Raw genomic sequence first — 72089 nt, 5'->3', positions numbered from 1 at the left:
CCCCAGAAATAGATGTAACAGGGAACAACACTAAACCTACAAGGAGGGACGAGGGGAAGCATGCCACCCACACAGAAGCAGACCTGGAAGGAATGAGAGGAGGAAGCCACGCTGGACCCCATGCTGGCTCACCAGGCCTGGAGGACGATGTCCCTGTAGGGAGCTAATGGGACTCAGAGAAGACTGTGTGACTAACAACTTGTGTCATGTGTCCCCTTATTGGAAAAGATGGCAACAGAGGACAAGTCTGGGGTCACATGGCGGGGAGGTAGTGTGGTCTGAAACCCCTTCAGCGGGAAAAACAAGAAGGGAACATACCAGACAAGCAACTAGAGCAAAGCAAAGGCACAAAGCCCCGAGGAGCCCCATTTCAAAAATGGACTCCAGCCTGGGAGGGGCAGCTTCAGGGTAGTCACGAAGGCCACCGAACAGACCTGGAATTTTGTATATTTCTTCTTTTTGGTTTTTTCTTTTCTTCCTTTTGTTCCCTTCTTTTTTCATTTAAAAAATCAGTTGGGCTACGTAATAATCCATGTTTCTACCTATATAAGGTAGGCCTGGGAAACAAGCCCAAGGAGGAAGCAGTGGGACCAACAGTCCCAGGGAGACCTCGGGGGTGAGGGTGGAGGGGAAGTTGGTGGTTAGCAGGCAGCACCATAGACTGGGAACAACTAGGGTATTAGAGTTAACAAGGAGCAGATAGGGATGGGTGGGTGGGTGTCGGATCAACAGCAAACTAGCGAAGAGGAGGTACTAAGAGGCAGAAATAAGGGGAAAGTGACAGTGGGGCAGAAGGAAGGTACAAGGACACAGAGGAAGGACCTAGGAAACAAAGAAATGGATAGCGGTATAAACATAGCAGTGTACATATGTAAATACACTAATCCACAAAAATAGAGGGATTGGCCTTTGTACATATATTTATATGGCAATACACCGAGGTAGTGGACGGACTTTGGGCCTTTGCTCATATCCTCATTCTAACAGTCTGAGAGGTTCACCCTCCCGACACAATCACTGAAGACTCACAAGCACCACGACACATGTGGTGAAGAAGGAGGATGGTGTTCAGCTATTAAAGATATAGTGTCTGGGGTCTTAAAGGCTTGAAGTTACACAAGCCGCCATTCAGCAGTGAAGCAACAAGTCGACATGGAAGAAGCACACTGCCGGTGTGATCATGAGGAGTCATAGGGATGGGGCAATAAGCATCAGAAGGCACATAAAAACAAACAAACAAACAAACAGAAACATGTTGCTGAAAACGAGGAGGGTTGGAACAGAGATCCAAAACCAATCTGTAGACAATAGAAAAATCCCTCCACAGAGGGGCCACAGGGAAGGGATGAGTCAACCAGGGAGCAGTAAAGCATCAATGAAATGCACAATATTATCTGGTTCCTTGAGGCTTCCTCAACCCCACCTATCATGACCACAGTGCTGCCTCTCATTTCAGACTAGACCAGAACATGTACACAGGTATAGATAAGGAAGGGGATGGCTCATGACACACGGATTCCAGGACAGGAGTGGGAACAGCAATACTAAAAGGGTAGAGGGGAAGGAGGTGGGGAGAGCAAGGGAGAAAGATCACAATGATCGACATAACCATACACCCCTCTCCAGGGGGGGGAAAACAACAGAAAGCAGGGGGGAAGAGAGACAGCAGTCAGTGTAGGATATGAAAACATTAACATAATCTATCAAGGGGTTATGAACATAGGGCGGGAGGGGGAAAGAGGTGCGGATACCAAGGGCTTATAGAAAGTAAATGTCTAGAAAAGAATGAAGGCAACATATGTTCAAATTCGCCTGATACAATCAATGTAACAGAGTTGTAAGAGTCCCCCATGAAATTATCTTTTAATAAAAGATCATTTGTACATAAATGATCTTTTGGGACATTGTACATAAAACTTTAGCTTAGGTTCTGGCTAAAACTAAAAACCAAACTATGGACTAAAGATTGACCCACTCTAAAACATAAAAATAAACTGGCAACAGAAGTCAAGATTCTTAAATGCCTATGATGGACACACTTCCTGTTTATCTCTGGAGCGTCAGAAGGTGACTGACTTTGTCAGCAGTGAAATTGCTTTTTGACAATTTCTGTCTAATCCCCCTGAGACCCCTGGCATGGAAACCACTATAACGCTTGACTTAATTCAAAATCATAATGCTCCACTGGGCCTCCAATTTAAATAGTTACAGACCAATAAAGAATGCCCAGGGAACATGGACACATCATCCTAGGATTCCCGACTGGTCAAAAGCTCCTGTAGAAACACTAAAGCTAAAATAAGATCAAAGACATTTCATGTGGAAATATTCCTATGTGTCCTCTGATCCACAGGCCAGTTAAAGCTGAAAGTCTTCATGAGGCTTATAAAATGGAATTTTTTTTCTGCAGAAGGTATACCTGGAATATAACCCAGGTTCATGGTTTAGAGAAAAATGAATTTATGCACCTTGTGAAATACAGTGATTTACTTTGCACATTTTGTGTAAATATGTTTTACCCTAGTTATATGAAAATTTATATGAAGATAAATCAAGGTAGCAACTCTCAAAGTATTATGAAGCTAAAATATATTGCCCTTTGGAAGAACCTGCTTGCTTTTACGATTCTCTATGTTCAAATGCAGGCATCTATTAATATAAAGATCTAAGATACTGTGTCACATATAATAACCTGGAAAGAAATCATTTCAATAATTTTCTCTTTGTTCAACAAAGTTCCATGATTATCTACCTAAAGTGGAAACTGAAAAACCACCTAAAAGCCCAGAACATAGTTTCTACTCCCCCATAACATCTATTGCACACTTATCCTACACAAGAACTATTATATACTTCGTGAACATTATGTAGTACTTAACCCTGAAACAATTATTCCAGACAGTCTCTGTTACCTCCATGTCACAGACAAGGGAACTCACAGATAATTAAAGAAACTTGCCAACAGCTAGGACTTAAACTCAGACAGCCTAACTCCTGAGAGTGTGATTGTAGCCACTTGATCTCCATCCAAGTGACGGAGTGTTGACCTTTTTTGAAGCCAAAGTTTACACGTAGAGTCTTTCCACCTCTGTACTTCTTAAGCGATCACCAATTCTACAGTTACAGCTGTAGGCAATATCTCTCATTTGAAATGCATTCTAAAACAGTTGGTATTTTCATCAGTTCCTTGTTCATCATTTTAAAATTGGGGGGTAGCTGGAATTCTCATTAGTTTTCCAGTTCACTAAACATGCTGTTCTGTGTCTCTCTAGGTTCCAAAGACACGTGAATTAGTCTCTTACTCGTTAGAAAAGAAAGGATGATATCAACAGTGAGAGAGAAACTATGTGATTCTGCGTGTTCGATGAAGTTCAGAAGAATGGAGGCGGCAGCACCAACTGTTGGGTAACAACAGCCAGTGCTTTGAAAAACCACCGTGGAAACTGGAGTGAGGCCAGTAGACCTCAGAGCATAAAAGTATTCTGTAAAATAAAGAAAGCATCCCATCTCCAGGGTAGTTGTAAGCATGGAGTCGATTCTATAACATAGTTACTATGATATCTGACATATTACAAGCCCTAGAAAAACCCTACTGATTATTATTGTCAATCAGATTAAATGTAGCCTTTGACAAAATGAGTGCTTAATCTTGCATGCCTCATCCTTGGCCTGGCTGAACTGGCAGCAGGGGTGAAGGCATCAGAGAAAAGAGGGGGTTTTGATTGCAGAAATCAAACAGCTTCTGGAGGAGATTTTGTTTCTAAATTATTCTTTCCCTCTCGTGATAGTTCATACATAATAAAAACATAGCTGGAGCAGGTAAACAAACAGATGACCAATTAAAATACACTATGATCGAGTTAATTCAGGCTCCTAGTGACCCCATAGGACAGATTAGAACTCCCCTTGTGGCTTTCTACAACTATGAATCTTTAAAGAGGCAGAAAGCCTCACCTTACCCCATTGGAGCTCCTGGTGTGTTCGAACTGCTCTCCTTGCAGTTACCAACCCTACTCGTAAACCAGAAATGTCACCAGCACTCCTAACGGATGAGAACACCAGTCAATTCCTTCCACCACGACCACCCTCTTCCCCACCTTCATGTATTTGCCGAGCAATCACCACGTGCTAAAGAGCCCCAGTGGATACAGGGTCATTAGCAGTTTGAAACGATTGCTGATCTGGGCCAGAGACATAAGACTTTCCCAACTCTGTGGGCTTAATCGTCTTGGAAACCCACAGAGGTAGTTCTACTCTGTCTACTTGGTGGGTTGCTATGAGTTGGAATTGACTTGACGGCAATAAGTTTGGTTTTTTTGTTTTGGTTGTGAAAGGGAACCCAATTGGCTCTATGTCTAACATGAGATTGGCTCGCTTTCATTTTCACTGCTATTTTCCAGATGCAGCCCCTCCCTTTAATCCATTCACCAGGACCACTCTTCCCCTAACTAGTCTCTTTTCTCTCCAATTCATGATATACCTACAGCCACAGCAATAACCTAAAGTTATAAACCAGATATGAATACTCTCCTAATTAAAACCCTTCCAAAAATTTTCCAAACTCTTCACCAGGTCCTTTTATCTGACCAGATTCTTGCTTAATTCTCCAGCCTCATATCTTGATGTCACACACCGTGTATCAGCCTTCCGTCAGAGGGGCTCTGTAAATCTTCCCCAAAGAGGCTTACACCCACTTTAGGGCCACCCATTCCTTTATTTTAGATGGCTTGCTGCCTTGTGTTAGATAGGTAGCTATTCCACACCCCACAGGTAGGGATTTAAATGCTCCTGCTTCAGAGACACCTTTCCAGTGACCTCACTTCTAATACGACCCTATCTTCTTCATGTGGCACTCAGTATATCTTCTTCCCACAACACTGATCGCAAACTGTACTGTCCTCCTTTAGGTTTATTTTCTCTCTGTAAACTCTAAGGAAGGAACACCTTCCTGTCATATTTCAACTCTATCCCCTCCTCGTACACAACACAGAGCAGGGCCTTAGGGGTACTTGAATAAATGAAAGTTTAAAACCTTGGCAAATGTAAAAAAAACAGACAACAAAACTTCATGTTTGCTTACATGAAGTGTTCTTAAAATGCCACTTGTTAATGAGATCCAGTTCTAAAGACAACCAGGTGAGTGAAGAGAGTATACTTACTTGGTATTAGACGAATGATCACTAAATAGAAAGACGTGTTGCTTCTGCTTCCTGCAGCCACATCTGAGGTTCACAGAGCCATGAATCAGCAGGACGTGATCAGGACCCTCAGATAATGAAGTTGTCTCGGCATCAGTGTCCACCCCACTAGAAGGACTTTTCTTGCAACACTTCACAAAGCACAAAACAGTTAGCCAACCATAAAATGTAGGACAGAGGTGGGGGTTACATAAGTGCTAAAAATTACTATTTATAAAAAATGAACTGATCCCAAGGGCTCCATATAAAGTAAATGTCTAGAAATGAATGCAGGCAACATATGCACTAACATGCCTGACGCAATTAATGTGTGGATTGTAAGAAGAGTTGTAAGAATCCCCAATAAAATGATATTTTAATTTAAAAATTACTATTTCTAGTCCTAAACAGGGCCCCACAACTCAATTGTGTTGTTGTTGTTTTTAGGTACCTTCCAGACCAATCTGACGGATAGCAACCCCACTTAGAGTGGGAGACCCTCAGGGCTCTGGCCCTGTGCTTACAGTCGTGTCTATGGCCTTTGTTGAAGCTGCTGTGTGAATCCATGTCTTGAGAAATGAAGAATAACCTTGAAGAGCCATTACTTTTATACCTTTCTACTGTTTAATATTTAAATCATGCTACTAGCTAGTTCTAGGTATAAAAAATTGATGTCCACATCAAAGAAAAGAATCTCCCTTCCAGCCTGGTCCCAGCCGTCTGGCTCCTATAAAGAGAGGCGGCTATCAGCGAAGTCCTGGCCAGAGAGCACACCATCAACATTCACAAGTGTACTCATGGCACGGCTTCAAGAAGCATGCCCCTCGGGCACTCAGGAGACTCAGAAGTTTGTCATGAGAGAAATGAGAACATCAGAGGTATGAATCAGTACCAGGCTCAACACGGCTGTCTGGATCAAAGGGGTCAGGAACGTGGATGGTTGGTTGTCCAGGAAAGGCAATGCAAAGGAAGATCCACCGAACGAGCTCTATACATTGGTTACTTCTATGTCTGTCGCCACTTTCAAAAACCCACAGTCAATGTAGATGCAAACTAGAGGCTGATTATCTAATGAACGTTCTAAAATGGAAATTTAAAAAAAGAAAAACTAGCTATTATATTTCTAAGCAAAAACAAATGAGGAGTTGATGCCAGGGCCTTACATGGAAAGCAAACATTTTGAGAATGATGAGAGTAACGAATGTACAAATGTGCTTTATACAATGGATGGATGTAGGTATTGAGATAAGAGTTGTATGAGCCCCTAATAAAATGAAAAAAGAAAAAGAACCGGTCTCTACATTTTAGAGAAAACAAGACACAACACTTCCTGTAACCCCATCCACATTTCCTGTGATCCCTAGTCTGTTTTGAGAAAAGCAGAGTTAAAAATAGTATAGTAAATGACACCTCGTCCAATCCAATCTTGAGCAATCATAATCATCTATAAGTTTTGGGTTTGATGAAAACATCTCTATTTCTTCAACTCCTGGGAATGAAAAGCAGTGGTGCCTACATCACTCCACAGAGACATTGAAGTAAATCCACAAGGCCGAAGATTCCACAGTTTCCGTGATCGCTTGTTATTATGATGTCATAGCTCTGAGGCTCAAGTCTAAGTTTTGAATCAAAAAATATTTAAAGTGCCTCATTTCCACCAATAGTAATGTGATGATTAATTGTATGTGTCAGCTTGGCTTGACTTATCTATGTTCACTTGTTTGGTCAGATGCTATGTTAAGAAGATTCCTTACAGTTCTGATGAACATTTATAACACTTGACAGTGTAAGTCAGCCTCATGCAATCCGGAAAAGTCCTAAGAGCAATAATTGAGGTCTCTTGGAGAAAAAGGAATTCTGCTTTAAGACTGTAACACAGAAATCCTTCTTGAGTTTCTAGTCTGCCAACCTGCTAGCCGGTCCCATAGATTTCAGACGTCCCAATCCCCACAGTCGTGTGAGCTGATTCCTTACAATCAGTCTTTCTCTTGCCAAATGACTTCCTCTGGAGAAGCCTGTGACACTTTGCAAAACTATTTATTGTACCATGTCCTAACCCGAATATTGAAATTGAGCCCTTCAAGATATAGAGCAGTTCCATCATCACAAACGAAATTCACTGCTACCAAACTGATGCCGACGTGTCGTGGTCAAATAGGGCAGCGTAGACCTGCCCCTTGTTTCTGAGATAACTTTTTTTGGAGTAGAAAGCCCCGCCTTATTCCAGAGGAGTGGCTGGTGGTTTCCAACTGTAGACTCTGTGTAGATTGCAACCCAACACCAAGCTACTAAGCCACAAAGGGACTTCCGTCACCACAAAGATCCTTCACAGGACCCTTTTACATCCACACCAACATCCTTCCCAATCTACTACCTCCCCATCGCCTCTCAGCCTTTTGGCTAAGATCAAGTGTAGTATCCAATCTACCACCTCCTTACATCTCCACCAGCTACTAATCTGTCGTCCATGTCTATACCTGTCATTTCAAGACATAATTCTCATTAAAGAAAAGCAATAATACAGTATGTGACCTTTGGGGAATATCTTTTTTCTCTCAGGGGCCTTGTACTCCCATAAAGAGTCACAGTCTCAGAAACAGGCAGGGGGAGTTTACCCGGCCCTATAGGGTCTCTGTGACTTGGCATGAACTGGAAGGCAGTGATGGAGAGTGAGGTGATTCTCTGAAAATCCACTGAGGTTAATGCTATGGCAGTAGTTCATCACTTTGTATTGCTCATTAGCACTCAATGGTATGGGTGCACCACGGTTGGTTTAAGCACCCCCACCCCTCCCCAACAGAGGAGAGCTGGGCTGTTCCCAGTGTGACTATACCAAGTAAAGCTGCTCCAGTCCCTGGCTTACAGGTTGTCGTGTGACCGTAAGCTTTCAGTTCCCTGAGATAAATGCCTAGGAGGTCAATTGCTGAGCCATTTGTTAGTGACACGCTTGATTTTTAAATGTAACTGTCAAACTGTTTCCTTTCATAGCCCATTGCCTTCCAGCAATATCTGAATGATTCAGTTGGCCCACTGCTGCTTTCGTTATTTATTCTAGTCATTTGAATAGGTGGATGGTAATATCCCCACCATTTGACTGTCCCTTTGTCCTAATCTGGTGGCTAGTGTGTCACTGTGAAGCTATGTCACTAGTATCTCAAACGCCAGCCCCCAAAACCCAAACCCACTGCCATAATGTCCGTGATGAGTCGTAGCAACCCTGCATGATAAAGAGGAACTCTCCCTGTGGGTTTCCTGGGCTGTGACTCTTTATGAGAGTAGAACTCCCTGTATTTTTTCCTGTGGGTCAGCTGGTGGATGTGACCTGCTGATCTTCCTGATAGCAGTTCAATGTATAACCACAATGCCACTGAGGCTCCTTTGAATGCCACTAGAGTCACCCAAAGTGTACAGATGTCAGCAGAGCTTCCAGACTAAGAAGAAGGAATGGGCTGCCCACTTTGGAGGAAGTAGCCATTGACAACCTTATGCATCACCTTGAAATATGGTCAGTTATGGAAGACTTAATGAGTGGAAGCAGCACATTGTCAGAAATTGATAGTGCCACGATATCAAAAAAAACATTGCATTGGGTAAGTCTGGTATACAAGACCTCCTTAAAGTGTTAAAAATCAGGGATATTACTTTGAGGACTAAGGCACTCTTGACTCAAGCCCTGATATTTTCAATTGCTTCATGTGGATGTGAAATTTGGACATTGAATAAGGAAAACTGGGGAAGATTTGATGCGTTCAATTATGGCAATCACAAAGACTATTGAAATCACTTGAACTGACAAAAGAACAGACACGTTTGTCTTGTGAGAAAGTACAGCCAGAATGCTCCTTAGAAGCCAGGATAACAAAATTCATCTCAAGTGCTTTGGACATGCTGCTTGGAAGAGGACACCAGGAAACCTCCTCAATGGGACATAAGAACAACAAACTGAGAGACTAAATTTCTGTTGGTGAAGGCCATCCACTTGGGATCTTCCTGGTACAGCAGCATTAGATCACTGCGGCAGTGTCCAGGTACTATGATTCTCTTTCCTTCTAACGGTTGGCTCTGGAGCCCTAGCTCCTGCTGCAGCATATTCCAGCCTCATACTGGAAGTTTGCATCAGTTCCAAAGCTTGATGATAGCCTCTTCTCATGTCAAGGAACCAGAACTTTGGCTCTAAGCAGATTGGCATCAGCATTTAGAGCTGGCAAAATGCCCTAATTGATGATGCACTTCTAATTTCCAGTTGTTTACATCTCTATGATTCAGATTGTGGAATGCGGCCCTCTTTTATCTAGATCTTTCCATACTCTCCCAAGCCTGGTCTCCCTCCTGGGTCACTGTCACTGTGTATGATTTCCCTTGTGATTCGGTCACACTGGACTCTACTCCTAGCTTATTTATCTCCACAAAGCAAGTCTGGGACTGACAGGCACTTGCTCTGTTACCCTTTGCTGCCTTCTGCTGGCCAAACTGGAATTTTTGTTTAACTCTTCAGGTTCTTTGGGCCAAGCAAACCAAATAAGTAGTATGGTGAAGAGAGGGTGAGTTCTGGAACACAAAATTTAAGAGGGTGCCAAGAAAAGAAGTAATTAAGATAAAGGAGTTTAAAAAAAGTTGATACAATAGTTTAAGTCTTAAAGTTATGGTGCAGGACCAGGCAGTATTAATTTCTATTATATACAGGGTATATATAGAAACCCTGGTGCAAGTAGACAATGTCCTTGGCTGCTCACCAGAGGTTGAAGCTTCTAGACTGTACTGAGGGAAATTGGGAGGAATGTCTATTGATCTACTTCTGAAAAGGCAGCCATTGAAAATCCTCTAGAGGAAAGTTGGACTTTGACACACATGGGCTGTCATGAAGGCAACTTGTTGTGCTGCCTTAGGTTATATGTGCACAGACCCTGTCACTCATCTTCTCATTCAAGGAACAGGCCTGTGGACTTCAAATGTAACCAGTACAATGGGGAAGATGACCACATAAAAGCATGCTGCAGACATTGACCAGCATTTCCATCTTTCATTAATATGAAAAAACAAAACTAAAAAAATAGAAGAAATCAATAGCAAAACTCCCTCACCTTAGTGCCATTAAGTCAATTGTGATTGATAGTAACTCTATAAGACAGTGGTTCTCAACCTTCCTAATATCACAACCCTTTGTTACAGTTCCTCATGTGGTGGTGACCCCCAACCATAAAATTATTTTCATTGCTACTTCATAACTGTCATTTTGCTACTGTTATGAATCATCATGTAAATTACTGATACACAGGATATGTTTTCATTGTTACAAATTGAACATAAGTAAAGCCTAGTGATAATTTATGTGTTTTCCGATGGTCTTAGGCGACCCCTGTGAAAGGGTCATTTGACCCCAAAGGGGTTGTGACCCACAGGTTGAGAACCACTGCTATAGGACAAACTAGAACAGCCCTGTGTGTTTGTGAGGCTGTAACTCTCCGTGAGGATAGAAAGCCTCATCTTTCTCCCGTGGAGGTTCTCAACTTCTGACACTTTAGACAGCAGCCCGATGAGTGAACACTACACCACAAGGACTCCCTATAGCAAAACCGAGAAAGTCCAAATGGAACTAATACAAATGGTTCCTGTGAGAATTAACACGTGACCCTAGGATGGACAGGGGCGGGGCATGGTGGGGAAAGCTGTACCCGCAGGGAAGATAAGATAATTAAGAGACCATTAATATCTTTAGAAAATCAATAAGAAAAAGAATCTATGGCTATAAAATAAGAACAAAGAAAGAGAGGTATGTCTTGAAAATTAAAGATAGTTTAAGTCACAGAGATAATTTAATAGAAGGGCGTAAAATTAAGTTTAAGAGATCTCTTTTGATCTCACTATTTGGTATATTCTTCTTTTAGTTTACTAGAGGAGAGGGCATCAAAAATTCACAGAAAAAATGCATTCTCTTTTAATTTTATTTTCCATGACCTTTTTGAAGTTTCTTTGTACTTTATTTTCTCAACAGGTAGGCCCATACTATTTATTTCAAGGGGGTGGTTTAGCAATTGAAATAATGTAACTATTGTTATGATTTGTATAATCAACATGTAAATAAAAAATTGAAAGACAATGATAATTATAAAAGAGACTCAAACTACTATTAGTCAACAGTGAAAGTGTGAATGTTAAAGTGTAGCAAAGCAATCTGGAAAGTAATGTCCAATACAAATTGTGATCCCTTTATATTGCAAGACATCAAGATATATCATCTAAAATTGATGTAAGAAAATGAGTTCAGACATATCCTTTTAAATTGTAAGTATAACCAAGAGATGAATCAAAACAATACAAGTGGGAAACAAATTTGTTGATATCAATAGAGATGAAAAACAAGGAATGGAAATCCTAGCTCATCTTAGAGATATTTTGATAACCACCCGCAGAACATAAAATGGTTTTAAATCAGGGACATAGGGGGTTGGGATGAAATCAGGTGGATAACTTACTTTTCATTTCATACCACTTGGGTACTATCTAATTTTTCAACTTGTGCATGTGTTAATTTTGTTCTCTAGACAGTTACAAGGAGGGAAAGGCTGCCGTGCAGCTCTCGGCGCCATCTCCTGCTCCGGCTGCAGCGCTCTCCTGACACCCAGGGCAGAGCCTCCTGAGGCAGACACGAATGAAAGCAGGACTACAGAGGAGGTTCAGGCTGGGCTTGAAAATCACGTTTCATGGGACCTTCTTTTGGTTACACTTCTTTGGTTTTGAACCTAACTTTTGACTACATTCCTCCTTGATATCTGTAATTTGATAAGCTTTGGTAATCTGCTGCTGCTTCTTGACAAGAGTCGCTCAGATTCATCGATCTTAGCTGTCATCTTAGCTGTCATCATCCTACTTTAAAGTTTTCTTTTCTTAATCTTGACTATGGTCGGCTACTGCAGAGCTGAGTCCAACTTGATCGAGCTATGTAGGCACGAGAGCTAAGCAAGCCTTCATACCTCCATAGTATCAGAATAAATGTATAACACACTATGAAGAAAAAACATAGCATTGAGGAAGTAGGAAGATGGTCATTCTCCTCTTCCTCAGGTTCAATAGGAGACTTTATTCCATTGTCCTGGAGAGAACACACCTGAGCTAGTTTGGAAGTCAGCCTTTTCTCTAGACTGCCACCAAGCTTGCATAAGACACTACATTCAAGGATGTGAGAAAACAAACCAAAAAAAGAGAAGGCAAACCAAGAGGAAGAGGTAAGATGGTTGCCAGATAAGAAAACAGGAAGATTTCATCAGCAACTTCCAGAGAAAGTCCGCGAGGAGGGATATCCTGTACTTACTGTAAGAATCTCAACATGGAGATAAATAGACCCAAGTTTCTTTTTTCTTTAAATTAAATTTTTTATTCACTGGGATTTAATACATATAACATATCTTTCCATAGTTCAATTATGTCAAGTAGAATTGTCCAATTGCTACCATAAAGTTTCTAACCATTCTTTTTCTACATGGACTCCTTGACATCATCTCTCTTTCAACCCACCCCTCCATCAGCACCCCACCCCCTTCCCCTTGAACCCCTATTCTACTTGCTGTCCCTATAGGCTCATCAATCCTGGGTTTCATCTACCGAAAAATGGAAAATCATATGGGAGGGCACTAACGCCCCCTACCAGCAGCACAAGCCACTTCTATGAGACCCGCTCCTTTGGGGCAAAGCAGTTTTTGTTGTCTGAGGCAAGGAAACAGCCAACCTCTTACCTCACTAGCCTCAGGGAGACAGGTCAGCTTGGGCAGCTTGATAGCCAAACTTAATTTTTCCTTATCTTTCTTTTTCTACTTCCTTCTCACCTGCATTGGGATCTGATGCCACTTTACCTACCTCTCCCATACAACACATGTTAGAACAAACTAACACTATTAAGTTGTAGATTTCCCACTGACAAGGGGATATATATATATATATATATATATATATATATATATATATATTTCTGGACTTTTATTCTAAAACTCTCTTTTTTTTCCAGATTTTCTCTCATTGCATCTTATAGTGCTTCCTTTAACTGTGGCCCCAGGCTTTCCTTTAGATTCCTGCCCACACAGCCAAAAAGACCCTCCACACCATCATGCTCCTGAATGCACTGATCACCCCACATTCTCCCTGCCATAGCAACATAAATCAGTATCCACACCCAGACCAAACCTGCTCTTTTGTCTCTGTAGTCGCTCTCTCCCTGTCATTGCACCCATTATCTCTTTCTGTCTCTCCTTTTCTTCATGCAATATATTTCAGAATAACTTGTTCTGATTACCCTTCTTATAATACTTTTGCCCATTATTTTTACAAATTTGTAGGCCTCTCCCAATGGCTTTTTATCATTACTCTCATTACTTTTATCTTATTCTCCCTCTTCTATCCCCCAACCTTCACCAAGGGCCAACTCTCTTCCCTTTTCTCCATTTCACCACTATAAATTTTTCAGCAACGACTGAACATCCCTTATGGTCAAATACCTCTACTTTACCTGAAGATCACACACTAATAAGAGCTGTATCACAATGCTGAGGAAATAGCAGTCAACAACAGTAAATTTTTAAAAAATCACAAAATAAACACAAAAAACTGAAAATCACCCAAACTCAATGGAATAGTCTGAAGAAGAGGCCATGGCACTTCCAGATACAGCATTCAGAAGAACGATGTTCAGGTTCCATCAAGGGACGTGGAGAACACTCCAAGAACAATGGAAGGAATTGAAAAACTAAAACTTCTTTAACAAAAAGGAATTCTACAAGATAAACAATGATATAACAGAAGTAGGTAACATAATAAAGACCTGTGGAATAGAACGGAAAAAGAGGGAAGTTGAGTCAATGAGCCCAAAGGCAACCACCCTGTATATAATTGAGGAGAGACACAATCGATCAACAATAACAACAAAAAGCAAAGGAATCCAAAGAAATAATGAGAATGATGTGTGACACTTTCAAGAGAAACAACCAATGTCTTAACTGGTCCCTGGAAGAAGAAGAAACAAGACAATCCACAGAAAAAAATAGCCTGAGAAATCATAAAAGGAAATTTCATCAACATGACAAAGGAGGAGAACATAACTATTGAAAAGGTTACAAGAACCCTGAATAGGATAGATCTCCAAAGAAAAACTCAGGACACTATCCAATTTCAAGGGAAAGGAAAAAAACCCTTAAGGCAGCTAGAGAAGGAAGAACTATCATTTACAAAGGAAAACAGATAAAGACAAGCTCAGGCCTCCCAGCAGAAATTTTCAGGGCAATAAGACTATGAGATGATATATAAAAAATTCTGAAAGAAAACAACTGCCAAGAAATAACCCTATATCCGGCAAAATTATCCCTCAAATATGTGGGAGAAATAAAGGTACTTCCAAACAAGGAACAACTAAAGGAATCTGTAAAAACAAAACACAAGACCAGCATTACAAAAAATATTAACTGGGTCACCATGGACAGAGAGCCCACAGCAGAAGAGCCCCCGACAGAACCCCACCACCCAGAAACCAGTACGATGAAAACAGCATTCAGAACAACTGAAAAAGAGGAGAGACTAAAACCACACACACACACACACACACACACACACTAAAAGAACCAAAGAAAAAACAGAAAAATGACAGAAACAAACTGAAATATATCAGTAAAGACACTGAATGCCATTGGATTAAATGCATCAATCAAAAGAGAGTCGAAAACGAGATTAGCAAACAAGACTTATCTATATGGGTGACACACCTTAAACTCAAAGACAAAAATAGACTGAAAAGCAAAGGATGGTGAAAAATCTATCAAGCCACTGGCAACCAAAAAAGGCAGGAGCAGCAATATTAATCTCTGATAAAAGATTTTAAGGCAAATAACATAGAGCGATAAAAATAGATACCACCTAACGATTAAAGGAACAATACACCAAGAACATGCAGCCTTAATAAACATAAATGCACCCAATGAAAGTCCCTCAAAATACATAAATCAAATGCTCATAGAGTTGAAAACAGAAATCAACAATAATTGTAAGAGACTTCAAAACACCATCCTCAAGGGGAGGCAGATCATCAGGAAATAAACTCAATAAAGAAACAAAATTGCTAAACAACACAATCAATCAGCTCAACCTCCTACACATACACAGAGCACATCACCCAACAACAAAACAATATATATTCCCCTCCAGTGCACACAATACATATTGTAGAATAGATCACAGGCCCCAAGACAACCTCAACAAATTCAAAACCATTGAGATCCTACCATCCATTTTCTCAGATTACAGTGCTATAAACTGGAAATCAACAAATGAAAAACAGAGAACAAAAGACAACTACATAGACACGGAACAACGTACTACTTAAACATAACTGGGTAATAGAAAAATTAAGGAATGAAATGAAGAAATTCCTTGAAACAAATGATAATAGAACATCATACCAGAACCTTTGGGACACAGCAAAAGCAGTTATCAGAGGGCAATTTCTAGCAATCAATGCACATATGAAAAAAGGTGGGATCAAAAACCAGCACCATAACACACTTCCAACAACCAGAACAAAGGCAACAACATAAACCCTCCAACAACAGAAGAAAAGAAAACATAAATCTGAGCAGAGATAAACCAACTGGAAAACTGAAAAATAATGGATATAATCAACAAGAAGTTGGGTTTTTGAAAGGATTGATGACGTTGGCAAACCACTGGCAAACTTAACAAAGGGAAAAGAAAAGCTGCAAATATCTAGTGTTAGAGGTGAGAGGGGAGGGATCACAACAGATCCAAATGAAACAAAAAGTGTAATAACTCCGTGTTACAAAAGACTGTACGCCAACACCCATTTCTAATTTTTTATGAAAGCCCTCAGGTAGGGATAGAAGGGAAACTCCTTAACATAATAAAAACTATATACAAAAAGTCCTAATTCAATATCACTCTATGGGGAAAAACTGAAAACAGGAACTAGCCAAGGGCACCCTTCTCATCAATCCCATTGAACATTGTATTGGAAGTCTTAGACAAAAACATTAGAAAACAAAAAGAAGTCAGGGGAATACAATTGAGCAAATAACTGAAGTTATCACTATTTGCAGATGATATAATTTTTAGAGAGAGAACCCCAGGACTGTACAAAAAGACTGAGGGAAACAATTAAAGGGTTTGGTAAAGTAGCAGGATATGAAGTTCATCAGCAGAAGTGAATCAGATTCCTGTCTGCCAGTGATGAGAGCTGCGAAGGGTCTCTCGTTTTTATCTTCATCAGTAAGTTCTTCCAGGCCTCCCACATAGCAAGAAGGTGGATCCATGTGCATATCACAGGTTGTTCATGAGCCTTCCTCCAATACCGATGCCTCATTCTTCTTCATATAACCCAGCTTCTCAGGTTATCTGCTCAGCACACAAAGTGAGCAGATATGCTAATTACATTCAACTCTGGTACACACCTTTCTTGATTTTCAACTCTTCAGCATTCCCCTTCAATACCCACCACTTGTCTACCAATTTGTAGTACTATGGCAGTTTATGTGCTGCTGTGGGTCTAGGAGCTTTGCCATGGATAACCCAAAGACCACTAGGGTGACCCATGTGGACTGGTTTCAGTGGAATATCTAGACTAAAACACACACCAAAAAAGTAAAGGGAGGACCGCTTCTGAAAACCCAGTCACTGGAAACCTTAAAATGGTGGAACATTGTCTACTATAGTGTTCCAACAACTGTGAGGATGACACTGACCAGGCACTGTTGCCTTATATTGTACGCACTGTTGATACGAGAGGAAACTAACTCAAAGGTGCCTAACAACCAGACTATAAGCCCTTCAGACTGGAAGGCAAACAAAATATAACTCAGGAAGAGCTACCTCCTCAAACTAGAGACAGTTTTGAGGACATGAAGAAGTCAATCATTTAGGACTTTAATTTATTGATGTAGCTAGAGAAATAGCAATCCTTATTTCTACCTCACACATTCTCATTCTTTTACTCTGGGACTTGTGTGATTTAGGTAATACTGTGTGTTAGCCTGGGTTGATTAGAGAAACAAATTCATAGACTCTCATATATGTATAAGAAAGAGCTTTATATAAAGAGTAAATGTATATTAAGAAAACATCTCTACCCAGTCCAGGTCAAGTCTATATATCTGATATTAGTCCATAAGTCTGATACTAATCTATAAAGTCCTTTTCAGACTCACGCAACACATGCAATGATGCTGAATACAGAAAGATCACCAGTGGAGGAAGGCCAGTGGGTGGAAAGTCTTGTGGCTCCAGTGGCAGTGGAAGCAACTCATCTTAGCGCTTGCATGGGTCTCCACGTGTCTCTTCCGGCTCCAGGTCTCTGGCTCCATCAGGGTAGGTCCATGTGTCTTGTCAACAGGAATGTCTCGCAGAGAGTGTCTGTGTGTCCTGCCTCCAGCAAGGTATTTATTTCTGTAGTGCCTCCAAATGAGGTCATCAAGCGGAGACCTGATTGACAGGCTAAACTCCACTCCTTCATTCTTAATATTCTCAAGTTGACACCAGATATAACTGCCACATACTGCATATCTTATATCTCATCACCCTTGTCTTTATTTTGTCTAGTTCTCAAACTAGTTAAATCCTGTAGAGCCCAAAGTTTGGATTATGTGTTAAGCCCAATTCAAACACATTATTTAGTTAATAAAATATTTTTAAAAAGAGAAAAAGTTTATTAAAGTAAATCACTAGTATATACAATACATAAAAATATTTATATTTAATGAGATTTTAGAATTTAAAAGGTATGTTGTATTAAGTTAATTAAACTAATATACAAATATGGGGGCAATTTCTCACTTCCCATATAATTGTCATATAATTCATGTGTTATTCTAGTCGTCTTAAAGCTAAGTCTGTGCACACTAGAGTAGGAGAAAATTCCTATCTCCTCATCACTGAGAGACAGTGAGATATGGCACTAGTAGAAAGAATATTTCCTGTAGAGTCAGCTTGGCATGGATTTTAAATGAGGAACTTGGGTGACATAATGGTTATGAGTTGTGCTGCTAACTGCAAGGTCAGCAGTCCAAAATCACCAGCTGCTCTATGGGAGAAAGACGGGCTTTCTCCTCCCATAAAGAGTTACAGACTCAGAAACTCACAGGGGCAGTTCTACCCTGTCCAATAGGGCCTCTAAGAGTTGGCATTAACTTAATGGTAATTAGTTTAGTTTGGAGATTGAGTGGGCATATTATTTAACCTTCCTGAATCTCAGAATCTACATCTGCAAAATGTCAACAAGATCCTTATAGGGTTATTTTAAGAATAAAGAAGATATAATAAACTAGTTTGATCCATAACTCCCTCAGTACCCACAAGTGGAATCAGACACTCTGCAACAGATTCTCTCTCTCTTAATAGCATTTCCTTATGTGTTTCTTCTCTGGCTCTCCTCAGGAATTCCCTGGGCTCAGCAGTTAGTTATAAAACTGCATAGTGGATGGAGTGGTTTGTTTTTTCCCTCTTTGTACTCTTCGTCCTCCATGGATCGACTTTGAGGCTTTGGGATTGTTCTTTGCGTTGGAGAGCTTCTTAGGAGCGAGACTGGGTCATTCCCTTTGCCTCAGGCTTCTCCCGTATTTCGTCACCCATTTCCAAGACCACAGCCGACTGACGGTTTAAAGCTCCCCGACACCCTTCACAACTCCAATCTTCGTTCAGGAACCTAGTTGAAGAGGCGAAATAGAGTGGACTCACAATACACCTTAATCTCCCTATTCACGACTGCAGATGTGTCTGCACAGGTTTATAGAGAGCTGTGCTTGCTTTTGTGATTGTGAATATAGTGTTTTGGTATTTGTATTTTAGGCATGAAACATCTTGGGAATTTCAGACCCAATCCTTAAGACCATTAACTTCTATAGTTAGTGAAATGGCCATTGAAGAAAGCAATTAATATCCATGTGTAGGCATGCATTGGCTATGCCCATATCAAGATAGGTTTTAAAGACATTTGAGATCTTTGCCTTGCATGGATATGTACCCTGAAAAGTCTAGCATATGCTTGAAGGCTTATTCTGGCATAGATATAATTCAATGTCAATGAAGATTTTCTTTGATAGAAGTTCTGTTGTGAAAATAAGCTTTGCATAGCAAAATAGTGCTGATGAATGCGGATGAAAATGGACTGTGAAAAATAAACAAAATTATATTGCTTTTCTAGTATAAAAATAGGTCAGATGGTAAGGGTACAAAAATAAATGAAATGGTAACATAAACAGACTTGTGTAATCAGGGGCCAACTGACATTTTCCTCTTTAGGTCTCTTCTAATAACCTTGTTGCTAGGCCTACAATGTTTTGGCCAGATTGGAACAGGATTGTCAAGGTTAATGGAGATTAAGTAGCTTGCCCAACTAGATTTTTTTCATTTTTTAATGAGTATTTCTGGCTTTCAAAGCCATAAGAAGAATGGAAAGATCTCTAAAGATCTGTTTTCCACAAGTATACTGAATAAAAATTGAAACGTGGTGGAAAAGTTCCTTTACATAATTATGGAAACACACACTTTTATCATGATCACATTGAACAAAATAATTTGAGATTAAATTTCATTAGTTTTGAGAAATGAAAAATAAATGATCAAAGTAAGCTAACATTTACTCTCTGGAGATTTTAAGTAAATGGGGCTACATATTGAACAAATCTTATTATTTGGAAAATTACAATCCACCACTGTTCCAAACTTCATATTGTATTTACTCTTTAGATAAGGGGTAGAGACAATACAAATAAGGTGTAGAATAAGGGAGTCCTCTATCGTTTTGTTTTGAGTATTCAATGGTCAAAGTTGTCTCAAGGTAGAATATGTAAGGAGAGTGTACATTAAAAGTTATAAAATTATGCAAGGTGGGAATTTGTTAAATCACAATAAAACAAAATCAGTTTGTTCTGGAAACTCAATTGCTAATAGAATGCACAGTTAAGAGTCATTAAGAACATTGTTCTTCACCAGCTTCTCAGAGATTCTGCGAAGGACTTTCACAGGCTGTAGTCAATTTACACTGACCCCACAATTCCACTGTGATAAGAATTTGATACATGTACACAGACATCGCTGAAAAAGGAAATCACAGACTGATAACTTTCTTTCTCATATGTTCAAAATTCCTCAACAAAAAGTTAAAACAGAGGGTGAGTGGGTTGGAAAGAGGGAACTGATTACAAGGATCTACATGTGACCTCCTCCCTGCGGGACAGACAACAGAAAAGGGGGTGAAGGGAGATGCCGGACAGTGCAAGATATGACAAAATAGTAATCTATAAATTATCAAGGGCTCATGAGGGAGGGGGGAGCAGGGAGGGAAGGGAAAAAAGAGGACTTGATGCAAAGGGCTTAAGTGGAGAGCAAATTCTTTGAAAATGATGAGGGCAAAGAATGTATAGATGTGCATTATACAATTGATGTATGTGTGGATTGTGATAAGACTTGCATGAGTCCCTAATAACATGTTTAAAGAAAAAAAAGTTAAGACAACAGAATGTAATAGTATTTTTTTTAAAAAACACAATACATCATGATCAATTGGGATTCATATCATTTAAGGTAAAAATATATTTGCCTGGAGATTAAGTTCAATGGGGTTATGAGAGAAGCAGAGGTAGAAATATGAGGAGGAGGTGAGTCAGTGGGGTGGCATTAAGGGGATCACAATGAACGAGACGAAGCAAAATGCATATGAATAGTTGGATGCACAACGCAAGATCTGCTCTATAAATCTTTGCCCAATTTACTATAAGAAGTAATTTAAAAAACCAACTGTCATTAAAAGACTTACTAACTGCTATTGAGATGATTCTGCATAAGGGTGAGCCTGTAGGACAGAGTAAAACTGCCCCTGAGTCTTTCTCTATGCAAATAGAAAGCTTAATCTTTCTCCTGTACACACTGAGGTTACCAAGCCAAGAAGCTACCAAAAGTTTTCAGCATCAAATAGGACATATTTTTTTAATAGAGTAGCTGAAAAACTAGAAATCAATAGGGTTTTTTTAAGCAAACTTTCAAGTTTGTTAAATAAGTCACAAAAATTTTCAAATAAAGAAAGCAAAAACAGTGACATAGTATTTTATAAGTGTAAGTGTCCTCTTAAGTCAGAGGTCTTTTAATATGAGGGGGTAACTCCAAAAAAATGATGCTCATTTGTTTTTTTTATGTGAGGGGCATAGTGCATTTAGAGTTCATTTCACATGGTTGCACTGTTAATCAAGCTGTCTATATAGAGGTTCTGAAAAAATTACATTACAGTGTGCAACAAAAAAAGAACTGATTTGTGGCAGAGGGGGACTGTTTTGCCACCACGACAATGCATCTGCTCACACAGCCATCTCAGTGCACCAGCTTTTGGTAAAAAACAGCATGCCTCTCTTGCCTCACACTCCTCACTCACCTGACCTCACTGTGCAACTTCTTTTTGCTTACATGAATGAAGAGGAACATGGAAGGACAGTGATTTGACGATGTAGAAGAGGTGAAGAAAAAAAAAGAAGGAAGTGCTGTCAGTCATCCAAACTGATGAGTTTGAAAAATGTCCAAGAATGGAATCGCAGATTTGACAAATGGGTTAATGTAATGGAGAGTTCTTTTGATAAGGTTGTTTTGTAAAAAAAATAAAATAAAAAATTTAAATACATAGCTTTGAAAAATATCAATTTTTGAGGGGTTACCTCCTTATATATAGACTGAATAAACAATAACAATGATATTCCACTGATACAGGGATAGAGAGAGATAGAGATGTATAGATGTAAGATAGAGAGATTTATATCAAGAAAATGGCTCACACAGGTATAGAAATGGGCAAGGCTTGGCTGGTTCCAAGTCTGTGAGAAAGATGTTAAGCTAGAGGTTCCTCCTAACTCATGTAGCTTTGAAGGATGATGGACCTAAGATCATAATCTGCACCAGAGGCTGCAGAGGTGGATGAATTCAAGGCAACCAGATCAGATAGCAGGCCACTGATGGCTCCCAGGATCCGCAGACAACACAGCTGTTGACTCAAGTCCAAAGAAATGGAGGTTGATGAGGCAGAGGAAGTATCCAGACACAGAAAAAAACAAAAAATCAAGTCTGTAATCCCACAATGTCCATTTATAAAAGAATTAGGCCACATGCCTAAGGAAATTGCCTCTCATTAGATTAGGGCTGTGATCCCAATAAGGTGTTTAATTAAAACTAATCTTCTTTATAACTGCTTAGCTATTCACTGCAAATTCCATTATGGAGTTGATTACATTGTATTAGGTTACATAATGGGGGTAATCAGTAAACTTCAATTGCTAATCCAATGATAAACTTAGTCCAGCTAAGTTTACATAAAACCTAACTATCACAAGCACCTTCCTACAAAATCAAAGCCTCTTTTAAATCTACAATACCTGTTCCCACAGTGGGCTGCTCATAGCAAGATTGACAGTTCAAATCCACCAGCTGCTCCTTGGGAGAAAACCAAGGCTCTCTGCTCCTGTACATGCTTTCAATCTTAGAAACCTTAGCAAACAGTTCTACTGTCCTATAGGGTGACTGAGTTGGAACCAACTTCATGGTAGTTGGTGACAGATAGGTGGAAATGTGGATACTTGTACTAATTGACTAATCCAGAGGGAGCAGTTTCTGAAAACAAAACATAACAATCATGTGCAATTGTTTGCTGCAGATAGGAAGTACAATTAAGCTCATACTTATCTTGCTCATGGAGTAACCTGCCCTTCTAAGATTAACTTGCAAGAAAGGCCCAATGGTCTACTTCTGAAAATCAATCACTGAGAACCCTCAGGATTACAATGGTCCAATTTGTAAGTGATCATGGAATCAGTGGTTCTCAACCTGCCCAATGCCGAGACCCTTTAATATAGTTCCTCGTTATTTTCATTACTACTGCATAACTGTGACTTTGCTACTGTGATGAATCAGGCCACCCTGGTGAAAGGGTCGTGTGACCCCCAAAGGGGTCACAACGCACAGGTTGAGAACCGCTGACGTAATGGTGCAGGACCAGGTGACATGTCATGCCGCTCTACCTAGGGTCGCATGAGTGTAGTGCCAATTCAATGGCAGCTGACTTCAACAACCATACCATCCAAGCTTATACCTTAAGATGTTAATCTCACGGACATTCCATGACCATGCTTTCAAACTCTATCAGTTCTAACAATGGCATGGGGGCAGTATGTGACCTCTTCTAACTTCATGTGGGGGCTACTTAGCTTCCATGGAAAGAGGTCAGACCTGTCTCCATTCAGCCCTTTTACCAATCTTGACACCCACCATTCTCCCACAGCGTCTACTTCTCGACCAGGTGCGAGAATTTGTTGCGATAACCTCGCAACATTCACAGTTAATACTCACATGTACGGAGCTTATTAAGGAAATAACTGCTAATAACTAATTATAATTCAAGATCTGGAACATTCCGGTTAACTTTGGTTAAGGCAGCCTCCTCTCAGCCGTATTCAAAGCCATGGCCAGGCATTAAGCCTCTTGGGCAAGTGTTTCAAGTTTTCATGGCCCTTGGCTCAGTCCTGTGGCCTCTGCTCTGCTGATTAAGTGTCTAATGTGCCAGGCAGCGTCCTACCAGAAGGCCCTCCCTTACTTACTCAGTGAGCTGGGGAAGTCATAGAGCCATCTTTTCTAAGTCTCTGCTTTTGGCTACCTTTGTTGTAGCCGCTTCTCTATTTTTGCTGGTGTCACAGCTCTGGCTCCTGAATCAAGAAGGTTCAGCGTAGACATCTCAAGGTTCCCTTAAAGACTCTTCTTTCTTTCCTTTTTTCCATTCGGCGTTTTATTTGTTTCGATGCATTCCATCCCTGGAAAAAGAAGCCCAGGATCTTCCCTCCCGTGTGTGTGTTTTCGCCTGGAGTCCTCGTGGTCCATGATGCCGGTGGAGGTCGTCAGCATGATGAATCCAAACAGGCGTGACGGGAGCAGGCTGTTCTGCCCCTTTTCTAGATCTTTGAGCTGCGTGTCAAATCCAGGGCGGATCACTCCACACTTATTAAGCTGCTCATGAGGTTCACTACAATTTCCCCAGCTCTGTGATCATCAATGATTTCAAATTCACCAATGGAGCCGTGCTTCATCATCACTGTTAGAAACTGGAGCATGGCCTAATAAGAACTTGGCGTTTGCCAGGACATTCTATGCGCACCATTGTGGCAACACGGAAAGACGGTGGAAAGAGTTGACTCTGCTTTCTTGAAGGTACTGAGATCACCCTTTCTACCTTGGAAATGGCCCATTTTAACTCTAGAAGAATGGCAAAACTTGCCAGTCCCCTCCTTAATTTAGCAGTGGGTAATGCCCCTTTTTTTTGACATTGTTACCAAATTATCCAACCCCTCATAAACAAAACAATCACTACTATTGTGGCCTTGGAGATGTAGTCATGTTGGGCTGCAACCGCTGGGGAAGCCCTTAGACTCACCAGTCACTGTGCAGGAGACAAGCTGAGGCTTTCTGCTTCTCTCGAGGTTTACAGACTTAGGGCTCACAGGGACACTTCTACTCTGTCCTCTAGCGTTGCCATCTGTCCAGTCCCCTTCGTGGACTACAAAAAGATCACACTACATCCCAGTGATGCACACAAATCCCTAGCCTTTTCTCATCTCTGGAATTCTAAAGGTTTTCGATATTCAGCTGTCTACTTAACATCTTCTTTAAACTGAAGTCGGTTTAGGTTTTTGGTTTGTTTGTTTGTTTTTCCACCGACGTATCCTTGTTTTTTCTCCCTCAGTAGATTCAGACCAAGTGTTGTTAATAGCACACTATCCCCGATTGGCATGCCAAACACCACAATGTCTTCTTAGGTTCCTCTTTTTCTCTCAGCCTTCCATCCTATCGATCACTTCCACCACTATGACACCCATCCAAACATTCAGTGTCTCCTCTCGATCGCTTCAGTAGCCTCCTAACAAATCTCCAGGCCTTCACACTTGCCTACAATTGGGGGGCAGGAGGGTAATATAGCAGAAGAGGGATGATTCTACATTCCTGACTTTGAATATTAGCACTACTTATTGGATTGAAATCCTTATTAAATTTCTTGAATTCTCTAAGTTCCCATGTCCAAAGTGTTGAATTGGCACTATTAAAAACAAATTAATTTTTTAGAATTAATTCATATAAAACCAAAAAGACACACACACAAATTTACTGCCATCGAGCCAATGCCGGCTCACAGCAACTCTTTGTGGGTTTCCAAGACTCTGTTTATGGCAGTCGATAGCGATAGCCCAGTCTTTCTCCTGAGGTTGCTCAGTTTTGAATTGCTGACCATGAGGATCATCAGCCCAAGGTGTAATCACTACACCAAAGTATCAAATAAGATGCCCAGACAGCCTAGTGGGTTACAAGTTTGGCTACTACCTACGAAGGCAGTAGTTTGAACCCACAAACTGATTCATGGGAGAAAAATGAAGGCTTTTGCTACCATAAAGATTTATAGCCTCAGAAACGCAAAGGACCAGTTCTACTTTGTCTTATGGGGTTGCTATGAGTCAGAATTGAACTGAGTGTAATGAGTTTCCTCTCCCCTTCTTTGAGCTCACTAAACAATAGATTTTGTCCCCCCCCCCAGTGCCTTTATGTTTTCATAATTTTCCATTTAAAAAGTTGTGTATTCTAGTACTAAAAAGCTTAATTCAAATATCACAGCATTAGTGACATCTGGTGGAAAATAGAAATATTACAATGTAGTATTATAGCTATTCTGAGCTTTCATGTTAATTAAATTTTAGGTACTAAGCAATTAAATGAAAACATCAAGGTGATGACAAATTAATATCTATAAAGATGCTAGTGTGCTAATAAAGTTTACATCTATATTCTAAAATGTAGAGGTTAAAAAACATAAGAAATTTGAGTCATTCTAATAATGAAACACAGTTATGGATCATTTGACTTTATTTGGTGGGAAGAATGATTTAAATGTAAAGTTTAAAGTCACTATGACAATGAATCTCTTGTCACACCAATATTTATTATGAGGTGTTCTGAGGAATTTCAAAGAAATTGTTCAAAGAATATATCAGAGATAAAAGAGAGAAAGATATAGTTTGAGAAACTTACGGTAAAGGCAACAAGCAATATTGTTTGATACGTGAGCCTAAAATAAGTATCACATAATTGCTGAGAGAGACTGGATTTTGAATATTTATGACTAAAAGAGCCACTGTCATCGATGACAGGGCAAACGGTTACCATTGGATCAAATCCTGTCCATCCCTAGTTTTTGATATTGGGATATAGCCATGCTTGTTTGCTCATGTGTCGTCCGTGTGCTTTTGAAATACAATGGCAAACGTGAGTCGGCACAGAAGCCATATGCCTACAAAGTCTGAACTATTTACTATTAGCTCTTTACTGAGAATGCTTTTCATATGTGGGTCTAGACAATCAATGTTATCAAGCATTCATGTTTCCCTGCTTCATCTCCATGCATACTTCCTCCGTCCCATTGGTGTTTGGTTTGGCCATGCTACCTTTGTAGTGAAGTGTGGAAGAATGCACAGTGGGAAATTTCTGAAGCTGTGCCAAAAGCGTCCATCTCATGGTACAATAAGACATTAGGAATAGAACTTTAGCTAACCTGTAGACTTGAGAATAAAAATGTGTTGTTGATCACCAATGGTTGTTTACTATCTAGCAAAAGCCAACTAATAGATGAGACACTATTATGCCTCTGTGTGAATATGCCCACAAAGGCTTGACTTCTCAGAATGAAGGATTTTGAAGACCAGCCAGGTAGCTAAATCCCTTCTGGGTTCTAGTTGAAACTTTGATGGGTTCAGTGGGAACACATGTTCATTCCTCTGCCTATGATAAGCAAAACTGAATCAGAATCCAGGCCCACAGGTCTCCTGGAATTTCAACATCTCAAGCTTAACATAGGAGTAGACCAAAGAACCTAACCACCATTGAGTCAATTCTGACTCATATGGCCTTATAAGACAGTAGAACTTCCCCTGAGGGTTTCCAAGACTGTAAATTTGTACAGTAGAAAGCCTTTTCTCCAGTGGATGCCTGGTGGCTTCAAATGACTCTCTTTGTGGGTAGCAGCACAGCCCACATAGGGTGTAGAAAATCATACACCAAACCTACTGTCACTGAGTCAATTACATAGAAGCTCTTCATAATTCTTCAGGCTTAAGTGTCATTCCCCTAAGGTGAGTGTCACGGTGTAGAAAGGGAGTGGGGCAAATCCATTAGGAGTTATAGGCCAAACAGTTGCTTTCCAATCTAATTTGAACAATAAGGCTTGCATAGTTTGACTCCTATTCAACACCAATCTGTATATAGCTTAATTGATACATAGTCATGCAGCATAAAAAAAGACACCTGGCATTTAGAACACTACAACATAAACAGTAAAAAGCAAATGTAAAATCATCAAAATTATCTCTGTGAACAACAATAGCTGAGATATGACTGAAGTTAATATATGCTCAACCTTTAAAGCTGATGCTTGTTTTCAATATTACTTATGCTCAGACATTTGGTTCAGTTCTCAAACTGCCTTTTAATCTGTGTACAAGTTCTTCTACCTGAGCACAGTGAAGTGTTCTGGAATTTCCATTCTTCTCAATGCTGTCTATAGTCTACGCTCCACAGTCGAGTGAATCCTGCCTGAGCTTCTTTCTGGCAGCTCCCTGTCAATGTACTGCCGTATCTCTTGTTGGATGATCTTGAGCAAAATCTACTTGCATGTGACATCAGTGGCTTTGTTCTATAGTTTGCACATCGTGTTGTCACCTTTCTCTGAGGTGGGTACAAACAAGTCTCCCTTCCAGTTACTTGACCAGGTAGCTGTCATCAGAACTCCTTGGCATAGAAGAGTGAGTGCCTCCAGGGCTTCATCAGCTGGTGCAAACACTCCATGGGGTTCCTTTCACTTCACGGAGACATGTTTGGGGCTAGTGCCCTCAGCGCAGCTTGAACGTCTTTGTTCGATACCACTGGTTCCTGCTCACATGCTGTGCCTTGAAATGGTTGGCAGAGTGAGTCTGTGTATTCCTCCCATCTTCCTTTGATGCTTCTGCATCATTCAATAGAATAGAAGCTTTGCTCATAGAATTCCATTTCATACTGCAACTGGCAGCTTGAATTTTTCAGTTTAACATAAACTGAGCATATCTTTTCTTTTTGGTTTGCTAATTCTAGGTCTTTGCACATTTCATTATAGTAATGTCTTCTTGAGCTGCTGTTTGAAATTTTCTCTCAGGTCTTTGCCATCATTTATTGCAATTGCTTAGCTACTCTGTGATCAAGAGCAAGTCTCAGTCCCTTCTGACACGCATGTTGGCCTTTTCTTTCTGGCCTGTCTTTCTAGTGATCTTTTGCTTTCCTCATGAAGAATGGTTTTGGTGTCCTCCCACAGCTCATCATGTCTTCTCTCATTAGTGCTCAATGTTTCAAACTTATTTTTGAGATGTTTATGAAATTAAGGTGGGATGGACTTGAGATCATATTTTGGCTCTTGTGCACTTGTTTTAATTTTCTTCAGCTATATCCTGAATTTACACATGAGCAATTGATAGTCTGGTCCACAGTAAGCCACTAGCTTGGTTTTTGATACTGATAATGAGCTTTTTCATGGTCTTCTCACAGATGAAGTCAATTTGATTTCTGTGTATTCCATTTGAAGAAGCCCATGTGCATAGTTGCCTTTTGTGATGTCGAGAAAAGGTATTTGTCAAATCTGGTTTTGTAAAAATCAATGCTGTTCCTTCCTTCTTGTTTCCACCTTTTGCATTTCAATTGCAACTCATTATCAATGTATTTTGATCGCATGTTTGATCGAGTTCTTCAACTTCATCCTGAACTTACATATGACGGTCTAACCTCCTAGCCTTCTTGTCTACTGACATTCAGCTTCTCCACTCACCATCTCTTCCACAGATGCAGTCAATTGGATAGAAAATATAACAAAGGCATTGTACCTCGAGACAGATTTTAAAATGTCCTTTTTGACAATAAATGTAACACACCATTACTCTTAAATACACCATTCCCTGCTTAGTAAACCATGATTCTGATTCAAAATGGCCAATACCAGTTTATTTTAGCTAAGGTCTAGGATATCCATTTCATTTCTGATGGCTTCCAATTTTCCTACGTTCATACTTCACACACCCCAAGTTCTAATTAGTAATAGATTATTTTCAGATATTTCTTCTGTGCCCCACCAGCAAGGGAAAACCTCAAAGACTTTCTTCTGCTCACATTATTATAGTTGACTCTACTTTGAAGGCAGCTCTTTCTGAGTCATATTTTCAGTGCTTTCAGATATGAGGGAGCCATGGGGCATCCTGGTTATGGGCTGGGCTGGTAACTGCAAGGTCATCAGTTTGAAACTGCCAGCTGCTCTGAGGGAGAAAGGCGGAGCTTTCTGCTACTGTGACACATTCTTTCAGAAATTGACAGGGGCAGTTAAGTCTGTCCTATAGAATTATTGTGAGTTGACATCAACTCGATGGCAGTGAGTTTGTTATTTTTTGGTTTTCGGACCTGAAGGGCTCATCTTCCAGCATTTTATCTGAGCATATTCTGTACCATTCATAAGGTTTTCATTGGCTAATTTCTCTGAAATGGACTGCCGATTCCTTATTTGTAATTTGCTCTTAGTTTAGAAGCTCTGCTGAAGCCTTGGGCTGGCCCTATACCTTTTTTGAAATACCAGTGACACCGCTTCCAGGATCACAGCAACATGCCAGCTATGACAGATAAACAAGTGGTGGCGTACCGCGTGGTGTGAAACTATGAAAGATGTGCACCAATTCACCTCATCTCATCAGTTAGTCAATCTGCTTGCTGAGAAAGTAGTCAGAGAAACTAGATTATATGAAGAAGAGTGCAGCATCAAGAATGGAGAAAGGTTTATAACAACCTGTCATATACAGATGACACAATCTTAGTTGGTGAAAATGAGGACATAAGGTATTTGCTGATGAAAATCAAGGATTGCAGCCTACAGTATGGATTACAAGTAGATGTGAAAACCAAAATCCTCACATGTGGGCCAGTAAGTTAACATCATGCGAAATGTGAAAAGATTGAAGTTGTCAAGGATTTCATCTTGTTTGGATCAACAATCAATTCTCATGGAAACAGCAGTTAAGAGATGAAAGGAGTATCAAAGAGTGCCAGGTCATTAGGACAAAGTAAGGAGGCCCTGAGTAGAGGCCCAAAGTCTGCCTGCTATCTTAATACTTAACAAGTATATATATGTACATTGGCCTAGATACATGCCTATAGCTATACCTCTCTAAAATAGCTTTTGCTTCCTATTTCTTTCCTCTATTTCCTTTCACCTTCCTCCTATCCCATTATGATGCTCACCCCCACCATTTGGCTCTCAGTAATTCCTCTCAGATACATTGCACTTGATTAAACCCCACCAGGAATTATACATCATCCTCGTCATCAATTCTGATACTCACCTTCAGACAGGATCACTGAAGACAAATGGGTACCTAAACAAATGTGGTGAAGAGAGCTGATGGTGCCCGGTTATTTAAAGGCATAGCATCTGGGATCTTAAAGGCTTGAAGTTAAACAAGCAGCCATCTAGCAGGGAAGCAAATAAGCCCACATGGAAAAGGCAAACCGGCCTGTGTGATCATGAGGTGTCGATTGGATCACGTATCAAAAGATCCCAACCAAACAACTCTATCGATGAAAACGGGGGTGTTTGGCGTGAAGACCCAAAGCCCATATGTAGACAAATGGATATCCCCCACCTAAAAAAGAAGGGTTATAAGGGATGATTCAATCAAGGTGCAGTATAGCACCAAGGAAACACACATCATTTCTCTAGTTCCCGAATGGTTCACATTGATAAAAAATAAGAGCTCTCGACACGCGGAACTCTGGACAGATAAATGCCTCAGGAAGAGTAGTGGGAGTTGAGATATCATGAGGGTAGGGGGGTGATCAGGGAGGTAGAAAAAGGGGCAACCCATCACAAGGTTGGATATATCACCCCCACCACCATCACCACTGAAGGAGACAAATAACAGAAATGTGGGTTGAAGGGAGACAGCAGACAGTGTAAGATACGAAATAATAACAATATATAATTGATCAAGGATTCACTAGGGTGGGAAGATGGGGTTGGGAGGGGAAAAATGAGGAGCTTATAGCGAGAGCTCAAGTAGAAATTGTTTTGGAAATGATGATGGCAACATATGTACAAATATGCTTGATACAATTGATGTTTGGAATGTTGAGGAGCCCCCAATAAAATGTTTTTTTAAAAAGAGAGAGATCAAAGAAATTATTGCTGATAAGCAATGGAAAAGTATGGGAGCAAATGCATCTGCTTCCAAGGAACTTTTGAAAGTGCTGAGGCAAAGCTGTTACTTTGAGCACTGAGGTGGCCCTGACTCAAGACTTGTATTTCCAATCTCCTCATATGCATGTGAAATTAGACGTTTGAATAAGGAAGAATTGATTCATTTGAATTATGGTGTTAATGGTGAATATTGAAAGTATCATGGACTGCCAGAAGAACAAAATCTCTTTTGGAAGTATAGCCAGAATGCTCTTTAGAAGCAAGGAGGGTGAGATTTCATATCAGGTACTTTAGACATGTTGTCAGGAGAGATCAGTTCTTGGAAAGTGACATTATGTTTGAGGGAGGAGCAGCAAAGGAGAGGAAAACGCTGAACGAGATGAGTTACACCATGGCTACAACAGTGGGCTCCAACATATCAGTTGTGAGGATGGTACAGAAGTAGGCAGGGTTTGTTCTGTTGGATACAGGGTCACTATGAGTCAGATTTGACTCAACAGCATCTCACAATTCTCATATAAAAATGCAGTTTTCCATAGACTTACATTGAAACACTCAAACTAGGTCATTTGGAAAGATCAACACCAGTGGTCTATTTCTTAAGAGATACAAAATTCACAATTTCCGATAATTCTGAAACTGCTCTATTTCTCAAGTTTTTAGTCATTGATTCCATGAGCAGTTGACAGACTGCCCTACTTGTCCACCAGTTTGTCATGCTGTGGTGGGTTGTGTGTTGCTGGAAGCTACCACACTGGTATTTCAAATACCAGTTGGGTCAACCAGAGAGGACAGGTTTCAGTAGAGCCTCCAGACTAAGAACAGACGATGAAGAAGGAATCTGCTCCTTACTGTGGAGCAAGTAGCCACTGAAAACCTTATGCGTGACATGGAAACACTGTCAGGTGCCGGCCTAATGAATGGACATGGAACATATGCAGAGTGGAGGACACTGTAGGTGTGACCGAAAAGGGGCTGTTTTCTCAGTGGCGTCAACCTCGTGATGTGAAGAGTGAAAGCTTTGGGAGTGGAGCCTTCAGGATCTTCAGTAGCTGATGGGGTGCAACTCAAGAAAAAACAGCTGCAAAATTCTACTAATAATCAAAACTTGAAAGGTACAAAGGTACAATCTATGAAAATTGGAAGTCATCAAAAATGAAATGGAATGCATAAGATGGAAATTCTAACAATAGTGAGCTGAAATGGACCGGGGTTAGCCATTTTGAATCAGAAAGTCATAATTTCCTATTCCTGGGATAATATAATCTAGAGGAATGGTATTACATCCATTTTAAAAAAGGACATTTCAAGGTCCCTCTTGTAGTACAATGCTGTCTGTAATAGGATTGTATCTATCCAAATACAAGGAAATCCAATCACTATTACTATTCCAATTAATGCACCAACCAACAGAGGTCGAGATGCAAAACTGAAGAGTTCTACCAATGTCTTCAGCGGGAAACTGATCAAACAATATTGAAAGTGCCAAGGAGTGCTAAAAGGAGAAACCAATATATATTGGAAGAAGTATGGCCAGTGTGCTCAGTCAAGGATGGTGACACTTCATTCATATACTTTGGACATGTTGTCGGGACTGACCAGTCCCTGGAAAAGGGTTTCACACTTAGTAGAGGGATGGTGAAAAAGAGGAAGTCTCTTAAGAAAATGGATTGACAGCGAGCTTGCCACAATGAGCTCAAGCATGAGAATACTTGGGAGGATGGTGCAGGGCTGGGCAGTTTCATTCTGAAGTGCATAGGGTCCTCCTATGGGTTGGAACCAGCTCAATGGCACCTAATAATATACTTCCATTGAAACTACCCTGTTTAAGAAGCGTTTGCTGGTTTCAAAACAAGCGCTTAGTTGATGCATAATTGACAGTACAGTTACAAGCTATACAAGAGAAACTTTTATCATTAAAACTAATTTTGAAAAAGAACATTAAAATCTAGAGCATAATTGCTGGATATATCTCAATACACAGAGAAGATAAATATTTCTTAAAGGCTATAGTCATTGTTTATAGCCAACCCTTGTTTATATTTTTAAACATATTTCCTAAAATCAGGGCAAGAATGTTTCTCCCTTATTTATATTAACATTCAATTTCTGATGGGTGCAATGTTGAATTTTAAACTACAGTAATCATGAGGACAAGACTGAATTATTCACACCTCCCAACTCAATGGTCTGAGGGAATCCAGTGGAAGCTTAATCCACATGGGTACTATGGGAATGGATTTAAAAAAAAATCATTTTACTGGGGGCTCATACAATTCTTATCACAATCCATCCATCCATTGTATGTCAAGCATTTGTTGCCTTCATCATTCTCAAAACATTTGCTTTCTACTTAAGCCATTGGTACAAGTTTCTCATTTTCTCCCTCCCTCATGAACCTTTGATAGTTTATAAATTATTATTTTTCCATATCTTACACTGTCCGATGTGTCCCTTCACTCACTTCCCTATTGTCCGTATATAGATCCACATAATCAGTTTCCCCTTTCTGCCCCACCTTCCCTCCACCCTCTGGATTGTCACACTCACCACTGGTCCTGAAGGGATCATCTTTCCTGGGTTCCCTGTTTCCGGTTCCCATCTGTACCAGTGTACCTCCTCTGGTCTAGGCAGATTTGTAAGGTAGAATTGGGATCATGATAGTGGGGTGTGGAGGAAGCATTTAAGAACTAGAGGAAAGTTGTATGTTTCATTGTTGCTATACTGCACCGATTGGCTCGTCAACTCCCTTCTGTAAGGGATGTGCAGTTGCCTACAGATGGGCTTAGGGTCCCTAAACTGTACTCCCCATTTCCAATGAAATGATTCTTTTGTTTGTCTGATACCTGATCCCTTTGACACCTTGTGGTCATACAGGCTGGTGTGCTTCTTGCATGTGGGCTTTGTTGATTCTGAGCTAGATGGACGCGTGTTTACCTTGAAGCTTTTAAGACCCCAGCCACTTTATCATTTGATAGCAGGGCACCATCAGCTTTCTTCACCACATTTGCTTATGCACTCATTTGTCTTCAGCGCTCTTATTGGGAAGGTGAGCACACAATATGATTTTTTGTTCTTTGATGCCAGATACCTGATCCCTTTGACACCTCGTGGTCACACAGGCTGGTGTGCTTCTTCCATGTGGGCTTTGTTGCTTCTGAGCTAGATGGCCACTTTGTTTACCTTCCAGCCTATAAGATGCCAGATGCTGTCTTTTGATAGCTGGGTATCATCAGCTTTCTTCACATTTGCTTATGCACCTGCTTTGTCTTCAGCGATTGTGTCGGGAAGTTATGCATCATGGAATGCCAATTTAATAGAACAAAGTGAATGTTGTTATTGAGGAAGTACTTGAGTGGAGACCCAATGTCCATCTGCTGCTTTAATACTAAACCTATAAATATATGCATGTAGATATATTTCCCCATCATATAAAAATATATTTACATATGTACATGCCTGTATTTAGACCTCTATAAATGCCCTTTGCCTATCTCTTTCCTCTATTTCCTTATACTTTCCTCTTGTCCCACTATCATGCTCAGCCTTCATTTGGGTTTCAGCTATTTCTCTTGGTTACATTGCCCTTGATGAATCCCTACCAGGCCTCTCACACCCTCCTTGCCACTGATTTTGGATTTTTTTGTTCCCTTGTCCCTGGGTTAGTCAACACCACCTCCTTTCCCCCATCTCCCATGTCCCCCAGAACCATTTGTCCCATTGTTTTCTCCTCCAGACTGTTCATCTGGCCTATCTTATCTAGATAGACCTGTAGAGATAATATGTGCAAAAAAACAAGACAAAGCAACAAAACAAAATAATGACAAAAAAACAATGACAAAATTGATTAAAAAATAAAAATTAAAAAAAAGGAAAAACCTGTTTGCTGACCTCTAGCGTGTCTTCCAGTTGAGTCGATGGGGTGCCACACCCTGACCCGAGTCTATCCTTTGTACTCCCTTGGGAGCTCCCTGCTCTGCTCCCCTGCATGTCCTTAGTGTTTTGCCTCGGTGCAGTGGGGCCCCCGTAGGGCCATGGGTCAGCGATAGACGTAGTGCCTCATAGTGGGATCAACCATATAGCCCACTCTGTGTATTGGCTGTTCAGAGTGGGATATTGTCCTCCCGGCTTGGTGGCCTAGGATGTGCTCCACTCTCACTTCCTCTCCCTTCATTAGCTCCTGTGTGCGCTTATCAGACATGTCCCTCTCTTCAAGCGGCAGCTTCAGTGCTGTCCTCTAAAGTAAATTCTTCTGGGGGGAGGGGCGGCTGTCCACGTAGCTGGTATGGGGGCCAGGCCCTCAGACCCCTCCCCTGGCTCCCCTCTGCACGCTGACACACGCATCTAGAAACACCGGGTTCAAGTCTGGTCCATCTTTCTCTGTGGAGACATGAACAATACCCTCCCCTTGGTTGGGTTTGTGCCCTGTGCCCCCGCTACCCATTTCTCTTTTTTTTCTGGGAACGGATTTTATGTTTCTCATCCATAGCCTTCTGCAAACTGGGTGCTCATTTTTTTCTTCAATATTTGTGAAGCTTAATTTTCCTGCTTTCCTTCCCATACTGTATTTCAAATGTTTGCATTTATAAACTCAAATTCAAACGAACGTTTTATTCTTACTAGTGTCTGCTTAGGAGTCCTGTTAGCATACAGGTTACACATTGGGGTGCTAAGTGCAAGGTCAGCAGTTTGAAATTACAAGCCTATCTGTGGGAGAAAAACAGGGCTTTCTATTCCCCTAGAGCAGGGGTGCTCAGGACGTTGATCTCGATCTACTAATTGATCGCAAATGTAGTGTGGGTAGATCGCATGGCATTAACAAAAGTGATGTATGCCTATCATCAATCCTGTCACTTAATTGATTGATATACAGCGCAGCCAATCAGATGCAATCTTAGGTGTCAAACGCATGCGCAAACTGCGCGAAGTGCAGCAAAACTGACAGGCTGTTTTTTTAGACTTTGTTTTTTTTCTCTTACGCGTAAAAAAAGGTATTAAAATGAGTGGGGACGAAAAGAAGACAAAAACGTATCACTTTCACATGGAATGGGCCTTTTTGACACTACAAGCCGACCTTCAGCTGACATCCAGAGGGAATGAACAGTTCTGGAACTTACTCACAAGGGAAAGTACCCAAATGAGAAAATGTCTTACCTCCTTGACTGTATTATTCAGCTCTACTTATTTATGTGAGTCAGCCTTTTCCCACATAAAGATCAGTAAGTCCAAATACCGTTCCACCATGACTGATGATCATTTGGAAGCATGCTTGAGGCTGGCTGTCAGCAACTACTGTCAGACCATGCATCCCAGGCTCATTCCATTCACTGCAAGTCATCAGAGTAAACTCAGGTCATGACAAAAATGTACAATTAATTGTGTTGTATTGTGCAATATGGACTCATGCGGCTATGCAAGGTACATAAACATACATTGTACATATAACAAATTCTCAATGCATTTATGAATAAATGTAATAAATGTTTTGCATTTTTGTAGTTGGTAGATTTTGACTTGATCATTTTGTAAGTAGCTCGCATGCTGAAAAGTGTGAGCACCACTGCCCTAGAGAATTATGGTCTCAGAAACTGACAGGGACAATTCTATCCTGTTCTGTATGGTTGCTGAGTGGACTTAAGACTCCATAGTAGTGGACTTCTATTTTCTTTGGGTCCACTTTATATTACATATAATGCTGTTCAGGAATACAGGCTTTTGGTTATGCCTACTTTAACATCATTTCATCTCTGGATTTGCAGGTGATCCTTTCTAACCACCTGGGCTAGAAAATTATCATTAAGATAACTCCAAGGCAGTGGTTCTCAATCTTCCTAATACTGTGACCCTTTAATACAGTGCCTCATGTTGTGGACCCCAACCATTTTTCATCATTACTTCATAACTGCAATTTTACTACTGTTGTAAATCACCATATAAATGATATGCAGGATGTATTTTCATTGTTACAAATTGAACATAAAGCAGTGATTAATCACAAAGAACAGTATGTATTATGAAATATGTATTTCTAATTACAATTGAAAACAATTTTGTCTTGAAGCATGGTGTAGCATGGGTAACAATCTTCATGCCAGGTACTTGTATGTGTGCATATTTGCATGTGGGCGGGCCTGCTTGGAGACGGATAGAGTGGTTGTCTCTCCTAAGATCATTGGAAATACGTTTCCAATGGTCTTAGGCGACCCCTGTGAAAGGGTTGTTCAGCCCCTAAAGGGGTCACAAGCCACAGGTTGAGAACCTACCAGGGGAAGGCAGCCCCTAATACATCATTACAGACCCAGTAGGCACAATTGTACAGCGATAGTAAGTAAAGATGATAGTAGTCATAGAGAGCATGACAGAAGAGAAATATAGAAATAAATGGAGTCAGACACATCTCATGGTAGCATGCTCAGCCCCACTTGGTGGCCCATGTGGAGAGAGATATTTAATGCTAGCCCAGGCTTTTATATTCTCTGGGGACATGCAAGTCCCCTAATTATAGGTGAGGACCCACGTCACAGGAAGGGGTTGTGCTATTGGGAATACAGTAATGGGAGGGGAGATTGGGGATATACATGTAGCAAGATGGGCAGATCCTAGATTTAGGATGGCAGCTTAACTTTGACCTGTTCTCTGGGTCTCCATAGGAACCATTACCAGTAGGGTGTAAACCCCACCTACAGGAACCAAGCTAATGGTTAAGAGATTCAGGGAGAAGTAATCCATTGTTTCCAGCAGCAGGGAGCAGGCCCAGCCCTGTGGTGTGGGGAGACAGCAGTCTGGCAGTGACTGCCTTCAGGGAAGTTGTCTATAAGCATCTGATCCCCCACCCCCTCCCAAGAACCTGCTCTAAGGACTCTAGTTTATTGGCTCTTAACAGCATCTAACATACAAAACCCCTACTTAGAGCCACTGAGTCAATTCAGACTGATCACCAGATAACTGCTCCCCCTAGGGTTTCCAAGGCTGTAGTCTTTATGAAAACAGCATGGTAACCAAGAACTTCAGCCACTGGACCAGTAGGACCCAGTCATTCATGATGGACTAAACTCACTGTCATCATGTCAATAGCCATCATCAAATAGTGGCACCTACTTGCCAAACAATGAGATGAAAGATAAAGCTCTGTATTCTTAACAAGGACCAAGTGGATCAAGATGATTCAACTTGGTGAAATAATGAAGACAAAAAAATGCATAATTAAATGAACATGTTTGGTTATATTCTAATAATCTATGTACTTTCATTCCCCTAATATAACTTTAAGCTTCAGAAAGTCCAGAACTTTGTTTCAGTCATCCTGACACATAATATTTTTGCATATTAATAGATGTCCAGTAATCTTTGAATAAATGGATACCTATGCGTACTCAATAGTGGAATTTAAGAGTTATTATACACTAAGAGATAAGAAGTAGCCACTAAATTTATTAAAAAATGAGATGGGATTAAAAAACAAAGATTAGAACTCAGTGAATTAGAACTATGAAAGACTTCTTAAATGTTTGCTTTAAGCTCACTTTGTAAAGGTATCTGGGAACTGGCTGTAAAGGATACTAGACAACCAGTAAGGACTAAGTGAACTGTTCAAGTATATATAGAACACTAACAATAAGAAAAGGCCTTATAAAGGACATAGTGAGAAATAACACACAAGACAAAATGATAAGGTTAAGAGGACTGAAAGGTCATCTTTGGCATTGCTAGCTGGCTCTTGAGTGTTTCCCTCGCGGCACCCCAGGATGCAGACAGGACAGGCTGTGAACGAGTAAAAGCACACTGCAGGGCTCACTCTAAGTTGCCTCTAGGTAGGTTCTAACCTCCAGCCTTTTGGTTAACCATGTGCATCACGTAGGGGCTTCTGGAAAGGTACTATCATCAAACATTTACTAAACTGAACCTATTTCAAAATGACACTATTTTATACAAATAACTAATGCTTATCATAAGTTGATTGTTAGGAGATTAAAGCTAGTATAACCAAAATCCAATAGACTGAAATTAGCAGATTTACTCAGCTTGTGATCTTTTGGATCTGCACACAAAAATCTATTTGTTGTACTAAACCTGTCCTAGCTACCAGTGAATACCAAATATAAACACATTTCCAGACAAATTTAAAAGATACAAATTTAACTTTATTTCACCGTCATTTAAAGCTTGATTTTATCAAACATAAAAAATATTTTTAGAGTCCTCTACCACAGAAAATTAAACAGTAGAAACATCCATAGCTTCATAGGTACAGGTTATATAAATATTATCAAATGGAAATGCTTTCAACAAAGGAATTATACATCTAAATAAATGGTGGAAGGATCCCTAAATTTCATTACTCCTAGATTATATATTTTCAGGATCTAAACAAAGATTCTGAACATTCACTTTTTTTAACTGTAATTTTAACTAAACCTCAGCCTACCATTATTCTGACTCAAAATATCTGATGTAGGAAGGTCTTTTTAGCTTTACAGTAAAAGTTTTCCCAACTACAGTTGACACCTTTAAAGAATGGGCATTACAATGCTGCTGAACTCTGCTAGGCCCCTCTAGGACAATGTGCAAAGCTCTTTTCAGTCAAACACACTAACATGGGAATAGCATAATCTTCTTGAATTCACGATGTCAAGTCTATGTGATCAAGTCTATGTGACGTTAAACAGGCCAAAAAAAAAATCAGTAGAGTATGTTTCCCCCATCTTAAAAATCAACCAATGAAATAAAGCATATCAGCTTGTAGTTGATTTAGTTTCAGGAAAACACATTTGAGAATTGCAAAAACATTATTTTTCTCATCCCATCCCTCAGTCATTGACAGGAATTTTGTAGGCCACCGTGCTATTTACTTTGTGAATTGTAGTAGTGAATGAACGAAGACGAACTTCCTCAGAATTGGTAATGAACTGTGGTCCTGATTCTTCCCATTTTTCAGGTACAACCAAATCTTTATCTGTATAAATCAGCAGATCAAATGAACCTACATTGGAGATAAAAGTACATCAAAGTATATTAATTCTGAAAATATCAACCAACCTTCCCTGTCTGTTTGAACCACCCAGAGTATTAGGTTAGGGTTTTAACCCTTTTTTTTTCAATGAAAATATATTTAATACAGAATATATTGCATTCTGCTGGTTTGTCTTAGGAAAAGCTGCAGGTCCTTTTCCTTTTTAAAGAAGAAACCGTTAAACATAACAATACATGTTACTGTCCCATTGGAAAAAAATGAATGCAAGCCACAGGAGACAACACACTGGCTTGTTCACTGTGGTATCCTAGAACCCAGGCTGTCTTGCATGCAGTACGCATTCGGTAAATACTTGATGAACGAAAGACTATGATTAAAGAGCAAATCACAGTAACAAGTATGATCTTAATCATATAATAAAAATGAACAGAAAATAAAAGGCTTATCAGAATGGGTATTATGAATGTTTTCATTTTTCTTCAGCATTTCCCAGTTTTCTAGAATGCACATATATTACTTTTGTTTTATAATGCTCTCTCGCAATTATATTACAAGAAAAACATAAAAGTGAGTTTGTCTTTTCCCCATGCAGTTAAATAAATGAGACATCTTATAAATACTTACAAGAACCTTCCAGCAGTGGCAAAAATGTTACTGTTGCTGTGATCTGTCTTATCACTGAACGAATTTCATCTTGGATAGCTTTCTGAGATTTTTCTCTGGGTGCACTTCAAAGAAACCAAACCAATAAATAAAGTTTAAAAACCAAGCCAGAAACCAAACTCATTGCCATTGAGTTGATACCAACCCATAGAAGCCTTGTCTTTCACCAGAGGAGGAGTTCTGGTGGTTCCTAAGTGCCCAATGCCTAACTACCGCAACACCAGGATTTCTATGGAAAAAAAAACCCCCTTAGGCTTTAACAAGCTAATTAAGACACGGTAGTGACTTAAGATCAACTACCTTCTTGTGATCCTGAAATCACAGAATGCATTACAATACTTTAAGTAATTAATAAAATTATTTAAAATATTTTAAATAACTGTTTTAGGATCTATAACCTAATAGGCATAGTAAATAGCATTATTATTGTCAATTTATCCCTCCAATTATCTTTTAGGACCGGTCTTAGTATCAGTATCTTACCCTTTGGTATCAGATGATTAGAAACCTTTGCGGCAGTCTCATAACAACATATGGAATCTAACACATTTAGTTGGTATCACCAGTTTGGTCTTTAGTAATGCCTGAAGTCTAACTCCCAATTGCTTCCAATAAACATTAAAGCTGTATGCAAAATTATTTATGTAATCTAAAGACAACCTATACAAAAGGGTTCAGAAGCAAAAGTACATGTAATTATGAGCACCAACTACAGTTCAGAGTTTTCAGTTAACTATGCTGACAACACCATTCACTCTGCGGAGTCCATCGAACTCACTGTGGCTCCACAGTGCAGGGCTGAGACTGGAAAGCCGTTTTTCTCCCAGGATAATGGTAGCCATCAGCCTTTTCTAGCCAGGAATCCTGAACCTTCAGACTCTTAGGGACATTTTTGTTCATGATTTGGGAAGTTTCGGACACTAAAGAAAGTGTAGCAGGGCTATTTTGTAAGCAAGGTGAGAATTGAAAATCCCTTAGATTTAAGTACACTTGTTAAAGGGCCATTAAGTATAGCTTGAATAGTTTTGCCTTTTGGTTTTCCATTGCCATGAAGTGAAACCAAATTCATTGCTATCTGTCTGGGTTTCCGAGGTCGTAATTGTTATAGGAACACAGCTCCGACCTTCTCCCTTCGAGCAGGTGGGTTAGCACTGCGGACTACACTAGCAGGGCTCCTGACACCACATCCACTCAAGCTTAGACTTCACTGAAGTTCAGTGATACGCATCCTGAAAAATTGTGTTAGAAAGACTATCTGTAAAAATCAATGATGTGTCAAAGTGAACACAATTGTTTTCCCTAGGAAATTGAAAATAAAATCAAGTTTGTATTAGAAAAATTTTATCCAATTTACATGACAGTAGTTCCATATATTCAGAACTTATCTAGTAATAAAAATAAGGATTGAAAATGAGACAGTAAAATTAATTTCATACTTGCCTGTCATCCTTTGCAGTCTTGTCACACTCAATATCAAACTGCCACCTTTCAAGGACCTCACTACTTTCAATATCTGAGATGACCACCACCAGCTTCTGAACGGAACATTTGTATAACCAATCTGTAACACACAACAAAGCGTCTTTTTTTGGTCCACTGCACTGCAAAACTACTCTTTTCTGAAGTTTCCCTTCTTATCCGTGGCAAAGTCCTACAAACTCAACACTCTTCCACCTCTTAGGAAATCTGTCTCATTGATAATTTGGCTTATTTTAAATTCTTAATATTTGTACCTAGCACTGGGATGTAGTGCATGGTATTTTCATCCTCAATTAAGCTAAGACTGAAGGAGATGGGCATTAGTCTAATCAACACATCAACAACTGTGAAATTACAACTGTGATTACTGCCCTAGTGATACCTGCTACAAGAGCAGTTGGGTACACTGACCCACCCAGGGAAGCCTCTGAGAATCAGACAGCATGAGCAGGCTAAAAAGGGAAGGAGGTACACACCTTAAACACTCAAACACAAGAGCCAAGGATCGGAGGACTGAAAGACCAGTGTCACTTTATAAATAAAGCAGGATGACCAATATTAAATTTGGAAAGATAAATAAATAGGTACCAGATTATACACGGCCATGTGACCTAAATGAAGATACTATGCTACTAGAACCAGGAAAGTCTTTATTTTGAAAGCAGGGCCTGGTATAATTAGACGTGCATTTCAAAATAATTAATTTATTAGTATTCCAGCAAGCTGATACTGAAAGCATGTAGGAGGACATGGTGATAGAAATGGAGTAGAAAAGAGATGTCATGGTGAAAACTTACTGCATTATGCATGGGGGTAAGGAAAAGGAACAAATCAGAAATAGCTCCATGTTTCTGGTTTGTATTGCTTACTGGTTAGCCGTCTGAGCTGTTCACTAGGATAGATAATGCAAAATATCATTGGGATATTGACTGAGAAAGCCTCTCATACTTAAGTGGGCTGTTAGGATATTTAGGTTAGATCTAAATTTGTAAAGGACACCTGAAGTAACCACAAGGCGGGCAGTTCAAATTCACCAGCAGCTGGTCCAGAGGGGAAAGGTTATCTGTGCTCCTTCATGGACTGTTTTGGAAATCTCATAGAGAAGTTGTTTTATCCCATTGGGCCTCCATGCGTCAAAATTGACTTGACAGCCAAATACACATTAAAAAAAAAACCCACCTAATCTCCACTGAATTGATTGTGACTCCTATCAACCTAATAGGACAGAGTAGAACTGTTCCTTTGGGTTTTTGAGACTTAAATCTTTATGGGAATCGCCTCTTGGCCTTTTGGCTAAGATCAAGTGTACTACATCTGTATGGAAGCAAGCAACTACATCTTTCTTTTGTGTTGCAGTTGGTGGATTCGAATCGCTTACCTCATGGTTAGCAGTTTAGTGTGTGACATTCATGACTCTAACACTCACTCAATCATATCATCAGTTCTGACTCATAATGACCTTATTAGATGGAGTAAAAGAGCCTCTTTGGGTTTACCTAGACTAACCTTTTTTTTTAGCTTAACTCTTTATGGGGCAAAAAGCCTGACCTTTCTCCCAAGGAGCAGCTAGTGGTTTTGAGAAAGCTCAAGCAATATACCACCATGTGCAATACTGCATATAAATTTGCATGCCAACTACATATGCACATGTCAGAAGGCACATAGAAATAAATTTTAAAGTGAAAGGAGGGACCTAAATTTGGGTCCTAAAAGAATCTTGCAACTGATGTAGCACATGCAGAAGCCAGCAACCTTCTGTGTATGCTGGCAGGCAGTTCAAAGAAACAGACCACCAGCTGGATGGATGGGCATAAAACAGCAACCTTTCATCTCTGAAAAGGAAGAAGTTGAATAGCAACTTGAAGGGGATTAATAAGAGGTCATTTTTCTTCTCATAAAACCAGAGATGATGCCAATGGGAAGAATTGGAAAATATCAAGCAGAAGGAACAAGGTAAAGTCCCTGAGAAGGCTAGAGGGAATTAGATTCAAAATAGGGAAGAATAACTCCTCCTTTTAAATCAAAATAAACGGGGACCAAGAAGTTAAATAAGAAAGCCCAGAGATACCTAGAGTGTCATTCATGTGGTCTCAAAGTAGACCCGTGGTTTAGGCAAAACTTACTTCTCTAACTAAGATGAAGACTCAGCTCTAAAGATCCCTAGAGGGTTCCAGGCTAATTGACCTTGGTGTAGCTCTATGAATGACGAAGGGAGATTTAGCCCTTACTCTCACCTCTAAATGCAACTTTGGAAGAGGGAGGATGCTCCTACTGGTGTGCTTCTTGCTAGCTTGTATCTGAGACCATAAAAGCCTCCCCCAGCCCTCCAAACAATGACCTCATTTTGCTATTCTGATAGCATTACCCAACTAAAGCAAAAGCTCTCTGACGTGGAAAACTCAAGTCTAGAGACACCCACCATTGCTTGCGAATCTACTCACATAGATATCAATGGCAGGAAATGCAATGCAAAACTCAAGTTGCCTTCAATAATTAAATACCTTTCAGCTGGTCCACCACATTGTTTAGGTATTTTATGAGCTCGGGGTCAGTAGTCACAAGCAAAGTGAGTCCATATTTTTGTACTCGTGTAAAGGTTTCAGATGGATATATGCCACGCTGATATAAAATGCTGTTTATGCCAAAAGCTGAAAGCAAAAGAAACGTTGAAGAAAAGTTATTATCATTCCCACTTTAGAAAACAAATATTTCTGCCCTAAAACTGTAAATGCCTAAGCACCGGCGTTTGTTTGTGCTGCAAATTAAAAGCCGAGTAACCAGTAACCAAACACAAACTCGCTGCTCCGACCTTGGCGACCCTATTTGATAGGGTACAAATGTGTTTCCGAAACTAACTTTTGACGACAGTGGAAGAGCCCCATCTTTCTCATGAGGAGAGGCTGGCGGTTTTGAACTGCTAGACTTTTGGGCTAGCGGCTCAAGGAGCAATCCACTACACCACCGGGACTACTCTACTCTGAATGCGGGTGCTCGAATGGCATGCCAGAGCCACCAAACCTTGTTTCTAGGGGAAAGCCAGCAAGGTATGCCTTACAGAAGAAAACTCAAACGCCCAGATGCATTAACCTACCCCCGCCACATGGTATCCATAGTCCGGCAGGGTCAGGGTTAGATGTCAAAACAAGCTCGGACTAGCTTTTTCTCCTCCGGCTCTATTACAAGTTGTGGGTGCAGCTGGCCTGGCGTGTGTCGCCCGCCTCGGCCGGGCAGGGGCTGGTTACGAAAACAGGCCGAGTGGCACGCCGGTCCCGGCGCGCGGGGAAGCGGACGCTCCGCGCCCGGGGCCCGCACAGCTCCGCGGCCGCGGGGCCGCCATGCGGCGCGTGCGCTCGCCTCTTCCGGGGGGGCCCGGTCCCGCCGACGGCGCGGGGCGGGCTTGGCTTCCGGCCGTGCCGGTGCAGCCCGCATCCCCGCCCCGCTCCGCCCCGCGGGGCCTGAGGGACGGCCTGCGCCCGTTGGGTGCTCCGCAAGCCTAGCCTGCGCGGCGGACTCACAGAAGAACTCGGCGACAATCTCAGCGCTCCCGCGGAGGGTGATGCCTTGCTCCCGGGTGAGCTGCAGCGCCATGGCCGGGCCCACAGGTAAAGGGGCGCCCTTGCGCCAGGGAAGTGGGAAGAGGGGCGGCTCTGGCTGCAGTTCCCCGCCACTCGGTTCAAAAGTAACGTCGCCGCCCGACGTCAGGCCCTTCGCGCAGGCGCGCCAAGCCGCTTGGTAGCGCCCCACGCAGCGGCGTCAGGCCCGCCCCCTCCTCCCGACTCCGCCCCCTCACCCTGACTCCGCCCCCGCCGGGCGTTGCGCGTCGGCGAAGTCGGTGGGCCTGCGGTTTCTGTTCCAGGTCGGGACGCGTGTGGTCCTGTGCTTTTGGGTAGGCGCTTTCAGATTGAGGTGGGAAGTGGGCCGAACGGACAAGCCGGACTATCCAGAATCATGTCTGTGGGCCGAACACAATAATTTGAGTGCCAAAGCTGTTTTCAAACGGATGCGCCCGTACCCCTCTCCAGTGCCCGCTAGCGCCCCAGTAATCTTCGTCCTTGGTTAGGTTGCCCCCTAGTGGACAAACGTGACTATGTGCGCAGCAGCTTAGCCTCAGCCTTCAAAGGCCTGATAATGCTCGCGTGGTTTTGTTGTTTTTCCGCTGGTTCCGTTTAGGGATTAAAGGAACAGGCCGCATGCGCTTTTCTCTTCCATGAGCACTTCTCCCCTGAGCTCAGGGCCCTGGCAAAACAGGGCATCGGAGCCTGGGGTGCTGCATGCACACCGTACTCTCGGGCATCATCGCATCCTTTAGTGGCTGGTCAGGAAAGAAGTCACATCACCAAAAGGGCTTAACGTGAATTTTGACACTAATTCGATGGCTTTGAAGTCGGCTTTTAGGAGAAGTATTCTGGACATACTGGAAAAATTAGTGTTTATAGTATTTGATTATATGAGAAATTCTAGTGTTCGTCATAATTTCTTACCAGGACATAGGCAATGACCCCAAATTCAGGGACTTTTTAAAACACCTATCTCCCCTGCCCCCCATTTTGTTGATCAGAAAGCATGGCACATAGACATAGGGTGGAAATCACAGTGTGTGCTAAATAGTTGCCATATGAGGTGTGGAGCTTTCGGCCAGACCTCATATCTGTGGTCAGAATTTGGATTCTTTGGGTTGTAGCTCTGCAGGACCCTTTTGTCTTGCTAGCCATCCACTGAAGGCCATACTTCCACACTTTGACTTCATGGAATGCAGCCATCTTTTAAAAGTTGACATCAGAGCAGGGCACATTTTCAGGTCAGGTTCTTTCATATACTCTCTTTTTTGACCTAGTCCTGAAAGTAATACCTCATCATAATAACAGCTTCTGCCCAGTGCTAGAAGGAGTATTTATACAGGTGTACTCCTGTGAAGGCAGGGAGCAGTAATTGAAGGAGCTAGTATAGAATTCCGCTATTCTTGTGATTACATTGCAATCACTTTGAAGAGCAAACCATGGGTATCATAGATAATAGGCTGACTTGACACATAACTCCATATACTGTTTTTGAAGTTATAAATCATTATGAGAGCAGAGAACCTCATGTTTCTCTAGCGAAGGCCCTGGTGGGTTTCAACCACAGTACAGTTAGTAGCCCAACTAAAACATTTAAAGGACAATGTTACATGTGTTATATTTCTGCTGCGTAATGGTGGTATGAAGTATGGGGTCTAGGAGATGGCATGTTGAACCAGTATCCCAAATTACTGGATGTTTGGAGTACTCTCAAAAGCCATGGTGGCTGCCATGCAGGGTAGTGCTAAAGTATACGGGAGTTAAAAAGAGCTGCCCACACTCTGGGACTCTGTCACTACTAATTATCACCTCAAAACCAGAGGTGTAGAAACTTTGGAGGTACTTCTTCTCCATTAACTTAAAAAATAGTTTTAATGGCATACACTTCACCTATCATACAATTTAACCAGTCACTCATATTAAAAAGCAGTGTACAGTCTTCACCACAATCAATCTCAGACCATTTTCTTCTCATACTCATTGTTTTTAGCTCCCCATTTAACCCAACCTCACCTCTCATGGCTCTAGGTAAATTTATTAACCTAATTACCATCCCTATAGATGAAGATTTCCTAGATTTCATATACTGAACATCATACAAAACACAAAGAGGAAGCAAGCAAACAAACAAAACAACCGTGATTAGGCAAAACAGTTGAAACCTTGATTGAAAAGAAAGCAGAAACTATTAAAAATTGAAACAACTTTAAAATGCATCAGAAGGGAGATCAAACGATATTAACATTTTAACACATCTGCACCTGCCATCATTCCCAGCACAGTAAACCATGTGATTTTATGATTCACAATGGCCAATAACAGTCCATTCCAACTCCCTAATTTCTAGGACATCAAGCTTTATGGGTGCCATTTCATTTTTGACGATTTCCTAGATTCAGCAGCTAAAACCCGGCCCAGGCTGACTGTGCAAGAGATGATCAATTGCTCATATGTAAGTTCAGGTTGAAGCTGGAAAAATAAATTAAAACAAGTCCATTAGAGCTAAAGTAAGACCTTGAGTTAATCCCACCTGAATTTCAAGATCATCTCATGAACAGGTTTGCTGCATTGAACACTAATGACAGAAGACCTGATGAACTGTGGGAGGACATCGAGACCATCATTTATGAAAAAAGCCAAAGGTCATTAAAAAGACTGAAAATAAAGAAAAGATCAAAGTGCATGTCAGAATACACCCCGAAACTTGCTCTTAATTAAAGAGTAGCTAAGGCAAGTGGAAGAAATGATGAAGTCAAAGAACTAAACAGAAACTTCAAAGGGCAGCTTGAGAAGACAGAGTAAAATATTATCATGAACATTATAATGAAATGTGTACAGCCCTAAAATCAGAAAACCAAAAAGAAACAACATGCTCAGTGTATTGGACAGGGTTATCGGCCAGGCTGGCACAATAAACTATAACACTCAGCATATCTTAAAGAATTAAAAAAGAAATTCAAGCCTAGAGTTGCAATCTTGAAAGATTCTATGGGCCAAATATTTGAATAATGTAGAAAACAATAAGAGGTTGGAAAGAATATACAGAGTCACTATACCAAAAACAGGTAGGTGACATCTTACTCTTGCTCATAACATATAATGCAGAACCAATGGTAATGAAGAACTAGACCACATTCCATTCTTGGTCAAGAGCATGAGCAAAACTCAATGGTACTGAGGGAAGACGTTTCAGCTGCACCAAGAGCATAAGCCAAGCCGCTACTTGGCCGCTGCCTGGAAGAGATCCACATTTGTGCCTATTCCAAAGAAGGTGACCCAACAGAGCGCTCAAATTATAGAACAATATCAAAACTATTACATGCAAGTAAAATTTTTTATGAAGATTATCCATCAATGGTTGTAGCAGTATATTGACAAGGAGCAGCCAGAGATTCAGGCTGGTTTCAGAAGAGGACGATAAACAAAGGATGCTATTGCTGATGTAAATTGGATCTTGACTGAATGCACAAAATACCAGAAAGATATTGTGTTTTATTGACTATTCTAAGGCATTCTACTGTGTAGCCCATAACAAACTATGGATAGCCTTGAGAAGAATTAGAATTCGAGAACACTTCATTGTGTTCAGACAGAACTTATACCAGGGTCAGAGGCAGTTACGGGAACAGGATAAGGGAATATTTTATGGTTTAAAATCAGAAAGGTGTGCATCAGAATTGTATCCTCTCACCATCCTTATTCAATCTATATGCAGAGTGAATCAGAGAAGTTGGATTATGTGAAAATCTGCTGCAGAAGGCCTTAGAGTGTTAAATAGCAAGGATATTACTTTGAGGACTAAGGTGTATTTGATCCAAGCCATAGTATTTTCAATAGCCTCAGATGCATGTAAAAGTTGGACACTGGATAAAGTAGACAAAAATAAATCGATCCGTTTTAATTGTGATGCTGGTGAAGAATGTTGAATGTACCATGGACTGCCAAAAGGACAAACACACCTGTCTTGTAAGTATGTTCCTGAAAGTCAAGGATAGGGAGACTTTGTCATACATATGTTGGAAATGTCAGTAGAGACAAGCCCCTAGAAAGGGGCATCATGGTTGATAAAGAGGGCAGTGAAAGAAAGCAGTCCCTCTGTGAGACGGACTGACACACTGGCTGCAGGGTGCCGCACTGGGCTCTAGAGTAGCAACCATTGTGAAGATGGAGCAGGACCGATCAGTGTTTTGTTCTGTCATGCATAGGGTCACTCGGGGGCCCCGAATTGACTCAATGGGACCTAACAACAGCAATAGCATCTTCCATAATTGATTCCACAATGGCCTTTGTCTGACAGCAAGGCTATTCACCTCCCTGGACTTTGGTCAGAGGAGATTCACTGGTGGCTTAATCCATGTGGGGATGATGCAAAGGGGCTTTGTGCATCCACTGTCATCCACAGCCTTCTGAAAACTGGATGTTCATAGTTTAAGATCTGATTCTATCAGTTGCTTCGGATTTGGATTTATAATTCTGAGATCTCACAGGCTGGTGTACTTATTCCATGTGGACTCAGTTGATAGGTGGCAGCTTGTTTGAAGACATGCCTTTAAGACCCTAGACTGTTATTTCTGATCGCTGGGTACCATCTGGTTTCTTCACCACACTTTGCTGTAGTACCCATATGCTCAGTGATCTCTTCCTAAGAGCAAGTATTGAGTATATTGAGTAGGGTTATCCAGAAGAACTAATAGTTCTTAGATTTGGGTTAGAAATAATTGCAAGCTCAAAATACATTAATAATCTATAGTATATATATATATATATATATATATATGTGTGTGTCTCTGGTTCACTTTAGAGACAATATTATGTTATGAAAGAGAACATTCTAAAGCTTCCTCCAAGGGCATAAGGTAATTATATTGACAGTGACATTGATTCAGTGAGTGGTATAGAAGTTGAACATTGTTATAGAAGTATAGGCCAACTTCTGACTGCAGCATATGAATTGTTGACTTTGAGTGATTAAACTCTAAAGTGATGGGCCACTTTACATGAAAAATGGGTGTTGATGATAGGGCAAACTTTCAATAACTTTCATTCACAAAGACAGAACCAAGTCTACCAGACTAAAGAATGCCACAGGAAATCAAAGAGAGCATTAAAATAGTAAATATATGGTAGTGCTAGGCCACCATTCATTGGCCACCCTCAAAGCAAAAGATCTAACTAAAGCCCGATGACTCTCCATTCCATAACCTTGAGATATCAGTTATCTGCCTCTCGCACTAGAGTGGTCCAGTCTTAGATCCAAGGAACTATGTCCATGGTCACTAGATATTTGGGAGATGCAAATCAAAACCATGATATAATATCACCTTACATTCACAACGAGTTCAAATGAAATAAGCAAACAGAGAACAACGAATGAGAGAGTGGGTGCAGAAAAAGTAGAATTCTTATAAACTACTGGTGGGCTTGTAAATATGTGCAACATTGTGGAAAGTGATAGGGTGCTACCTAAAACAACTGGGCATATAAATACCATGCGACCCAGCAATACCTCTGCTGGGCATACACTCCAAAGAAATTAGACACAGAACAAGAACAGACGCATGCTTTCCTATGTCCATTGCAGCGCAATTCACAATTGCAAGAAACTGGAACCTGTCCAAATGTCCATCAGCAGAAGTAACTCTCCTTGACTACCATCCAGTCCAAACCAACTCATAGCAACCTTATGAGGACAGAATAGAGATACCCCTATGACCAGATTTTAATGTTGGTAAAGTGGGACACCATTGATAAAACTCATATCCTGGCAAAATAGCCACATGGCAGCTGAAAATCATACACCCTAGCTTGTCGTGCATTCTTTCCCAAAATTGGAACTTTTTAAAAACGCTGTGGGACGTGGGAAAATTTGTTGAAAAGCGGGATGTCTGGTTTCCTTACCTATGAGTTTGCAAGGCTGCAATTCTTTATGGGAGTAGAAAGCCCTGTCTTTCTCCCACTGAGAAGCTGATGATTTTGAACTGCTGACCTTTCAGTTAGGAGCCTATTGCATAGCCACTATATCACCAAACGCTCCTTACCTCTCAAAGAATTGATAAAGAAACTCTGGTACATACACACAGTGAACACTAGGCATCCCTGAAACACAGAGATGAAACCATGAAATGCCTCATGACATGGACGGACCTAGAAACATTCATGCTGAGTGAGGTTATTCAGTCACAAGAGGACAACTATTATCTGAGTCCATTACTATGAATATAAATAACAAGACAAGGAAAGCATCTGCTCTCAGGTCATCTACTCTTCTAATCCAGTTTCCCAAGCAATGCAGTAGAGAGCCTGCCTAGTGCCCATGAACCATATAGTACCTCCTTTATGTACACATCTTAAAAGCCACTTCGATAAAGGAGACCTCACCTCAACTGGGGTTAGTTTCTCAAGATTCGGGGAGAGGGTGAGGTTTTGACCATGTCAACAGACAGTCTTATCAGACTGATAATTGAACCTGACTGGAAACTCAAGTCACTATGGGAGTGGAGGTGGGCGATGGTGGTGGGAGGGGCATCCATAGCTTAGACAAGGCAATTACAATATGCCTGGTAGGGAAACTGGGTGGAGAAACCTCCCATTGGGGACAAAAGAAAAAGAAAAACACCTGCTTTACAATATTTTTATAGCAGCCAAGGGGACAATAAACCCATAGTTTGATTCTAAATGGCCACTTTTGACCTAGTGTCTTCCCATCCCTTGGTGACTCAGGTCTTGTGCTATAGACTTGAGACTCCATCCTTTCAAGGCCCACAGCATTCTCCATAGTCCACACAAGAAGGATATGATGTGGAAACTCCACTAAGTGAACTGGGCTTTACTTCAATCTCAACTGCAGCAGATGGAAAGAATGCATGTATCCCATTAACTTTTGGATGCTCAGTTTGACATAGAATACATTTTATCTAAAACGACCCATTGCATCAGGTATCTCTTTCTAGTGTTGAAGAACAAGAATGCTACTTTCAGGCCTAAGGAGAGTCTGACCCAAGCGATGGTATTTTCGATCACCACGTATGCATGCGAAAGTTGGACATTGAATAAGGAAGGCTGAAGAAGAATCGATGCACTTGAGTTATGGTGTGTGGTGAAGGTATAGAAAGTACCATGGACTACTGAGAAGAACTAGCAAATTGGTTTTGGAAAAAGTATAGCAGAATGCTCCTTGGAAGCAAGGATGGTGAGACTTCATCTCAGGTCCAAAGTACATGGAAAAGGATATCAGGTTGGTAGAAGGGCATTGACAAAGAGGACAAGCCTTGACAGCTGGATTAGCACAAGGGCTGCAACTGTATGAGCTCCGCAAACATCCGAATAAGAGTGAGGAGGGCACCGGACTGGGTGGTGTTTCATTCTGATGTATGTAGGGGCACTACGAGTCAGAACCTACATGACAGCCCCCAACGCCAAAAACAACAACAAAACATACAGACTTAACCTGCACAGAATTTGTTTTTAAATTTGTTTGCAGCTATCTGAGTTCATTTTTACTCACAATTTAGTGTTTTTTTTCTAATGGGTATCGTTTAGAGGGTGGCTATTTGGAAAAGGGTGTGTATGTGTGTTGTGTGTGTGTGTATGTGTTTCTAATGGGTATCGTTTACAGGGTGGCTATTTGGAAAAGGATGTGTGTGTGTGTGTGTGTGTGTGTGTGTGTGTGTGTGTGTTAAGTAGAAGAATAGAGGAGGTTGTCTCTTCCCATGCCTGCACAAGGCCCCCTACAGGAGGTTTGGAAGAGCATCAGACAAGCCTTAGCCACCCATGAAGCTTTAACTGGTCATGCTCCAAATCAGGGCTCCACCCCCACCTCCAGTCCCACCTGGGTGGCCCAGGCTCATGACCCCACCCAGGTGGGCTTATGTCAGCAGATGGGGTTGTCCAATACCACCAACCAGGATTCCTCAGCCAGAGGATTTAAATACCTTAGCCGTGGGATAGCAAGCCCCTTCTCTTTGAAGTCTTCTACCCGCTCCCCTTGGACCTGGCTCCTATGCCTGCTTGGCTGTGCGGAGACTCTCTGGCCTCAGGTCACCACGTGTGGGTGTGCATTCCCATGAGGTTGACTGTGTTCTGTGACTGAAACCTGAAATGTCTTTCATCCTTTATAAATACCCATTTGGATCAGGACTCAGGCTTTTATGGGAATTCTTTCTTGTGCAAATCTAAGAACCACTCAAAAAATTTCCTCAAGAAGGACACAGTGGGAGAGCTTGCTTTACCTGACTTTAGCACATACTATACAGCCACAGTTGTCAAAACCGCCTGGTATTCGTACAATGACAGATACTTAGACCAATGGAAAAGAACTGAAAACTAAGATAAAATCATCAGCATACAGACAACTGATCTTTGATAAGGACCCCCAAAATATCAAACGGAAAGCAGATGCCCTTTTTAACAAGTGGTGGGAAAGGAAAAGAAAAATGATAAAAATAAGGAAGAAATGGGTAGCGGGGGCACGGGATGCTAACCCACCCAAGGGGAGGGTATTGTTTATATCTCCACAGGGAAAGAGGGACCAGACTTCAACCCAGTGCCCCAAGGTGTGAATGCAACATTCCGGCGTGGAGTAGGGAACCAGTGGAGAGGTCTTGGTGGGGGGGGAGAGCCCTAGCCCCAGTACCAAATACTAAGTGGACGCCTGGCCCTCCCCCAAGAAGAATTTATTTCAAAGGATGGCATTGGATCTGCAGCTCCGGGAGAGGGACATATCTAATCGGAGCACACGGGAGCATATGAAGGGGGAGTAGGAGAGTGGAGCACATCCTGGTCCACCAGGCTTTGAGGACGATGACCCTAATTAGAGCAGCCAGTCCACAGAGAGGATGACATGGGCAGCCCCACTATGAGATATGACACCCTCACTGACACTAGGCCCTGCAGGAGACAGCACCAGAAACACAGTGTGAGAATTGGGTCCAACCTGATCTTGTCACACCGAGGCAAAACACTGAGGAGTGCAGCGGAATAGCAAGGGAATGGAGCCGCAAGGTCCCCAGGGAATGCTGAAGGTGGACTTTCGGGCTAGGCGTGGTGCCTCAACAGACTGGACTGGAAAACACTCCTAAAGGCCAACAAATGATCCTTAAACTAACTAAAAGCTTTTCTTTCATGTTGTGTTTTGTTCTTTGTCAGTGGTTTGTTGTATACTGTTACTTGGTTTTGCTCTGTCTTGTTTTTGTGCATGTTATTATCTCAGCAAGTCTGTCTAAATAAGATAGGCTGGATGAACAATATGGAGGAGAAAACAACAGGACCGACAGTTCCGGGGGGATATGGGATAAGGAGAGGTGGGGGGACAGGAAGTGGTGTTAACAAACCCAGGGACGAGGGAATAACAAGTGATCTGAATTGGTGGTGAAGTGGGTGTGGGAGGCTTGGTAGGGCATGATCAAGGGCAATGTAACAAACAGGAATTGCTGAAATGCAGATGGGGACTGAACATGATAGTGGGACAGGAGAAAAGTCAAGGGAAATAGAGGAAAGAGCTGGGAGGCAAAGGGCATTTATAGTGGTCTAGATAGAGACATGTACATATACAAATATATTTTTATATGAGGATGAGAAAATAGATCTATGTGCCTATATTTATAGGTTTAATATTAAGGTGCAGAAGGACATTGGGCCTCCACTCAAGTACTCCCTCATTGCAAGAATACTTTCTTCTATTAAATTGGCATTCTATGATGCTCATCTTCCCGACACAACTGCTGACGAAAAAGTGGGTGAATAAGCAAATATGGTGAAGAAAACTGATGGTGCCGAGCTGTCAAAAAAAAAGCATCTGGGTCTTAAAAGTTTGAGGGTAAACAAGTGGCCATCTAGCTCAGAAGCAACAAAGCCCACATGGAAGAACACACCAGCCTGTGTGATCATGAGGTGCCGAAGGGATCAGTTATCAGGCATCAAAGAATAAAAAATCATATCATTGGGTGCACACTTCCATGATATGATTGCTGAGGACAAATGGGTGCATGAGCAAATGTGGCGAAGAAAGCTGATGGTGCCAGCTATCAAAAGATATAGCATCTGGGGTCTTGAAGGCTTGAAGGTAAACAAGCGGTCATCTAGCTCAGAAGCAACAAAGCCCACATGGAAGAAGCACACCAGCCTGTGCGATCACGAGGTGTCGAAGGGATCAGGTATCAGGCATTATCAGAACGAAAAAAGCTTCCCATAGTGAATGAGCGGGGGGGAGTGCAGAGTGGAGACCCAAAGCCCATTTGTCGGCCACTGGAGATCTCCTTGCAGGGGGGTCTACGGGAGGAGATGAGCCAGTCAAGGTGCGATGTAGCATCGATGAAAAATACAACATTTTTTATCATTCGAATTCTACCTTGCAAGTCTGGCTAGACCAGAGGATGAATACTGGTACAGATAGGAACTGGAAACACAGGGAATCTAGGGTGGATGATACCTTCAGGGTCAGCGGTGTGAGTGGCGATACTGAGAGGGTAGAGGGAGAGTGGGTTGGAAAGAGGGAACTGATTATAAGGATCTACATGTGACCTCCTCCCTGGGGGATGGACAACAGAAAAGTTGGTAAAGGGAGATGTCGGAAAGGGCAAGATATGACAATAATTTACATATTATCCAGGGCTCAGGAGGGAGGGAAAAAATGAAGCCCTGATGTCAAGGGCTTTAGTGGAGAACAAATGTTTTGAGAATGATGAGGGCAATGAATGAACAGTTGTGCTTTACACAATTGATGTATGTATGGATTGTGATGAGTTGTATGAGCCACCAATAAAATGATTTTTAAAATCTTATATATATATGTTCTTGAAGAAATTCAAGCAAAGCATGTAACAAGGCAAACATTAATGAAACAGAACGATGAAAACTGTGTCAAAATAAGTCTGTATTCAACTTAGGTGGCTAAAAATCAGACAAGCAAAGAAAACCAACAACAAGCCAAAGCATCTCCCCAAACAAAACTTACCCTGCCATATAGTTGTTTCCGATTCACAGCAGCCCTATAGAGGAAGACTGCAGGTATTTATAGAAGACCGCTTCCTCCTTCTACAGCAAAGTGGTTGGTGAATTTAAATAGGGGACTTTGTAGTTAGCAGCCTGACATCCAACTCACCACACCACCAGGGCCACTTTAGTCACCAGGGTGCTAAAGACCTAGATGTGCTTAAACGGTTTGAAAACATCAACTGGAATTTGAGGATGAATATCAATACATGAAAAGGTAGTTGAACACTCTTATAGACGAGGAAATGCAGGTCCCAAAGGCTATATAATTTGCCTGTGATCAACATTTAGTTAGTGAAAGAAAGATCTAGGTTCTAGGATCCTGAATTCGTCTCTAAAATATTATCTATTTAAAAACATACAAAAACATGTTCTTTTTCAAACTCTTATTTTGAAAAAATATTACATAATTTTAGACATTTCTTTTATTTTTGGCATAAATAACCTGGGCATGTAACCTGTCAAGAAAATGACAGTGTGGAGTCTACAGGAGCCCTGGTGGTGGAGTGGTTATGTCTTAGACTGTGATTTGTATGGAAGGCAGTTCAAAACCACCAGCAGCTCCAAAGGAAGGAAGACTAGGGTTTCTACTCCCATAAGCAGTGAATGGTCTTGGAAACCCACAGGGGCTCACTATGATTCAGCATCGACTCCAGGGCAGTGAGTTTGGTTTGGTTCTGTTAATATATAAATAGTTCCTACTGCCAGAAGATGGCACTGTCTACCTGTGAAAAAAAAACCTTTAACAAATTCATGCTTTATATGAGCTTCAGTTTGGGTTAAACATTTTTATTTAAGCATTTCGTGGGTGGGCAAAATATGCCTATGAGCCATGTCTGGCTAGTATGGTCCACAAACTAAAATTATTTAAAAATATATTTTTCTAAGTCCTGTAAAACAAAACAAAGAAAACAACCACACCGGACTCCAGGAAGATGGCCACCACATAGGTAGCTCTCGCCTGGAGCTCCGAGGAGATTGATGAGTGAGGAGAGTTGGGGGTGAAGTAGGGGTATCAAATCTGCCTGTTCGATTCCCAAGACCACTCAGAGCATCTCTCGGACGCAGAGGTAGACCCCCACCTGATTGCCAGGGCTCCGTGTGGACACCCGTGGTCTCTGGTGCGGCACTTGTGCCACCCACTCTGGGGGGACCGGTGCCACAGGGCAGCCAGGTGTACGGCTGAAGCTGCGCCTGCCTCTGCGCTCCATGCAAAACCGCCAGCCAGTAACCCCACCCCGCCTCAGGGTGCCCAAGTCCGTGTGTGTGCTCTAGCCGGCATACTCCCCACCTCCTTCAGATTCAGACATCACCCGGCACCCCTCGTGGTCCAGCAGGCCAGACTCTCCCCCTTCTTCTGGGAGGCATGTGCCACAGCCAGGCGGCAGGCAGAGGCTGCGGTCCTGCCTCAGTGCTTCGTGCAAACTGGCCATCAGACCTGCCCCTCGCTCAGAGGTCTCAGCCCAGAGGTGCCCGCCCCGTCACTGTGCTCCTTGCAGATCCCCCCGTGGACCTCCTGCCCCCCCTATATGTGCACACCCATGTGTGTGAGGGCACACACAGACTCACATGCAGAGATTCCCATCCTGCCACATCACTTCAGGCCGGACAGGCAGAGGCCCCAAGTCTGGAGGAACTTTCTGCAGCTGGAGCATAGAAACCCAAGCCTTTGGGGCTTTCACACTGCATTCTCCCTTCTCCCTGCTCACTCCGCCTCACCTTTTGGGCTCCAAGTGGTGCATCTCTACATCAGTCACGGCCCCCCTCCCACCTGCCTACCTGAGGGAAGTGCTCCTAACTAGAAACAGATCACCCAACCCCAACCCATCCCCTAAATATGTTCCCCTGCACTGGAGCCAATATTTTCCATCAGACCGCAGCCTACACAGCTGCAAACATTCCTTAAAGGGACCTAAAGGTGACAGCAGCACAAACCATACGCCAAGGTGAGAGGGAATCCCCAGCAGGACAAAGGTGAAACACAACCCCGCGAGGCAGTTGGTTAAAGGCAGCCAATTGAAACACCAACACCAGCGTCCCAAAGAGAGAGCCCAGGGCTTTGATACACTTGAGAAAATGGAACCAAGCTCCAAAAAATCAACCAAAAAGCAGGAAGCTGCTTCCACAGTTTCAACAAGAAAAGAGAAACAAAATCCAATGCCAGAGGACCACCTGGACCTAACAGCAGTCAGAGAAACGGTAGAGGTTGACCTCCTAACGAAAGAAATCTTCAGAATGCTGCTTGGAGCCATCCAGGACATGAGAGAAACATTACAGAAAAAGGATGAAATGATACAGGAAATAAAGGCCCTGCACCAAAGGGAAAAACAGTAGTTAAAGGGCGAGATAACAAAAACCAATAGCAAACTCATGAACTTCATCCAGAGAATGGAGGAGGTAGAGAACCGCACCAGTGACCTAGAGGATTCACAAGCAGAAATTAATAAATGTGAGAAAAAGTCTAACAAGTCCATCAGAGAAGCTTAAGAAAACTTCAGAGCTATGTCTGACACTATGAGAAGGAACAACATTAGAATTATTGGCCTGCCGGAGGAATGCACATCAAGGACACCAGCATCCAAAATAGTGATGGAATGCTTGGAGGAAAACTTCCCTAACTTAATGAACTAAAACTATCCAGGAGGCCGAAAGAATGCTAGCTAGACTGAATACCCAGAAGAAGTCACCAAGACATATAGTTGTTAAACTATCTAACTTTGAGGAAAAGGACAAAATTATGAGAGTATTTAGGGAAAAACGGGAAACCGCATATAAAGGCAAGCAGATAAGAATATGCTCAGACCTGTCAGCAGACACTATGAAGAAGAGGAGACAGTGGAGCAGCATATTCTGAAAATTGCAGGAAAATAATGCAATACTCTGTCCGGCTAAATTATCTATCAAAAATTGATGGTGAAGTGAGAGTATTCCCGGACAAGGAAAGCCTAAAAGAATATGCTAAAAGGAACCCAGCACTACAAAAGATCCTCATTGACCCAGTATGGGCAGAAGAACAACACTCACCAAGCACATACAACAGACCGCCACACAGAACAACTCCACCCAGAGACCATCAAAGGGAAAACAGCCCCCAAGATAGAACTGGCTCAACGATGGAAAAAAGGCAAGAATGAACCACAAACACACACATGCACAACCCACAGAAAAGAAAAGGAGGTAGGAAAACACCCAACACAAGAGAGATAAGATGACATCACAGGGTCCACAAATAGATATAATAACCCTGAATATTAATGGTGTGAACTCCGGCCTTAAGAGACAGAGGTTAATAGACTGGCTTGGAAAATACAAACCCTTGTTCTGCTGCCTACAGGAGACACATCTCAACATTACAGATTAAAAACATGCTGAGAATCAAAGGCTGGAGACAATCATACCAGGCAAATGCTAATTAAAAAAAAGCAGGGGTTGCAATCCTAATCTCAGATAAAATTGACCTAAAAATACAAACCATAAAAAGAGATAAGGATGGACACTATATAATGCTCAAGTGAGCAGTACATAAAGAACCAATAAGCATTCTAAACATTTACTCGCCAAACAAGTGTCCAGAAGAATATGTCAAGCAAACACTGCAAAGGATGAAAAAGAAATCACAGCCTCAATACTTATAGTAGGTGACTTCAATACACCGTTCTCTGAGAAAGATCACTCGGAAAGAAACTCAACAAGGAGACTAAAGATCTAAACACTACAATTACACAATTATCTACAGAGCTCTCCACCCAAACAAAAAAATTCACATTCTATTCAAGCCCCCGTGGTACATTTATGAAAATAGACCACGTGCTAGGGCATAAGTTGAATCTACATAAATTCAAGCACATTGATATCATACAGACCTTTCTCTCTGACCACTGTGCCATAAGATTGGAAATAAATGAAAGGAAGATAAAGAAATCAAGGGCAAACCATTGGAGAACGAATAACTCTCTTGCAAAAGGAAATTGTACTGGCTCAGATCAGAGATAAAATTAGGAAATTTCTAGAAACCAACGAGAATGAAAACATGACATACCAAAACTTAGGGGACCCAGCAAAGGCAGTCATTAGAGGAAGTCTCATAGCATGGCATGCACACATAACGAAGGAGGAGAGGCTTATGATTGATACACTGGCACAAAATTTACAGCAACTAGAGCGGAGTCAGCAAGAAAATCCAACTACCAGAAAAAGAAAAGAAATAATAAGAATTAGATCTGAGGTTCAGGAGAGAGAAAATAAGAAAACTATGGGGAAAAAATCAATACTGCTAAAAGTTGGTTCTTCGAACGGATAAATCAAATCGACAAACCTCTCGTGAAATTGACCAAAGAAAGGAAGGAACACATTTCAGTAGCAAGGATGAAAGCGGGAATATTACAATGGACCATAGTGAAATCAAAAGGATAATTACACAGTACTATGAAGGACTGTACTCCAATGAATTAAAAACTTGGAAGACATGGATGAATTCTCGTAAAAACAATCCCTCCCTAGATTATCCCCAATGGCCATCAAGAACCTCAACAGACACATATCAATAGAAGATATAGACAGGCTATCAAAGAATTACCAACCAAGAGGACACTGGGACCAGACAGATTCACAGGTGAATTCTTTCAAGCATTCAGGGAAGAACCTACACCAATCCTACACAAACTCTTCCAGAACATAGAAAAACATGGCAAACTCCCAAATTCCTTCTATGAAGCTAGTATAACTCTGATACCTAAATCAGGAAAGGATCCAACAAGAATTCAGAACTACAGACCAATCTCCCTAATGAATATCGATGCAAAAATCCTTAACAAAATACTATCCAAGAGGATACAAAAATATATAAAACAAATAATTCACCATGACCAAGTGGGATTCATACCAGGGATGCAGGGATGGTTCAACATACGAAAGACCATTAGTATTATTCGTCACATTGAAATGAAGAAATATAAGAACCACAAGATAATGTCAATAGATGCAGAAAAAGCATTCAACAACATCCAACACCAATTCATGTTTAAGACACTGAAGAAGATAGGAATGGAAGGAAAATTCCTCAATATAATACAAGCTACTTATGAAAAACCAACAGCCAATGGAGAAAAGATGAGATCAATTTTTCTGAAAAAGGGGACTAGACAAGGATGCCCCTTGTCCCCACTCCTATTTAACATCGTGCTGGAGGTCCGAGTTACCAATATAAGGCAAAGAAAAGACATCAGAGGTATTTGTCTGGGGAAGGAAGAAGTGAAACTATCATTATTTGTAGATGATATGATTTTTTTTTCTTCTTTTACATTTTATTAGGGACTCCAACAACTCTTACCACAATCCATACATATACATACATCAATTGTACAAAGCACACCCATACACTCCCTGTCCCAATCACTCTCAAGGCATTTGCTCTTCACCTAAGCCCCTTGCATCAGGTCCTCCTTTTTTGATATGATTTTATATATGGAAAATCCTAAAAGTTCCACAAGAGGGGTACTGGAAGCAATGGAGGAGTATGGCAGAGTAGCAGGTTACAAGATCAACAAACAGAAGTATATTGCACTACTATACACATCGGACAAGGAAACAGAAGAGGGGATCAAAAAGGGGGTACCCTTCACAATAGCCAAACACAAAATGAACTATCTATGGATATACCTGACTCAAAAAACAAAATATCTCTATGAGCAAAACTTGAAAACACTATTAAAAGAAACCAAGGATGACCTCAACAAATGGAAGGAGATCCTATGCTCGTGGATTGGTAGACTCAATATTGTAGAGATGTCAATTCTACCCAAGGCACTATATAAGTTCAATGCTATCCCGATCCAAATTCCAGCAACTTTCTTCAAAGAGTTGGAGAAACAGATTACCAACTTCATCTGGAGAGGGAAGAAAATGAGAATTAGCAGAGTACTCCTCAAGAAGAAGGACAAAGTCAGGGGGCTTGCTTTACCCGACTTTAACACCTACTACATAGCCACAGTGGTCAAAACAGCGTGGTATTGGTATAATGATAGATATTCAGATCAATGTAAAAGGATTGAAAATCCAAAAATAAAATCCTCAGTATACAGACAACTGATCTTTGATAAGGGACCCAAAAACATCAAATGGGAAACGGATGCCCTCTTCAATTCATGGTGCTGGAAAAAATGGATACGTAGCTGCAGAAAAATGAAGACAGACCCTTACCTCACTCACTCCATGCACAAGAATAAACTCAAGGTGCATCACAGACCCTGAGGGAAAACCCCAAACTATTAGGGCCATCAATGAGGGAATTGGGACAAACCTGAGAACCTTGCCACAGGGATTACATAGGCTATCAGAAATTGGAAAGGACACAAACACAGAGGAGGCACACATTGACCAATGGGACATATAAAGATAAAACACTTATGTACATTGAAAGAATTCACCAAGAGAGTAAGAAGAGAGACTACAGAATGGGAAAACATCTTTAGCAATGAAAACCAATTGTCCACTCCGGAGGTAGGCAAAGGACCTGAGCAGGAGTTTCTTAAGGGCAGAAATCCAAATGGCCAAAAAATATATGAGAAAATGTTCCATATCTCTAGCCATAAGAGAAATGCAACTTAAAACAACTCTGAGATACAACCTAATACCCTCAAAGACAGCCCAATTCAAGACATCAGAAAGTAACAAGTGTTGGAGGGGATGCGGAGAGATAGGAACTCTTGTCCACTGCTGGTGTGCCTGTAGGTATGTACAACCATTATGGAAATTGATTTGGCGATATCTAAAACAGTTGGAAATTGAGCTACCATATGATCTAGCAATCCCTCTCCTGAGCATATACCTAGAAGAGACAAAAAACAAACCACGGCCAGACATCATGGCACAGTTCACAATTGCAAGGAACTGGAAACAGCCCAAATTCCCATCAACCGATGAATGGATTTAAAAACTCTGGTGCATACACACAATGGAGTATTATTAGTATTATTAAAAAGCAATGATGAGCGCATGAAGGACATAGTTGCATGGGAAGAACTGGAGGAAATTAAGCGAAGTAATCCAAGCACAGAAAGACAAGTACTACATGAGTCCGCTGAAGTAAGCTAAAAAAAAAAAAAAAAAGAAATTCAAAGGGGCATAGGGAAGTTGCTATATACATACGTCCCTGGGGGGCAGACAGGTAATATAGCAGGGGCCAGACTAAACTCAGGGATACATATGGTAGCACATTGAAAGGGAGGATGGAAAAAGGTAGGGGTAGCCTGGGGAACAGGGCACTAACCCACATAGGGGGAGGGTGTCAATTGTGTTTCCACAGGGAAAGAGAGACCAGACTTCAACCAGAGCTCCAAGACAAGAACGCAACACACTGACATGAAGCAGGGAACCAACAGAGAGCCCTAAGGGGCCGGCCCCATTACCAACTGAGTATACAGCACCACCCTCCCCCCAGGAAGAATTCACTTCAGATGATAGCATTGATGCTACAGCTCAAGAAGAGAGGAAGAGGGACTGGTCTGGTCAGAGCACACAGGAGCCAACGAGCGGGCATAGGGGGAAAAAAAAGAAAAGAAAAGAGTGAAGCACATCCTGACTCACCAAGCCCTGAGGACGATGTTCCTGCTCAGAACAGCAATGCATAGAGATGACCACAGGGCTGGCCCCACCATGGGACACAGCGTTCCTCATTGACCCATAGCACCATTGGGGACAACACTAGAGACACTCGGCGGGAATTGTGCCTGCCGTGAGGTAACCACGCCGAAGCCAGCCTCTGGGGGCATGCAGCAGAGCAGAGGGGGAAGCAGAGCAATGAAGTCCCCAGCGATAGAGGAGGTGCCAGGGCATGGTACCCCATCAGACTTGAATGGAAAGTACTGTGAAGGAAAACAAACAGACCTTGAACTATTCATATGTTTATGTGCATATGTGTGTGTTGCTGTTGTTGTAGTTATTGTTTTACTTTCTGTTGTTGCTTCGTGGTACTCAGTCTTGTGATAGTACATATCATGTCTACCTGGAAGGGATAGGTATAATAAACAAGCCAGAAGAGAGAGAGCAATGGGATGACAGTTCTGGGGGACATGGGGCTGGGGGAAGCAGGGAAAAGGAAGAGGATGTTAACAAGCCCAGGGACAAGGGAATAACAAGTGATCCAAAATCAGTGTCAAGAAGGGTGTGGGAGGTCTGGCAGGGCTGGATCAAGGGCAATGTAACAGAGGAATTCCTAAAACCCAAATGAAGGCAGAACATGATAGGGAGACGAGCAGAGTACAAAGAAACAGAGGAAAGAACTAGGAGGCAAAGGGTAGTCATAGAGATTGAAATACAAACATATAAAGATGTAAATATATTTATATATGATGAGGGGGAAATAGATCTATGTACATATATTTATAGGATTAGTATTAAGGAAACAGATGGTCATTAGGCCCCTGCTCAAGTACTCCCTCAACACAAGAACACTTTGTTCTAACAATTCGGCTGTCTGAGATACTCACCTGCCTAGCACGATCACTGATGACAATGGGTGCACAAGCAAATGTGGTGAAGAAAGCTGATGGTACCCAGCTACCCAAAGATGTAGCACCTGAAGTCTTAAGACCTGAAGATAAACAAGCAGCCCTCTAGCTGAGAGACAACAAAACCCACATGGAAGAAGCACACCAGCCTGTCCCGACTAGATCACTGAGGACACAGTGAGTGCATAAGCAAAAGTTGTGAAGAAAGTTGATGGTGCCCGGCTATCAAATGATATAGTGTCTGGGGTCTTAAAGGCTTGAAGACAATCAGGCGGCCATCTAGCTAAGAAACAACAAAGCCCACATGGGAGAAGCACACCAACTTACCCCAACACGAACGCTCAAGAAAAAGCGGGTGCATAGGCAAATGCGGTGAAGAAAGCAGAGGGTGCCCAGGTGTCAAATATATAGAATCTGGGGTCCCATAGGCTGGAAGATAAACAAGAGGCCATCTAACTGAGAAACAGCAAAGCCTACATGGAAAATACACACCAGACTGTGAGACGACAAGGCGTTGAAGGGATCAGGTATCAGGCATCAAAGAGCAGAAAATAAATAAAAAATCATAGCATTGTGAATGAAGGGGAATGAAGAGTGGGGACCCAAGGCCTATCTTTGGAAAATTAGACATCCCCTTGCACAAGGGCTGTAGGGAGGTGACGAGCCAGTCAGTGCAGTGTAGCAATGATGAAACATACAGTTTTCCTCTAGTTCTTAAATGCTTCCTCCCAGACACTATCATGATCCCAATTCTACCTTACATATCCGGCTGGACCAGAGGATGTACACTGGCACAGATAGGAACTGGAAATACAGGGAATCCAGGACAGATGAACCCCTCATGATCAGTGGTGAGAGTGGCGATATTGGGAGGGTGAGAGAGAAAGGGGGAACAGATGGCAAGGTCTACATATAACCTCCTTCCTGGAGGACGGACAGCAGAGAACTGGGTGAGGAAAACATCGGATGGTGTAAGATATGATAAAATCATAATTATTTATAAATTATCAAGGGGGAGGGGAGAGCAGGGAGGGAGGGGAAAATGAGCGGTTACCAAGGGCTCAAGTAGAAAGCAGGTGTTTTGAGAATGATGATGGCAACATATGTACGAATGTGCTGGACACAGCTGATGTGTGTACGAACTGTGAAAAGAGTTGTATGAGCCCCTAATAAAATGATTTTTAAAATATGTGGTAACCCAGGATTCATGGCAGGTACTTCATAAAGGACTTTTTTTTTCTTTGACAGAGGATTGTCTCAGCACCGTCATCATAAGCACCATAGAATATAGTCTTCTTTCCAGTGCTGCTGCCACGTATCTCACCATCCCAACTCGGTGCCAAAACTTTGACATCTCGCTTCAAATCATATGGGTAGGTCTATCATTCATTGTGTATTTGGTGTTAAGTAATCATTCTGTTTCAGTCATTGTGCTAGCGGCTGGATATAGTGATGAATACACTTTTCTCCCCCAGGTTTTGTTAAGAATATTAGAAACACACACACACACACACACACACCGACAAAACTCCCTATAGAATACAAACAGAGACCTTGTGACCTATAAAGGACACTCGTTTCTTATTGGGCCCTTTACAGAAGTTTGGGACACCTGATTTTATAAGACACTGGAAGATGTACTGAAGGGAAAATCAACTTTTTGTTTTCAAAGATATTTGTATATATGAAATGTTGTGGGATGAAATGTGGGTTCATGCTACAGAACTGTCATCCTTCTTTTGAGTGCTCCTGGTGGTGCAAATGTTAGGGTACAGTGACCTCTTTTGCAGGCGGATCCAGGTGCTGCCCCCTTCTTGAAAGGCAACAACACAGAGATGAACAAACAGGTAGGAGGAGGCAGCACAGCAGAGACACTGGGGACAGACGCCCTACGGGTCTACACTACTACACTTCTGAGGGGGCTTCAGTTGTGAGACTCAGAGGAGAGCTGACAGGCCCTTTTTGTCTGGCAGGGGTTGTTGAGCTCAAGGATGGTTTTTTCCCTCCTCCCCCCCAAAACAGCCGTTGTCCTGGGTTGGCTGGGACTCAAGTGATGGTCCCTGGTTGTCTGGGACCCAACTATATGCTCACTTGGAAGGTGCTGGGTGGTCAGGGTCATTTCTAGTGTGTGGTGACTCAAGAGTTAGCTCCCTCAGGTGTCGTTCCCTGTCCTAGTCATTAACAGTCATGTTTCATTATGGGGAGTGGGGTTAGTAGTTTTCTTAAAAAAATTTTTTTTACTGCTACTTGAGATGGAGTAAGTTCTTCAGAGAATACAGTGCTGCCATGTCAAAGATATGCAAGGGATACTGTCTTATTAAATGAAGAAAGGGCCTCAAGTCTCAGGCTTACCAGAACATGGTAAAGTTGTCCATATTCACTAATCTCTAGAATTAAAATTTTAGTACGTAAGCACATGTAATTATCTTGAAAATTAGTCAAGCTCTATACATAATACTTTGAGCATCTAGAAAAATGAACTCTGTTTTCTGCTATGAAAATAATACTGGTTAAACCTATCATCAACACCTTGTGTCTATTAATATGTCTGAACACAAAAGAAAAACATCCCAGGTAATCGGTTTAGCCTATATTTTATTCTTTGAACCTTGTGGCTGGCCAGTCTCTGCTTAACAAAAGAAGAGAGTAAAACCTAAAAATCCACAGGAACCTTGGTGGTGTCGTGGTTACCTGCTGGACTGCTCACTGCAAGATCTGAAATTCCAAACCACGAGCACTGCAGGAGAAAGTCAGGGCTTTCTACCTCCGTAGAATGGTAGAGTCCCAGGATCTCACAGGCCAGTTCTACTCTCTCCTACAGGGTCACTATGAGTCGGCATGGCAGTTGAGAGAGAGAGAGAGAGGGAGAGAGAGAGAGAGAGAGAGAGAGAGAGAGAGAGAGAGAGAGAGAGAGAGAGAGAGAGAGAGAGAGAGGTCAAGCTTGGGAATTCACACACACGTCCCTGAACCCAAGACTAGCTGACCCCTTCACACATTCTCACCAGCCCTAGACCCCATGGGCTAGGTCAGAGATGGGAAAACTTCGGTTCTTGAACCATATGAGACTTTTTGGGCATGTACAAGTATGGGACTCTGAAATAAAATTGAAATGAAAACACTCCTAGTTTCATTTTTAATGTAACTTTAAATGTTCCTTATTTATAAGTACATATTTATGCCTCTTGAATAATTATTAAATTGCTGTGGGGGACACACACAGCATCTCAGAAGTTTGCTAATCCCTGGGCTAGGTCATACCATTAGGCTTGAAATCAGTACAACTCTTTACATTTCAGGCAGGCAAGCCTTTCTTCTCTTGTCTGATCTCTCGCCTCTGTGGACCAGGTGAATGAGGGTCAATAGGAGATACTCAACTCCGTGTACTTTCATGGCTGCTTTCTCCAACTTCCCCTCCACACATGCACCCAGGTGGTCACCACAGTGAGCATACCAGGCTGTGACCTTGCCAGCTCCCTTTCACAGAGTTGGGTCCCAGCCAATCAAGTATAGGCCATACAAAGGATAGCCGATACCCAATCAAATATAGGTTAGGCAGTATTGGCCAATGTTAACTGGTTGATTAAAAAAGGCATTACGAATTTACAAGGTCTCTGTAGTCACTGGTGGCATCGTGGGATATGAGTTGGGCTGTTTTATTGAAGGTCAGCAGTTTAAAACCATGAGGGAAGAGGAGGCTTTCTGCTGTGGTGAAGGCTGGCAGTCTCAGCAACCCCAGGGCAGTTCCACTCGGTCTTACAGGGTCACTATGAGCCAGAATGTACTCAACAATAGTCAGTTTTTATTTTTCTGTAGTCGCACCCCCCAATATTCATTTCTATCTGACTGAAAAACACTCAGAAATTGCTCAGTCTAGGTTTATTCAAGGATGAATGACCAAAAAGAATGCACACGAAATTCGCCAATCACAAATCAGCTTATATTTCTTCCAGTGTGATTGCTTTAAAGGTTTCCTGACTGTGTTGAATATATTAAAGCTTAAATTCTGAACACTGGGTTTGGGGAGGGCTATGTTTATAGCGAGAACCCTAGATCCATTTTTCAGTCAACATGTAGATTCACCCTCTTTGTGTCCTTTCTGCTGATGGACCAAAAATGTAAATAGATTTGCCCTCAGGCAGAGTGTGTTTGAAAGTGGATTTCTGCAAGCACTCCAGCCAGCCCAGGGAGGGGCAGCCTATTCCTCTGGGAGTTGCCAGGATGTACCATGGATAGAAATTAGGATAAATCCCATAGTCATGATTCATAAGCCCATGGTCAGAGGATGCTGGACCAATTTGTAAACTTTTCTAATCTCCAGTAATGTATGTCTCCCAATCGTGGTCCCTTTCCATTTGCAACTGTGATGAACTGATCTTGTGATCATGACTGTGTGACAGTTTCCTTTGTCCTCCGCATCCTGTGTCAGTGGCTGACTTTCTGTGAACCCCTTGGACAGCTTAATGGCCTTGTGCTGACGGCCTACTTCATGCAGGTGACGTGTCTTTATTCTGTGTCCTCATTAACAGTTCATAAATGTGTCTCAGTGCATTAGATGTGAATGTAGGGTCTCTGTGCTCTTAGAACATAAACTAAAAGAACAGTGAAGGACAAGGAGAGATAAGAGAGGCTAACCTAGAAGCAAATTTCACAAATGAAGAAATGGTCAACTGAGTAGGTTATGAGACCTCAGGCCACCCTCACCATAAAGAACATGCTGACTTTGGACCCAGAGACTACATAGTCACGCCTTCTTTAGAGTCAGGAGGAAAAGAAAAAGTGCTTCTAGTCTAGCCAAAAGAACCTTGTTTATATTACCCCAAACTCCCTCTTTAATTAGTGATGGCAAGATTAGGAGCAGTGCAAATGAAAATGGCACAGAACCACAGCCTATCACGTTTACAAGTGTAAATGAATGCCCCGTGGATTTCTTCCTTCCTTCCTTTTTTTTTTTTTTGATTGCATGAGATCAGTCAAGGAAGTGTCTCCATAAAACTGTCACTTCCCAGGGGAACGTGTTAATTTTATGTAAATTTAAATCAGAAAGTTGTAACTGAAACCAGCAACACTAAGGTTTGTGCATAAGGGAGAGCAGGACTCATCAGCCTGAGAAAGGAGCAGCCCCACTGCCACCTAGGGGCTGTGTGCACCCCTCGCTCAGCCACTGTAGGCAAGGAGCAGGGTTGACAAGACAGCCTAAGAGAGGAGTTCTAATGGACACCAAGAAAGTTGCCTGGGGCAACCTAGGGAAAAATAAAACATAAATAAACAAAGGCGAACTGATTCTCCCAAAATGGAAGGAGCGTACTATGCGCGCTTGGAAGAAACTTGCCACGCAATGAGATTGGTAAATCTCTCCAGTAAGCAAACAGGATCGAAGCACAGCTAAAAATGATTTTTTTAAAATTTAAGTTTAGTTATACTTATTAAAACACAAATTAAGTAGTGTACCAATTCTTATCGAAGTATTTTATAGGAAATATTTTATATTTATATTTCCATTTTGTTTTTATTCCTTGCCCGCTTCAGGCAAAAATTTTAAATCCTGGTGCCCACTAGTAGCTTGGTTAAAAGAAAGCATTATTTACAGTGTACGTAATCTTTATAAATTTAGCTTAGCATTGGCTAAGAGCAAGCCTGAGGCTTTCCCACCTGGAAAAATTAATTTTTGCCAAAAATTAATAAGCTAATAAATTGACTTGTGAATGATGTATAATTGCTTGAAATGGCCAGTTAGTACAATGGAAGAAAATAAAATAATATATAAAGAGGTGAAAAACTTTATTTAAGATATATATATATATTTTATTTAAAATAGCATTTGTTTTATAGCGTGATCCATCTTTTTTCTGAACTATGCATTACAGCTTCATTTATTCAATACATATTTACTGAGCATCTGCTTTGTGCCCTATTATGAAAATAACAGAGGGAAAAAAGAGGTAGAAGATGCAATATTATCCTCAGGAGTACTGTCCCACAACGCAGACAAACAATCGAACTAGCAGCTAGAGTGCAGAATGATAAATGCCTCAATAAAAGCTATTTAAAAAACACTGCGAAGTGGATCACCAGCAAGTCTCAGACTGTGGAAAGACACTACAAAGTCCCTCTAAAACAAAATCACCAGAGACCAGATGAAATAGATATGGATGATTATCCTGCATTCAGAGCTTCCAAAGAAATGAAGAAACTACAGAGAAGTGGTTAGGAGAAGACGCTGAACAAAAGCATCGAGTCCTCGTGGGTGTGGAATTGTTGCCTGGCCTAACGTGGCATGGCCATCTTTAATTTTTGTAAGCCGTGCTTTGGCACATGAGTGGTGGGCAACAAGAAAGGTGGGATTGTTCCTTGTTCCCAACACCATATGGGCAACCAGAAGCTTGCCCAGTCCCAGCCCCTACCCACCTAGCAGCTGGTGACAAACCCCACCTGATACAC

The 72089-nt window shown here is 41.5% G+C and overlaps 1 protein-coding gene across 1 annotated transcript; it reads right to left on the bottom strand.

Annotated features, from left to right (window-relative positions):
* Positions 1–37927: 37927 nt before the first annotated feature.
* On the bottom strand, positions 37928–46302 carry MAD2L1 (mitotic arrest deficient 2 like 1). The gene is made up of 5 exons (XM_075543865.1): positions 46114–46302; positions 45100–45246; positions 42560–42680; positions 41081–41184; positions 37928–40465 (listed from the first exon to the last, which is right to left on the bottom strand). Exons 1-5 carry the CDS (start codon positions 46184–46186, stop codon positions 40293–40295), a joined length of 618 nt encoding a protein of 205 aa, XP_075399980.1. The 5' UTR covers positions 46187–46302; the 3' UTR covers positions 37928–40292.
* Positions 46303–72089: the final 25787 nt, after the last annotated feature.

This window comes from Tenrec ecaudatus, chromosome 3 (genome assembly GCF_050624435.1).
Source record: "Tenrec ecaudatus isolate mTenEca1 chromosome 3, mTenEca1.hap1, whole genome shotgun sequence".
NCBI lineage: Eukaryota > Metazoa > Chordata > Mammalia > Afrosoricida > Tenrecidae > Tenrec > Tenrec ecaudatus.
This window is presented reverse-complemented; position numbering and strand designations above follow the sequence as displayed.

Bases quoted from the DNA above. Each gene is read 5' to 3' on its own strand.
- MAD2L1 (XM_075543865.1), bottom strand. From the start codon at position 46,186: ATGGCGCTGCAGCTCACCCGGGAGCAAGGCATCACCCTCCGCGGGAGC. The intron at 45,247-46,113 runs GTGAGTCCGCCG...TTTTGCTTTCAG, and splicing joins GATTGTCGCCGAGTTCTTCT to CTTTTGGCATAAACAGCATT. The intron at 40,466-41,080 runs GTAAGTATTTAT...TCTCCAATGTAG, and splicing joins GCCACTGCTGGAAGGTTCTT to GTTCATTTGATCTGCTGATT.